This window comes from Benincasa hispida, unplaced genomic scaffold (assembly GCF_009727055.1).
Source record: "Benincasa hispida cultivar B227 unplaced genomic scaffold, ASM972705v1 Contig245, whole genome shotgun sequence".
Taxonomy (NCBI): domain Eukaryota; kingdom Viridiplantae; phylum Streptophyta; class Magnoliopsida; order Cucurbitales; family Cucurbitaceae; genus Benincasa; species Benincasa hispida.
The window spans coordinates 1,035,475-1,107,563 of record NW_024064773.1 but is presented as its reverse complement, the minus strand read 5'-3'; the positions used below and the strand labels follow the sequence as shown (position 1 = coordinate 1,107,563).

General features: G+C 34.3%; 3 protein-coding genes across 9 annotated transcripts; all 3 read right to left on the bottom strand.

Moving 5' to 3' along the window:
* Nucleotides 1-37,990: 37,990 nt before the first annotated feature.
* Nucleotides 37,991-40,352, bottom strand: LOC120069122. Of its 7 annotated transcripts, none has more exons than XR_005479449.1 (4): nt 39,966-40,352; nt 39,612-39,779; nt 39,443-39,524; nt 37,991-39,340 (listed from the first exon to the last, which is right to left on the bottom strand). XR_005479449.1 is itself a non-coding variant. In XM_039020809.1 (4 exons), the coding sequence occupies exons 1-4, from the start codon at nt 39,866-39,868 to the stop codon at nt 38,278-38,280; spliced, it is 450 nt and encodes a 149-aa protein (XP_038876737.1). In that variant the 5' UTR covers nt 39,869-39,883; the 3' UTR covers nt 37,991-38,277. The 7 variants fall into 7 exon arrangements, 1 of the variants encoding a protein (XP_038876737.1); XR_005479452.1 differs by having other exon boundaries at nt 37,991-38,307; XM_039020809.1 differs by lacking the exon at nt 39,966-40,352 and having other exon boundaries at nt 37,991-38,307; nt 39,269-39,340; nt 39,443-39,533; nt 39,612-39,883.
* Nucleotides 40,353-53,704: 13,352 nt separating this feature from the next.
* LOC120069109 (monothiol glutaredoxin-S11-like) lies at nt 53,705-54,564 on the bottom strand. The gene has a single exon (XM_039020790.1). It carries the CDS (start codon nt 54,196-54,198, stop codon nt 53,887-53,889), a length of 312 nt encoding a protein of 103 aa, XP_038876718.1. The 5' UTR covers nt 54,199-54,564; the 3' UTR covers nt 53,705-53,886.
* A 140-nt stretch (nt 54,565-54,704) lies between these two features.
* LOC120069110 (glutaredoxin-C11) lies at nt 54,705-59,658 on the bottom strand. Its single transcript, XM_039020792.1, has 3 exons — nt 59,360-59,658; nt 58,961-59,075; nt 54,705-58,048 (listed from the first exon to the last, which is right to left on the bottom strand). Exon 3 carries the CDS (start codon nt 56,750-56,752, stop codon nt 56,444-56,446), a length of 309 nt encoding a protein of 102 aa, XP_038876720.1. The 5' UTR covers nt 56,753-58,048; nt 58,961-59,075; nt 59,360-59,658; the 3' UTR covers nt 54,705-56,443.
* Between the last annotated feature and the right edge of the window lie 12,431 nt (nt 59,659-72,089).

The following is a 72,089-nucleotide window of genomic DNA, read 5'->3' as shown; positions in this document are numbered from 1 at the left end:
AATACGCTTACCAGACTTGCGGGGAATGAATTTTTCTGTTTTCTTGATGGCTATTCAAGGTACAATCAAATAGCAATTACGCCAAAAGATCAGGATAAGACAACATTCACGTGCCCATTTGGTACGTTTTCATTTCGACGCATGCCATTTAGACTCTGCAATGTGCCAGACACTTTCGAACGATGCCTGATGGCAATATTCTCAGATTACTTGGAGGAGTCAGTCGAGGTATTCATGGATGATTTTTCAGTCTTCGGCAATAATTACGACTCTTGTCTATCTAACCTTGAAAAGGTCTTGAAGAGATGCATGGCAAAAAATCTTGTTTTGAACTGGAAAAAATGCCACTTTATGGTGGAAGAAGGAATAGTTCTGGGTCACAAAATCTCTAAAGCAGGATTGGAAGTTGATTAGGCAAAATTGACGCAATTTCCAAATTACCCCCACCAGTGAACGTGAAAACACTTAGGAGCTTTCTGGGACACGCTGGGTTTTATAGAAGATTTATTCGCAACTCTCCCAGATCGCAAGGCCCCTAAGTGCGCTCCTTGAAGCTGGACGCAACCATTTGCATTGATGTATGACGTGAGCAGATATGTTGTGGGTGCAGTGTTAAGTCAGCGTAAGGATAAAGTATTGCATCCTATTTATTATGCGAGTAAAATGTTGAATGATGCACAGGAGAACTATACAACCACAGAGAAGGAAATGCTCGCAGTGGTATTTGCACTGGAGAATTTCCGACAATACTTAATCGGAACAAACTTTGTGGTGTATATGAATCACTCTACAATCAAGTACTTGATGACAAAAAAGGATGCAAAACCAAGGCTTATATGGTGGGTGTTGCTATTGCAAGAGTTTGATCTAGAGATCAAAGACTGGAAGGGCACCGAGAATCAAGTCGCGGATCATTTGCCAAGACTGGAGAATTGCGAGGTTCAAGGTAATGAAAAAGATATCGAAGAAAGATTCCCTGATGAGCTGCTGATGTCAGTAGGCATTAATGTTCCTTGGTATGTGGACATCGTGAATTTCATTATTTGCGGTCAATTACTAGATGACTATACTTACCAGCAGAAGAATAAGCTAAGACATGATGTCAAATTTTATTTCTGGGATGACCCATTCCTATATCGACTTGGTCCTGATCATATATTACGTCGATGTGTCCCTAAGCACGAAGTCAAGCACATCCTAGAGATTTGTCATGAATCTCCATATGGAGGACACTTTGAGGGGTAGCGGACTACCGCAAAGGTCCTATAGTGTGGCTATTTCTGGCCAACACTATTTAAGGATGCCCAAGCCCATGTTGTGCAATGCGACAGATGTTAGAGAACGGGGAATATGTCAAAGAGAAATGAAATGCCATTGACATCAATCTTAGAAGTGGAATTATTTGATGTTTGGGGAATTGACTTCATGGGCCCGTTTCCACCATCAGAAGGTCATCACTATATTTTGGTTGCGATTGATTACGTATCAAAATGGGTTGAGGCTATCGCATGTGCAAAGAATGATGCGACCACAGTGGTGAAGTTTCTTAAAAATAATATTTTTGTTGGATATGGGATGCCACGGACCTTGATCAGCGATGAAGGCTCTCATTTTATTAACCGCATAATTGCCAACCTGTTGACTAAATTTAACGTCAGCCATTGAGTTGCGACTGCTTATCACCCACAGACTAATGGGCAGGCAGAGATTTCTAACCGAGATATCAAAACTATCCTGGGGAAGGTAGTCAATACTTCCAGGAAGGATTGGTCACCCAAGCTCGATGAAGCACTATGGGCATACAGAACCGCCTATAAAACACCAATTGGCATGTCCCCGTATGCCCTGGTCTTTGGAAAGGCTTTTCATCTGCCACTCGAGTTGGAACATAAGGCGATGTGGGCATGCAAGAAGCTGTAGTTTGATTTAGCAAGTGTGGGGAAAGTCCGGAAGGTACAATTGAATCAGTTGGTCGAATGGCGAAGGGACGCTTATGAAAATGTCAAGATCTATAAGGAGAAAACCAAGAAGTGTCATGATGACTGCATAAATGATCGGGCATTCACCGAAGGTTAACAGGTACTACTATTTAATGCTCGTTTGCAATTGTTCCCAGGAAAATTGAAATCTCGCTGGTCTGGGCCGTTCAAAATCAAGACTATCTTTCCTCATAGAGTAGTGGAACTAACAACTTTAGATGGGAACAACGCGTTTAAAGTCAATGGTCAACGGATTAAGCCGTATTACGGCGACGACTTCGAGTGACACATGGACACCATTGACTTGGGCAAGCAGGATTAAACCGCCTGCGGGGGAAGTGATTGCGGTAATTCTGGGAACTTCTTTCAATCAACATCTCTATCTATGTTTTCTTGCTTTCTTTACAGTTTTCTTTTACTACTTTCTAAATCATGTTATTTACTGTTTTTTTAGAAATAGCATTTGATGTTTTCGATAATTGTCTTCAATTTGATTTTTTCATGTCATGCTTGATTTTTTTAGTTTATACACATTAGTAGCGTTGTTCTTTAATTTTTGTGAATGATTGGATGAAACATTAGACACCGTAAGGTCTTTTCGACTTGCATTTTTTATGACATAAAAGGAAGAGAAATTAGTATGTAATGCGATGATGGGTGCATTGTGAGTTAACAAAAGACACCTTGCGTCCATTACACCCAAATACATTACGTTGAGGGGTGTGTTGCGCGCGTATGTGTCCTTTGCCCATTCTTAGCTAAATGCACTATGTTGAGGTATCCTCCAGAAATGTGTTTAGTTAAGGGGTGTGTTGCGGGGGTGCATGTGTTGTTGCCTGTCCTCAGCAAAAATGTATTTGCATTATTAGAAGAGGGGTGTCAAATTTTAGCATGCACCCATCTGAATAAAATTTAAAAAGTTAACGAAATTCTTTGATTCTTTGTGTAGGAAGAAATTTTTGTATTGCGTTAATTTTTAATTCTTTGTACACTTTGTTAATAGTCAATACAATTGAGTACATATTCACTCATTTCTTCCTGTGCCTTTTTCTTTATCATCCTTTGTCAATATTTGCGATGTTCTGATCTTTTATTGTTGCATTATTCATTGCGTTGCCATGATGTAATATATGTTTATACTTAGAAACATTTCCCATACTTTGTAAAGTCTGACTAACACTTAGTTAATTCTTAGTTTAGCAGTACTTTACCTTTTATCTTTCAAAGTTCTGCTCAAACCTTCTTTTGAACACAATGCAATGAGGACCTTGCTTATCTTTAAATTTGGGGGTGGGGAAGGTCTGAGCAGATAAGTTCAAAAATATGCGATAATTAAGAAAATGTGTTCATTTTTCATTAAAAAAAATTATGCTAAACTCCAATGTCAGCGCAAGGGAAAACCTAAAAAATGTTCCCAACCTGATAAGAGTTTAGTTGTGAAAGGAGTCTGCTCATAGTTGGATGTTCGTATGACACCCGTAAGAGCAAGCCAAAACGAAGGTGGGTTTCCAAGAACAACGCAATAAAAAAAAAAGAGAAAATAAAAGAATGCAAGAGACAACTCCTCTGAATATCATGAGTTAAAGTTGAAATTGGCACACAACCGTAGTTGGACGTTCGCATGACACCCGTGGGAACAAACCAAACTGAAGAGTGTAACCATGACCAACAATCTCTAATAAATAACGCAAAGTTTGACCAATGCATATAGACATATCAAGTTGTTTAGAAAAAGAAAAGATAAACATTCTATTTTCAAAACTAGAAAAGTACTTTGAGCAGAATTTTGTTATATAGAAGAATAAAGTAGAGCTTTGTTCAGAATTAGCAGGGATAGAAGGAAATTGCGTTGATAAGAAATGTGTTTGAGTGTAACATTCGGAGCAGCCAATCGACGTAAAAATATAGGAGAGGAATTTAGCATTATTGTCTTAGTAGAAGATATGCTTGAGGACAAGTATATATTTAAATTTGGAGGCGTGATAACTTGTAGAAATACAAGTTATTTATGTTGCCTTATCTAGATATTGCGGCCAAAAGAGAAGGAATATGCGTTGATTGTATGAAAATTGGCTTAGAAATACAATAATTATGAATTAACGCAATTACACCCACTAACATCGTCAAGATGGTAGAAGAGAATATTTTTACTCTGTTTTGCAGGACACCAAGTCACTGCTTGCGATCAAGGCTCAACAAGAAACTGAATAATGCATCTCTGTTACATTGTGCCCGTTAATCAACAATGAAGAGACGATTAACGCAATGACGGTGTAATGCGACAGTCGATCCAGAGCTGAATTTCAACCGCATGCGGTAATAAAAACAACACCGCATGTGAGCAACCGATCGAAAGATGCAAATGAGCAATGCAAATGCGGAGGATTGCGACACGTGTACAACTAACCGTTGTGTAGATTTGACGATCTGATTGCATAACAGAAGGAATATTTATTCCTCCATCTCCGGAATTTCCATAACAAAAAGTAGGGTCCATAAGCCAAGAGTCAAAGCTTTTCACCTATAAATACCCCCATAGGATTCAGAGAAATATATACTTGATACGGGTATAATTGATACGAGGGCTAATTGCTGCTAAATTACGGAGAGAAAAAGGTTGAGCTGCATACTGAACGGAAGAAATCCGAGAAGAAGAGATACAAGGCCGAGAGGTGAATCTCAATGCTATTCTGCCAGATCCCCGCTGCGAAGCTCTATACTCAGATCCCTGCTATCGGTTGAGAAAGCCTAAGAGGAAAGCTCATCCGTCCGCATGATCCATCCACATTGGCAAGCAAATCTCCATCCAGATCGGCGCTGAGATGTTGGCATTTATTTGTATTTGTTTCTAACTCTATTTATCACTGTATTTCATCTTCTTAATCTCTTCATTCATAAATCATGTATCAGACGCTGAATAGAGATATTGAATGTCTTGATCGATTTCATATCCCCTTCTCTGTCTATTTCTGTTCCTCCATTTATCAGTTTCTTCATAAAGTCTTCTTAATCCCTTGGTAATTAATATGAATTAAACAAGTAACTTACTCTGTGTTAAAGAAATAAGAACGTTTAGCTAAAGCATGCTAGACAGCATCTTCACCTGTGAGAGCAGAAGTGAAGATGCCATTCTGATCTGTCGAGAGAAGGTTAGAAGAATGCGTTAACTAAAGCAAGAAGTACTTCCAGGGATGGAAGCAACCTTGCGTTCATTACGTTTGTCCCTATTTCACCACAGAGATATGGGAATGTGGCTGATCATCGAGAGGTGTATGTCAAGGGAAAAGCAGAACTGTATTTATGCCTTTAACGCAATTAAAGAACTTGCGATGTTTGTACTAATTATCTTTTCTCTTTCTGTTTCACACATAAGACTTGTCACCGCATTACACGATCTTAGCATAATCTTCACAACCAGCCTTGACCTCAGTATCTTGTATGATGAAACCTGTATCTTGTATCATTTTAGCTTAGATTTACTTTAACACAATTTATTTTATTATCGCATCTTTACTGTTTTACTTTACTTTATCGCATGTTTATATTCTTGTACACAACAATTTTTAGTAATTGAAAACCCCTGGTCACATGTATCACAAGCATAACGCAATAACCTCAAATAGTCCCTGTGTTTGACCTCGGATCACACCGAGAAACTTGTGGTGAGATTATACTTGGATTCAACGCAAGGAAACTTGTGACAACGCACAACATACTACAAGAACATTGTTAATTAACGCATATCAAGAAGTAGTATCACATGGATTTGTACCTTGCTTGCATCATATGCATCCATACGTTATGTGACATAAGATCAATTTCTAAGTAACACATGCTTCATGCAATGTCCGGTCATTACTATATAACTTTTATATTACGCGTAATAACCAAGCAAACATGCCATCATTCACCCTCATACTATAACAATTATAATATAAAGATGATGCATATCAATGCTTTTTTGCATGCATAAATATAACTCTTATATTATATGATGCATGAGCATGCTCTTACATAATTAAAATCATACGTCTCTAAATTATAACAATTACAATAAAGAGATGATGCATGATCAATGCATAACCTAAGGTGGGATTTACTATATGTGCATACCATATGACATATAAAACATACATCGCATGTATTAAACAAATAGATTAATGGACCGGGATGAGCCTTTAAACTAAAAAAAGGGAATGAAAAACCCTATGTATTACATTTTTCATCGAGAAAACCGGTTCACAGGCGAACGAGGCCTTGAACCGGCAAGAGGTCTTCATTGTGTAGCAAACTCCAGAAGGTAGATGATCATTCAGTGCGCACTAGACGATGGGAACAATAGCAAACGATCGCATAGATGATGATGAGGCTGTAAAGCCTGATCGTCCATGTGATTGTGTAGCGCGATGACAAGTAAACGATTTACCTTGAGTTACTCTGCGATCGTTTAGTCAGTTACTAAGTGATGAAGCTTGCTGACCTAAACGATCGTCTAGCGCGCTTTAAACATATGCGAGCGTCTAATCATCTAACCGATGCGTGCAACTTGGTAAACGATTTACCTTGCGATGCTAAGCGATCGTTTAGTCAATTACTAAGCGATGAAGCTTGCTGACCTAAACGATCGTCTAGCTCGCGCGCGCATTAAATGATACTCAGCGATCGCGTGCCCGATCGTCAACCCGATACAACCAATTCTTGATCGCATACCTCATCGTTCAACCGCGATTGCATAGTCCTTCATCTTCACGATGCAATGGATAGTGATCGCAAAGAACCTCTTCTGCACGATGTGATCAACCCTAGATCATCTCCTTCCTTGAAGAGTTGCAACCTTTGCCCAAAACTTCAACGAACGACTCAAGACTTAAAAAATTTTGAATACAGACTCGAGTACGATTATTTATGCCAAAAAACGCAGGGGCCTTTACAAACAACCACAATTGTAAAAGGAATTAAACAAACCGAGGCAATTCATCCCGAAAACATCCATTAATCCGGCACATCCACAACAGAATTAACACTAAAAACAGTGTAGAAATGCACCCACCATGAATGTATACGTTATTTCGTTGCAACAAATGAAATCGAAATATCAGAAACCTGGCTCTGATACCAATTGAAGGATCTCATACCGAGATTTCCATAAGCGGATTTAGATCGCTCCGATTTCACAGTGACTGAAACACAAACGATATGTATTCCAAATATATAGTTTTGCATATAAAACTCATTTTCGGCATGCTCAGAATACAATAATTAATAAGGAAAAAGGTTCATACCAAATGAAGACTGTCTTCGTATGTCTGAACCCTCAGCAGCGGAAAACCTCCTACCGATCTACCAGCACCCCGCAAGTATGTCGATTGCAACAGCATGATCCGAACGTACACAACAATGCAGTGGGGACGACACCACCACAAGAGAAACCTGGGTATCCTTGGCATCAAAAACCCAAAGAGTGGGCTCTAGAGAGTTTGGTAGAGGATGGAGGACAAGGCGTTGTGTAGACGATAAGCAAGTGGGAGATGAAACTCTACTATCGTATAGCGAAAATGCTTATCATATAGTAGAGCTACACGATCGTGTAGGAAAAACTGAACGATCGTTTAGGTGTATAAAATTTTATATGACGGATGTCGTTTTAGTAGAGCGTCGTTATGGTTTAAGTACGAGTTATGTTGGTTTTTAGCGACTTTAGTCTACTGTCGTTATTTAGAAGGCTCTCTTCTGTTGATTGTGCTTACTTTTTGCGACTTGTGTGTATGTGCTGTGTGGTCGCGCCGTAATATTCGGAATGATGCTTATGATTTTTTATAGTAGAAGATTATTGAGATATGATCAATGTTTGTTCTCATTGTGTTTTATTCGCCGGTTAACGCAATATAGCCCTTTTTTCGCAGTCCCACTGTCCGCACTTCAAAATCGTGGATTTCAAATGTGATGAATTCATCTAAATAATTAATCAATTATATTTTATTATATGAAATAAATTATATAAGGCATAGTTATATTTATGTATTGCCTATAGTTTTGAATATCATATAATTACTTATAGTATTTTCCTCTTCTATTTGTATATTATAATCCATATTTTATATCTAATTTGTCCTCCAAAAATAATGTATCTCATACATTTTAGACCAATTATACATAGTATTAATAGACCAGGCCTAATTATTTATTCAATATATAATTGATACACTTCCTTCTTGTTCATATTTTGAATCATTTTCAAATTAACCAAACGACTGCGTTCTCGACTTTATCGCAAGCTACCCAGTGTGCTATTATTGGACTGTGGCTCGAAGCTCCAATGGTTTATCGTTTTTTATAGCTGAGCTAACTCTGTATAGCAACAAGATACGAGCGGCATTCGTTAATTGGGCAGGTGATTCCACTAATGATCCTAATAGCTGAATCTGATTCTTTACCGACAGATATATCTTCTGTTTGTCTTCTCATTGGTATTATATTATTATCTCAATCAGTGAATTGATTAACGAATGACCCTTGCACGATGCCTCGTAAGTACATGCTAGGCCAATATTGTTTATCTCGTTTTGCCCCTTGGAGTGTGTATACATTCTCACTCCTTAAGAAGTACACTATTCCTTGCTAAATGCAATAAATACAATATAGTTCACTATGTTGAATCACCGTTCTAGGACCAATGGAGAAGTTGTGTGCGCCACAGTTTGTTTTCAATTGCCTCGTAAATTCAAGTCCCTTAAGGTGAAGCGCATCTTATCTATTACCATAGAGGCCTCTTGTGGAAAGGAGTGGAGATTCCATCTCTAGGTAGTTTGAGTTTATTCAGCCAGGTCCAATCAGCAAATCGTCTAGAAATGGTTTGTTATTGCAACAGCGACTTGGGCTCATGTGCACACCCCATATAAATCAATAGAACTGCCCTTCAATGTGGGCATGAGTTTCGCGCGAATACTGCAAGGATTGAAGGTCATGTTACTTATGGAGTCAAGCACTATATGAGTGAAGTCTCTGTCATGGAAAGCGTTGTGTGTATATTAACGAGATTTGTTTTATAATTTTGTTGTTCACTGTGGTTAGTGGTTGTATTTAATACATCTCTTGTATAGGGAGGCCCCTGCTCGCTATTGTATCGCCACACGTGAGATGATCAGGTAGTCAAAGGACCATTGTTTGGTTAGGTCTTGTTGGCAAGTTAGTTACAACACTTTGTGATCAATGACACAAAGCGGGTCGCGTCCGTAGCATTACCAGGATAAAGTTTCCCTCCTATATCCATATACTACAGACCATTTTGGTTATCACTCAAGCCATGATCCACTTGTATGTCACTACATACATACTTGAGTCACATACAAATAACCAATGATTTTATGTTTATTGGTTTGTGGTAAAGCAAATAAAACAAAGAATCGAGCAAAACAACAAGATGTGAAGTAAATATCATATATTAACAATCACTGGTGTTCATATATACTGTTTACAAACTACAGGACACCAGACTTTAGGGCATCAACCCCAACACAATTAAGATGATATCTTGGTCCTTTTTTTTTTTTCAAATCCTTTCTAGTCCAAATTTCTTGCAATGTCTCCAAAATTCTCCTAGGACTATTTTACCTATAAAATTGACAATTAAAGCAAATGAATATTATAGAATCAATGTGTTAGGGACAAAATCTTAGCTCTTTGTTAGAGTTATCACCATACCTAAAATAATCATCTATGAAAGAGATGAAATATTTAAACCCTCCTCTAGCTTTAACATTTATCGGATCATAAAGGTTTAGATGTATAAGCTCCAGGGTTTCTTTGGCTCTACAACCATTTCCAGTTAAAGGTTTTTTTTGTCATTTTTCCCTCAAGGCATGATTCACATACTGGTAACGTGTCAATTTCTAACTCACTTAGAATTCAACTCTTTACCAATCTCTTGATCCTATTGAGATTAATGTGACCTAAACATAGATGCCAAAAGTAGGTATCATTTTCAGGAGAAAATCTTCGTCTTTTAGTCTTTGAAGTTGTTGTTTTGAACAATTCAATATTCAGAAGTGATTTATATGCTAATGATCTTAGCACATATAAATTACTTTCTAAACTAGCTAAACATATCTCAAATCCATTTCTTGAAATAAATGCTTTATTACCAAGAAATAATACATTGAATGAATGTTCAATCAGGCAAGACACTAAAATAAGATTCCTCTTAATCTTAAGAACCAAATAGATTTTATCCAATAACATAGTAGTTCTTGTTAAAAAATAGCTTCACACTCCCTACTATAATACCTAAGACAACCTCCCCAGTCCCCACTTTCATTGTCATTTATCCAGGCTCTAACTATTTTTAGGAGTCAGATTCCTTAAATGAAGAACAAACATGATTAGTGGCACTTAAATCAAGTATACAGGTAGAATCATTATTCTCCACTAAGCATGTTTTGGAAACAAGTAAATCAGATTTACCTATTTTGGACTTGCTCATTTCAGTCAAGGACTTTTCTGTGACAATTCCATTCATTTAAACAAAATTAATGTCGACCATTATATCAAAAACATATTCTCGAACAGATGTTCCCTCTTCCAATCTTGCATTGTGAAGGAGCTTGAGCACCTCATACAAAGACTCCATCATCTCATGAGCAGTCTGCATAGACTCAAACATCTTAGCTAAGTCATCTAGCATGCTTGCCAAGATGTGGATTCAGGCTTGATGATTAGTCTTTATCCACTTTTCATAAGCCTTACGGACATTTCGTTCGAAATTTGGACCACGGGTTTGAGGACACTCCTCATACAAGATGAATTCTATATCATTTACCATCAACTTTGTATTAATTAAAAATTTTCAAGTTGTATAATGATTAACAGTTAATAATTCGGAAGCTAATAAGGAATCATTGAATTTGACATATTTGCTGAAAGCAAACAAATTCATTTATATTAGAAAAATTGTATAACTCTTAAAACAAATCCAATCATGTTTTAGTGAAACAGTAATGAGCCCTAATAATTTATTTTTCTATGATACTTTAATGATTTAGAATAAAATCCACCGTAGGACAGTCAATTACTCCTTCACTGAATTGAGACACTTTCAACCAAACATTACACCAAAATAACTCTTATTCCTATAATATATAGTTACCATTTATTTGGTTAGAATTTCATTAACCACCTTAGTGAGTTCTTGTAAGTATAACCCATCATTTTGAAAATTATATTATTTGCTCCAACAAATTTGTTGTAGGGAAGAAAAATATTGAATAACAAAAATCATAACCCTATCTTTTTCAAAAGTTAACCCTGATATCGACCCATGCAAACACCATCAGTAGAGAGACACATCAAGGCACTTCGAGGCCAAGCATGAATCTCACGATGTCAACTAATGATGGAGACCACAAGATATATTGACACATGTCCCTCTCCCTCTTACTATAAATACTTTTTGTAGTTCACCTTGATATTGATCCTTGCAAATACCATCTGTAGAGGGACGCATCAAGGCGCCTCAAGGCCAAGCATGAATCACACGATTTGAATTACCCGAGAACATAAAAGAATCATACATATCAAATATATCATCATCTCCCACTAATTATTTTAAACCTAGGGTTTATTACTTAGGTAAATCTAGCTAAACAATTTATCTAAATCCATTGTTAAATTGGCCCAATATAACTCTTATATGAAGGAACTCTAAAATAGAGAACCAGTAAGTGGAAGTGGATTGTTCCAAACTCCATTGAGAAAGAACACATACATTTACAATCTAACAGAAACAATTATGCATAAAGACTAAATTACAGCATGCTACTTCAAAGAACAAACAAAGGATCGATTAAACAATACCTTTGAAGAACCATTTCTTCACGTATCCCTCGATCGTTCAGCAATGCGTCCAACAGCACGAACTGGAAAATCCTCGATCACAATTGAGTGCAACTCAATCCTCGACCCTCGAACAAAACTGAACACCACCACAAGAGTTACCTTGATATTCTCGGTGTGAGAATTCAGGAGTTGTGGGCTCTATATGATTTTGGATAGAGGGAAGGAGGAGGTAAACGATCGAGTAGATGATTGAGTATGCGACAGAGGAAGGAAGTTTATCGTATAGACTTGATACTTGATCGTGTAGTAAGAAGAAGCCTATTGTATAAATTTGCTACTCGATCGTGTAGCAACGAGTAACTATCGTATGGAATACTCGACACTTATCGTTTTACTCTCTTTACAATAATCTAATTACTTGATGCTTGTAACGTATGTTATGACAAAATGAAAACTATTTTCATCTTTATCCAATAGTTAGCCATAAACTATAAATAACCTCCCACTCAAGTCGGTTACTAGAGAAAAAAAATATTAATTATCTCATAATTAATATATTATAAATAAAAACAATAACTAACTTATCATATTATATTTATAACCTATAGTTTTAATATTGCATCATATGCAACATATAAACTATAGTTCTTTTTCTCTTTTATGACATTTAATATAAATCACATTTATATTAATTCCTCCAATCAAATAATGTATCAAATACATCATATCAATTATATCACATATAAATGAATTGATTTAATTATAACATATATAATCAAATTTCCTCTTGTTAACTTCAAACTAACCCAAAATCTGATTTTCAACTTGAGCTCATTGAGCTATCAAGGGGACCTTATGGACCTATAGCTTGAAGCTTCAACGGTACGTGAATAACTAACTAAACTCTTTAATCACGATATCTACCATCCGTTAACTGTCGAGCACTCTACTAAAGATCGACAATTGCACTCATCACATTATAGATATATTTATGTGTCCATATAACCAATCAACAGTGCGATGGCCCTTCACAAATCGCTCGTAAGTACAACTAGGCCAATTTACCGTTTTTCCCCTGTAGTTACATCTAACTCCTTAAGTATCACTGATTCCTCTAATGAACAAGAAGTCATAGTCTCACTATGACTAAGTTCTCTATTCCCAAGAAAGGGTGTGGCCACAATGTTCAAGACCCAGAATCAGCCCTTAAGGGAGCAATTTATCTACTTAGACCTGCTTCGGAGAATGAGTGAATTTCTGACTTGTGTAACTGAGTTCCTAGCTCCTCAATAAGATGGATCCCCAAAATGGTAGGTCTGTTGAGTTGGCAATCTAGCCATTCCCACCCATACAAATCAAAGGACTGCCCTCATAGATAGGAGTTCCTAACTCACTCAGGATTAAGGTCATGTCACCTATGGTCATCCTAATAAAATGTAAGTCTTAATTATCAACGGCGTTATATAAAGAGACTAATCATTTCGTGGTCCACTCTTATACAAACTCTTTGTATAGGAAACTCTCACTCGCATGTCTTCACATGAATGATCAGGATTAGACAATTTGTAGAACTTTACAACACTTGTACATCTACAAAGTGGGTCGTATCTGTAGTGTCACCAGGATAAGGTATCCCTTCTTATCCATCTACTACAAACCATTTAGGTTATTACTTAAGGCACGATCCACTTGTATATATCCACATACATGCTTAAGTTACATAAAATAACTTCGGATCTTAGTTTATTGGATTGATTAAATGCATATAAAATTACACTTTTTTTTATTAATGACAATATGTTCACAAAGTTTACAAACTACAAGACTACCAGGAGATTTAGGATACCATTACCAACATTACATTGGACAGTTTAACAATATATGATTTTGTTCATTAAACACTTTAATAAACTACACCACGTATTGCATAAATACTTATCTAATTCACCTTCTAGGTAGGGGTGTTATGTTTTCGTTAACTTAAATGCCCCAGCCTTAGACAGAACCTTCCTTAGACAAAGGTCTCTTATAGACAATTATTTTATAATTTAATCTTTTATTATTTCCAATTTAATCCTATTAAAAAGAAAATAAAAGATTAACCTATTTCTAATCATATTAGAAATATTTTAACATAGGTCTAGGTGAAATTAATTTTAAACCATTTAAAATTAATTGAAACATATGTTTGCATGCAACTCTTGATTTATAGATTTTAATTCTAATCATCGAACTTATAACACTTATAAATTAATGAAATAATTAAAACCTATAATCATACATCTAATGATATTAATTAAATATAACAATTATATTTACTAAGTAATGTCATGCTCAATGAAAATTCATTTTTATTATATATAATATAATACTTATATTATAAACCAATGAAAATAAAAAACATCCATCATTCACATATAATATAACTTTTATACTATAGTATGATGCATGGACATGTTAATGATTTATGCATTCATATAATATAACATTTATTTCAACATGATACATGGGCATACTTATAATTGAGAGAGTAAAGATGCATTAAATGGAAGCTAACAAAATCATTAAGCACTCTAATTACACTTAATTTGAGTATAAAGTATGCTGAAAAATATATTTTAACAATATGAGGGTTTCATCATGTATACCTTTGACGATTCACTTCAAAACCTTGCAATCTGCACAAATTAGATCTCCAAATATCTAGTAGACAACCAATAGGATCTTCTCTACTATTCTCAGCCTTGGATTGAGTAGTGGAAACTCAAAATTGAGAGAAATTGGAGATGAGATTGGAGAGCTTTTTGGGAAAAACAGTTTTTTCATAAATTTCTCAAATTTCAAATTGCCTCCTCTTCAATCTTAGAAATTGAAGCCTTTATCAAGCTCAAACATGCAAGCACTCCTATGATCAGCCGATTGACACTTCGATTAGCACCAAGAAAGTGTGACAGATGTTAAGGTGTGGATTAATTCACTAAACCCTTTGAAATTTGGGGTAAATCCACTTTCTAATTTAAAAAACATTTTTAATTTCCATAATTTTATTTAATTTTAATTTTTTATTAAAATAAAATTTAAATAAAACTAAATTTCAATTCTGAAATTGAAATTTATAAATTAAAAAATGATTTATTTAAATAATTTGATTAATTAAACATATTTAATTAAATAAATAATAATTTAATATCAAATATTAAATTAATAAAATACCTAATTCACATATGAATCCTTATTCATGTAACCAATATTTAAATCATTATTCAAATATTTTGAACTTTCCAATTACGTTCAATTTTAAACTTTCCAATTACGTTCAATTTTAAACATAATTAAGCATTTAATTATATTAAATATATTTATCTAAACTCTAAATTGAAATTGAACAATTCAAATTCAAACCCTAATTTTGAATTTGAATGCTTCAAATTCATTCAATATTCTAATTCAAGGTTTAATCTTTTACGAGTTAGTAGAGGGACCTTCTAGACCTACAGATCATGAGCTCCAACGATTTGAGATTAATCGGTTAAACTCTATCCGAATTAATCAATATTCGTTAACCACCGAGACACACCACTATAGCTTGACGGGTGCACTCTTCTCACTATAGATATATTTCTGTCCACTTGATTTCCATAATCAGTAAGTCAATCCTTCACAGGTCGTTCGTGTTTACAGCTAGGTCAAAACTACCATTTTACCCTTGTAAATACATCTTGCTCCTTAAACTCTCACTAATCCTCTATTGAACACTTGGTTTGCTCAAGACCGACCAACTAATGAACCATGTCCCTCTCGGCCATAAGAGGGTGGGGCCCCTTTGCTCAAGACCAGGAATCAGTACTTAAGGGAACAACTTATTTGCTAACCCTAAAATTGGTAGGAGTGAATTCCATCTTGCAGGACTATGTTCCCAGCTATCTATCTGGTCTTATCCCCAAAATGTGAGGCTTATTGAGCAGTGTTGTTGAACTACCCTTACCTATGCAGATCAAAGAATAATCCCGAAGAAACAGGAGTTGATAGTTAGCTCAGGATTAAAATTGAGTTACCCTAGGTCATCGAATTGAAATAGTCAGTTTTAATAGTAACGATCGTTATAAAGAAAGTGACTATTTCGTGGTTCGGTCTTATGCAAATGTCTTTTGCATAAGATTCCCCCACTTGCATGTACATGAATGATTTTGTTTGTATCATTATAAAAAGTAGGCCGCATCCATAATGTCCCCAAGATGAGGTACCTAATCTCATCCATATACTTATAGACCTTTTAGGCTATATACTATAACTTGATCCTTTTTTATGTCTTTACATAAAGTTAAAAGTGTTCATACTATAGCCATGGGTTCGTTTATTGGATTTTATAATAGAATGGAATTTCAATAATACTTTTATTGATAAATAGAATATGTTTCTAAAATGACGAACTGCGAGTTTTAGGACATTCCTAACAATCTTCTACTTGGACTAAAACTCCAATGGGTTACAAATAGATACAAATAGACAATGTTGAGAAAAGAGAAAATACAATAAACTAAGGCATCTATATAACCTTGACATTCTCTTACTTGCCCTAGATTTAGGAAGCTCGTAGTCCCAGTCCGACCAGGTGACCCTCGAACACTTTAGCCGTGAGGGCCTTCATAAATGGATCAACAAGATTATCCTCAGAGGCTATTTTCGTGACTATTACGTCTCCTCTGTGTACTAACTCCTTGATGAGATTGTACTTTCGCTCGTTTTTTCGCGTTTGTGGCTCCTAGGTTCCTTTGAATTGGCAACTACTCCACTATTATCACAATACAAGGTGATCGATGGATGCATATTTGGAACCACTTCTAAATCTATCAGGAATTTTTTAAACCGTACAACTTTTTTAGTTGTTTCACATGCAGCTATATATTCAACTTCCATTGTGGAATCAGCAATACAACTTTGTTTGATGTTTCTCATACTATAGCTCCTCCGTTTAGAGTGAATATTGATCCTGCAGTAGATTTCCTAGAATCTACATCAGTCTGAAAATCAGAATCAGTGTATCCCGTAAGGATCAAATCCTTAGGACCATGCACAAGCATATAGTCCTTCGTTCTCTAAAGAACTTGAGGATATTCTTAACAATAGTCCAATGGCTATGTCCAGGGTTGGACTGAAACTTGCTAACGATTCCAACTGCAAAGCATATGTTGGGACGTGGACATAACATAGCGTACATCAAGCTCCGTCTGCTGATGCATAAGGAATTCTTTTCATTTCCTCAACTTCTTAAGGTGTCTTAGGATACTGTTCCTTAAACAAATGTATTCCGTGTCTAAAAGGTAGCATACCCTTTTTGGAATTTTGCATATATATATTGACAACATTTTGTCAATATAAGATGCTTGAGATAGCGCTAGCGTTTTATGTTGGGAATTTCCTAGAACTCGCACTTCATTTTAAACATTCTATTTATCAATAATAATAAATTGTTGATTTTGCATTCTATTATGAAAATCCAATAAACTTATCCATGACTATAGTCTGAATACTGTAACTTTATATAGTGACATAAACAGAATCAAGTTAACAATATATAGCCTAAATGGTCTAATAAGTATATGGATGAAACTCGGTATCTCATCCTGGTAACACTATTGGATGTGGCCTACTTTGTAGTTGTTACAAGAAGTTGTAAAGTGCTACAAACGATGCGATCCACATATCGTTCATGTTGAGACGTGTGAGTGGGGGCATCCTATGCAATGAGTTTGCATATAGACTGGACCACGAAAATAGTCATTTTTCTTTATAACGACTGTTTACTATTAAAATTGGCTATTTCATTTATTAAAATAACATAGGTTAACTCGATCTTAATCCTGAGCTAGCTATGGACTCCTGTTTGTTCGGGATTATCCTTTTATCTGCAAACGGTGAGAGTAATCCAACAGCACTACTCAATAAGCCTCCCATTTTGCGGATAAGATCAGATGAATAGCTGGGGACATAGCCCTGCAAGATGGAATTCACTCCTACCCGATTTAGGGTTAGTAGATAGGTTGTTCTCTTAAGTACTGATTCCAGGTCTTGAACAATCAGAGCCTCACCTTCTCATGATAGAGAAAATACTTGATTCATAGGTGTTATGAATTAGGATTGTTCATTAGAGGGTCAGTGGGAACTTAAGGAACAAAATGTATTCACAGCGGTAAAACGGTTATATTGACCTAACTGTGATTACGAACAACCTGTTAAGGATCGACTTATTGCTTATAGTTATATAAAGTGAACATAATATATCTAAATGATAGTGGAGTGCCCATTAGTTAACGAATGGGGGTTAGATCGGTCTAATGAGTTTAGCCGATTAATCTTGGATCGTTGGAGCCCATGATCTGTAGGTCCGCGAGGTCCCCTTACTAGCTCGTAAATGGATAAACTTTAGATTAGCTTGATAAGTTAATTTGAAACGTTCAAATTAGAATTAAACAAAATAGAAGAATATATATTTAAATATATGAAGATGGATTTGTGCAAAAATTAATTTAATATATTTATATTAAATTAATTTATATTTAAAATTAATATTATCGAAATTGATTTTATAAAATTAAATTTTCAATTTTAAAATAAAAATACCTTTTGAAATCGGTTTTGATTTAAAGAAAAATTGGAAAGTTGAAAACCATGCACAAAATGGAAAATTAAGTTTTTCCATTACCCATCTTCTTCATGCTCACACAAACACCATTACCTTTCTCTTCATTTACTCCAAGCATGAGCTGCAACTCATGCAACATTCTTCTTTGCATGTTCACCTACAATAAATAAAGAAGATTGGAGTGAATTTGAGGCATGCATTCAATAGAAATTTTAGAGAAAATTTCGTGTTGAAGAAGATTTCTTCAAGGAAGCTGGTGCAGTAAGCTTTTCTCTGGTTTTCCATTGCTTCAAACTGTTCTTAAGTCCCACAACTCATTCTAAAGCTCCAAGAGGATAGTGAGGAAGATCTTGAGGTGGTTCATGGTGTTCTTTGGAGAAGATTACTGTTGTTGATCGAGATCTTGAAGAGTTCTACAAAGGTATGATCACAAACCCTCTTATTTTAGATGAGCATGATTTAGTTTCTGCCTGAATTAGTGAATTATAATGCTTATTGATCCTTGTTACTTTCGCTGCATGTTGATACACTCTTACATTTTGTTATTGCGATTTCGAACAATTTGGACTCCAAGAACATATTGGGCACCTCCCAAATCTTTCATTTGAAATTGCGATGCTAGCCATCTCTTTACGTTAGCAAGGAATCCTGTCTCATTCCCAATGAGTAGGATATCATCAACATAAAGGACTAAGAAAGCTACAGTCTTGTTGACTATCTTCTTGTAAACACAAGGTTCGTCAACATTTTGTTCAAAGCCATAAGATTTGATCGCAGTGTCAAACCTTATATTCCAGGATCGAGATGCCTTTTTTAATCCATAAATGGATCTATTAAGCTTGCAAACTCTTTGCTCCTGACCCTATTCAATAAACCCTTTTGGTTGAGACATATAAATACTTTCGTCAGGATGACCATTCAAAAAGGTTGTCTTGACATCCACTTGTCGGATTTCATAATCACAGAAAGCAGCAGGCAATGGATAAAAGTATTCTAATAGATTTAATCATGGCAACAGGAGAGAAGGTTTCTTCATAGTCTACCCCATCTCTTTGGGTAAAACCTTTTGCCACAAGTTTGGCTTTATAGGTTTGCACCTTATCAGTTTGGTCTCATTTTCTTTTGTAGATCTACTTGCAACCAATAGATTTTACCATATCTCATTGATCTATAAGTTCCCATACAGAATTGAAGTACATTGACTCCATTTCTAAGTCTATGGTTTTTATCTATTGATCTTTATCTACATATTTCATTGTCTGTTTAAAGGTCAATGGATCCTCTAAGCCATCATCAGGTATGATGACATGAGTTTCTGTTAAACCCATATAGTAGTCAGGCTGTTGAATAACCCTCCAACTACGTCGAGGCATTCTTTACTCATGAGAAGAATGTGATGGAGTAACAACTCTTGTTGAAGGACCAGCTTGATCAACAACTTCTGTTGATTTATCTGTAGATTCTTTGGACATTTCATCTAATACCAGTTTACTACAAGGTTGATGATTTCTTATGTGATCTTTTTCTAAGAATGTAACATTTTTCGATACAAATACTTTATCTTCTTAAAGATCATAAAATAGACCACCTTTTGTTTCTTTAGGGTATCCTACAAATAGGAATATTTTTTAACGTCGTTCCAACTTTTTAGGGTTTTACACCAACACGTGTGTCGGGCATCCCCAAATTCTGAAGTGACAGTAAACTACCTTTATGTCCTCTCCATAACTCATACGGTGTTTTTGAAACACTTTTTGAGGGAATCATATTCGGTATATGTACATCAACTTGTACTGCATACCCCCAAAAAGACTAAGGTAACTGGGCATAACTCATCACTAAACGAATCATGTCTAACAAGGTTCGATTTCTTCTTTTTGCTACACCATTCTATTGTAATGTACCAGGTACTGTGAGTTGGGATTGGATTCCATGTTCTACTAAATAGTTCTGGAATTGTAAATCCATATACTCATCACCCTGATCTGATAAAAGGGTTTTTATCCTTTTACCTACTAGGTTCTTAACCTCAGTCTTATATTCTTTGAACATTTCAAGATTACAGACTTATGATGCATTAGGTAAACATAGCCATATTTGGAACAATCATCAATAAAACTAACGTAATATTTAGATCTTCCCTGAGCTTTAACATTCATCGGACCACAAAGGTTTGAAAAATATCTTTTAGTCATTTTTCCCTCGAGACATGATTCACATGGAGGTAAAGACTTGTCTTTTAACTGATTCAGATGACCTTTTTTTTACTAATCTTTCAATCCTATTGAGATTTATGTGACCAAGTCTCAAAGATAGGCGTTAGGAGAAATCTTTCTTTTCTTATTTTGAGTTTCTGTTGTTTTAAACATCTCTTATTTAACATGGTTTTTGCCTCATTGGTTTTAACAAATACAAGTTATTTTCAAGTTTAGCTGTACACATTTCAACACCTTTTGAACTAATGAATACTTCATTTACATCAAAAGTGACCTTAAACAAATGTTCCAGCAAACAAGATACAAAGATTAAGTTCTTTTTCATTTTAGGTACATAATATACATTTTCTAGTAAAATGTAGGAATCACCAAAACATAACTTGATGTCTCCCACTGCTTCTGCTGAAATGACTTTCACTTCACCTATTCCCACCTTGAAAGTCATTTCGTTTTCTGATAGCTGCTTCTAGGAACTAGTTTCTTAAAAGAAAGTGCAAATATGATTAGCAGTGCCTGAATCCAATATCCAGGTTAAGTGAGAATTTTCCACTAAACATGTTCTATTATAAGTAAATCAAATTTACCTTGATTTTCCTTCTCCGCCTTCTTCTCCACAAGATACTTAGGACAATTTCGTTTCTAATACATGTCGACGTTACAATGGAAATATTTTTCTTTTGCAACTTTTGTCTTGCTTTTAGTAGCAGGAGTCTGTTTTTTTCCCTTTTCCCTTTTTTTTTCATTTGGATACTCTTATCCTTTGAAGATCCAGACTTCTTTTCAGAGGGTTTTGAACTAGATGAAGCACCCTTCTGAAATTTTCTTTGGAAACAACATTTTCTTCCCTTTCTTTGTTTTTTCATTAAGGACTGATAAGTCTGGAATTCATTCAGGAGAGGTGTCAAGTTGTATGGAATATTTTTCATTACTGCGTTTGTATGGAAGATTAAAAAACTCTTTAGAAGAGATTCCATTATCATACTCACTTGACTCCTCTCGTTTATGATAGCCTCGTTTGCTTCCGTTATATTGTAATGGACCATCATATCCAGGACATGTTATCTAATAAAGGTCCCCTCCTTCATACGCAAATTATAAATGTATTTTATAGCATCATGACATGCTGATGAGAACGGTTGCCCAAACATCCCTTGCAACAACTCTATGATCTTGAAGGGAGACTCGACATGAGGAAATCCTTGAGCGGAAGTGGATCGTCCAAATTTCATTTCGATAAAAACATAAATTTACAGTAAACGCAAATAGATTATGCAAACTAAGCAAATTACAACATGCTTTTCAAATAATATACATAGTTCAAGGGAAATCACCTTTGAAGAACACTTCTTCTCGTATCCCTCGAACGGTCACGAACTCCTCGAACAAATAGAAACAAGATCTAGAAGGCCTTCTTCAAATAAATCACGAACCATGGAAAGAGAACACTACCACTCGGATTCCTTGGTATGCTCGAGGAGAGAACCTAGGAGTGGTGGATTCTGACTATTTTGGTTAAGAGAAATTTGGAGGAGGAAGACGATCGAAGAAGAAGCACTATTGCATAGCAACTACTTCAATCGTTTAGGCTATGGCATAGACAAGTCTTCCTATCGCATAGCCAAAAAAAGAGCCTATCGTCTATGTTTTGTGTTTGTCGTGTAGACTATCACATAGTCTCTCTTTGCGTTCCCGTTGTAATTTAATTTTTCTCTCTCTTGAAAAGAAAAAACAATTTTTTCTTTTATTCCAATTGCCATAAAATTTCCATGACCACCCACTAAGGTAGTTTTTGAGAAAAAAAAAAAAGATTATTATTCAAAATAATAAATAATATAAATAAATATGATAACCAACTTATCATATTATATTTATAACCTATAGTTTTAATATTGCATCACATACAATATAAATTATAGCTATTTTTTTCTATTTTATGACATTTAATATAAATCATATTTATATTAAATTAACGACTATTTGAATCCCATTCAAATATTTATTCCTCCAATTAATTAAATTCCCCCTTATTAATTTGAATAATTCAAATTAACCCAAAAACTGATTTTCAACATAATCCTTTTGAGCTACAAAAGGGACCTTATAGACCTGTAGCTTGAAGCTCCAATGGTACCTGAATAATTAATTAAACTCTTTAATTTCATTATCCACCATTCGCTAACTGTTGGGCACTCCACTAAAGACCAACAGTTGTACTCTTCGCATTACAGATATATTTCTGTGTCCATTGGATATAACCAATCAACAGTGCGATAACCCTTACAAATCGCTCATAAGTACAGTTGGGCCAAATTATCGTTTTGCCCTTATAGTTACATCTACCTTCATGAGCAGGAGTTCACAACTCCCTCAGAATTCAGGTCATGTCACCTATGGTCATCCTAGTGAAATGTAAGTCTCTATTATTAACGATGTTATATAAAAAGACCAATCATTTCGTGGTCCGGTCCTATACAAGCTCTTTGTATAGGATACCCCCACTCGCATGTCTCCACATGAATGATCAGGATCAGATCATTTGTAGCATTTTACAACACTTTAACACCTACAAAGCGGGTCGTATCCGTAGTGTCACCAGGAAAAAGTATCCAACCTTATCCATCTACTACAGACCTTTTAAGTTATCATTTAAACAAGATCCACTTGTATGTCTCTACATACTTGTTTAAATTTATATAAAATAACCTCATATCTTAGTTTATTGGATTGAGTATATGCTTATAAAATAACACTTATTTTATTAACAATATGTTTATACAGAGTTTACAAACTATGAGATTACAAGGATTCCCAACAATCTCCCACTTGTCCGAAAGCTTAGGAAGACTAATGTACAATACAAATAAAGTACAAATTACAATAAACTAGGGCATACACTATACCCTAGTAACATCTTCCACTTGCCCTAGACAATGTGTCGTATATCCCGTAGACCCAGACTTTCTAGATGACCCTCGAACACTTTAGTCGTGAGAGCCTTTGTAAATGGATCAGCAACGTTGTGCTCCAACGCGATCTTCATGACAGTCACATCACCTCGATGCACAATCTCCCAGATCAAATGATATTTCCATTCTATGTGCTTGCTTCTTTGATGACTTCTAGATTCTTTAAAATTTGCCACAGCACCACTGTTATCACAATAAAGTGTGATGGGTAAAGACATATTTGGAACAACTTCCAAATCAGTAAGGAACTTCTTAAGCCAAACAACCTCTTTAGCAACTTCATAAGCAGCTACGTATTCGGCTTCCATAGTGGAGTCTGCGATACCTTCTTGCTTGATGCTCCGCCATACTATACCTCCTCCATTCAGAGTGAACACTGAACCTGGCAGTGGCTTCTTCTCCAATTTTTCCAGCTGAGTTTGCTTGCTTCAATCTTCAATTACAACCTAGTTTCAACTCTATTGATTTTAATAAAATTAAAAACCCTTAATTATACATTAAAGTTTATATATCAAGAGCCAATTATAAATTTAACAACATAATCGAGGAGAAATCTAATGCCAAAGTTGAATTAAAACCATATCAGTCAACCAAACATGCATCTCTTGAATTTCACCCACCAAACTCAAATTAACGATAATAGAGTGCTTAAATCATGCGTTGATCTCAATTGATAGAGTAAATATGCATAAAGCGTAAGCTAACAGAATCATTGAGCACTCTAATTTCACTTAATTTGAGTACAAAACATGCTGAAAAACAAATTTTAACAATAAGTGGGTTTCATCATGTATACCTTTAAAGATTCACTTCAAAATCTTGTAATCTCCATGAATTATATCTCCAAACATTTTCAAGTAAAACCTTGTAACCTTGGATTGAATGGTGAAAACTCAGAACTGAGAGCAATTGAAGATGGGATTGGAGAGCTTTTTAGGAATAACAGTTTTTTAAGAAATTTCTCAAATTTCAGATTGCCTCCTCTTCAATCTAAAAAATTGAAGTTTTTATCAAGCTAAAACATGCAAACACTCCTACGATCACTTGTTTTAATAGTTAAAATAGGTTGTTATCTTATAAAACATGGTTACAAACTCAACCGGGATATAATCCTATCTAAGGCTGGAGGTTTTTAAGTTGACGATTACTGAACACCTCCTACCTAGGAATTATGGCCGAATAATTGGGCATTGTTAACTGGTTTTATAAGCGTGCATGAGCGATGTGAGGTAATAAATGGTTTATCACCTAGACATCGTAGGTTAAATCCATTTATAAGCGTTATACTTGGATAAACCATATAGACTTAAGTTGTCTAATTAGTCGGAATAAACCTAAGTATAAATATACCCAAACAAATAGTAGAACACTTCAGTGGGAGTTTTATAACATATATGATATGTTGTTAGAACACTTCAGTGGGAGAGTAATGACATATACGATATGTTATTTTTAGCTCTCGTGTCCCTAAGAATTCACATCGAGATTCATGCAACGCTTTGTGTCGATTATACCTCGACTGCTCCATTCGGAAAATGTTTGCATGAGTTCAGATCAATGTGAATAGAACAAATTGTTCACAGTAAAATCAAATATACGATATATTAGCTCTTGCATACCTAAAAATTCACACCGTGAGACCGTGCAATGCTTCGTGTCGATTATACCTCCACTGCTCCATTCAGAAAGTCTTTACATAGGTCAAGATCAAGGTGAATAGGGGAAGTTTATAGTAATATCAAAAATATGATATATTGATTTCAACTCTCACGTCCCTTCAAAAGTTCACACCGTGAGACCCGTGCAATGCTTCATGTCGATTATACTTCGACTGCTCCATTCGGAAAGTTTTTACATGAGTCAAGATCAAGGTGATTGGGGGAAGTCGTTCATAGTAAATGGGTGAAGGATATGTGTCAACGTATCCTACAGTCTCTTCCGTTGGTTTGGACCGTGAGTAGGGGCAAGCATGGTAGACCGATAAACTGACATGACCGACCTAAACCGACCGAAATAGGGTCGGTTGGTCGAAAATTCAAGTAAATCGGACGGGGGTCGATTTGGAATCTTCCCGTCGATTTTAGGGTCGGTTGGGCGAGACCTGACCCGACTGACTTTAAAAAAAATAAATTTATTATTTAATTATTAAATATCGCTTAGGGTTTTTCTTTTTCACCCCAGATCGCACTCACTCGTAGTCGCACGCCCACGCCCACGCCACGCTTTGCTCCTTCTTCTGTTCCTCTTCATCCACGACTCCAGACCACAGATCCGAAAGCTTCCACGTCGCAAGCTCCTTCTTCCATTCCTCTTCGTCCACGGCTCATCATTGCTTTGCTCGTCGTCTTCTTCCGACATCCTTTACGGCTTTAGTTCAGTTCTCTTCCTCTTCGGCTTCAATTATATCTCTTCCTTGCTCGTCGTCCTCTTCCGTTCAGTTCAGTACAAGAGTGAAGAGACCTTCGTAGCTGTTTTCGATTTTCAGCCCGAGATCCATTTTCGATTTGCAACTGCAGGTCCATTTTTAATGAACTAAGAATGAGAATTTAGTGGACAAATCATTGAAAAAATCTATGTGAATGAGAATCATCGTTTTAATAAGGATTCTTTTGCAATATATCCTAGTTTTATAGTTTTATGAGGCTGTCCACCGACAAAACCAATCGACCGACCGATCGATCGACCGGTCGTTTTTTAGCCCATTCGTCCGGCGGGACCGATTTGGATATATTCCAAACCGATCCTAGTCGGTTCAGGGTCGGTCTGGTCAGAAAATCGACTCCGACCGGCCGATGATCACCTCTAACTGTGAGATTCTTATGTTGCGCCTACTTGTTGACTTTATGCAACCTTGCTAGTCGTTTAATGACGGCTATCCCCCCAGAGGATTGTAACATAGGATTCGGAATAACTTAAACTCCAGAAATTGATAGGATTTCTTATGTTCATTCCCAATCTTGACTCTCCAATTCGATAGCATCGTTGGAGCCGACTTCTGAAGTCTGAAAATGGAGGGTCACACTTAAAGAATTACTAAGTGTTAGTAATTTCTAAACGAAAATGGTAATTAAATGACTATAGGAATAAGAGTAATTCTAGAGATAGTATTTAGTCAAGAATGTTTTACTTTAGTGAAGAAGTATTTGATTTCCCCTCGGTAGCACTTATTTTGACTCACTATAGTATCGTTGTAAATAAATAATGGTTTTCAGGTACATTATTACTTTTGCTAAAAATTGTATTGATTTTAGTTGCAATTTACTAATACGAATTTGTTTAAAATATCAACACGTCGAATTCTTCGAATTTACTCGCTTCCGCTCTAATTAACGATAATAATAATTCAACATGAAAATCAAAATTACTAGCAAATGATGATTCAAAATTTGTTTCAACAGAGGATTGTCATCTATCTCCCAACTCATCTATAAAAGTTTTGAACATTATAGATAAGAATGCATTAGTAGAATGACAAAGTAAATGTGAACATGCTTAGTGAAAAATGATAAAAAAAAGACCTAGATAATAGATTTAGGTGCCACTAATCATATATGTACTTTCTCTTAGGAAACTAGTTCCTGGAGACAGTTTACAGAAGGAGAAACAACCTTTAAGGTAAGGACCGGGGAGGTTGTTTCAGCTAAAATAGTAGGAGATATGGAGTTATTTATAGAAGATAATACATTTTACCTAAAAATGTTTATTACATTCCTTCTATGAAAAGGAATCTAATATTTGTCTCGTGTTTGCTGGAACAAAATTAAAGTTTCTTTTGAAAATAATGAAGTGTTCATTACTTCAAAAGATATCAAACTTTTTTCTGCAAAATTAGAAAATAACTTGTACATGTTAAAACTGACTGAGGTAAAAGTCGTCTTAAACATAGAGATGTTTAAAACAGTTGAAATTCAAAATAAGAAATAAAAAATTTCTCCAAATGCCTATCTTTGGAATTTGAGACTTGATCACATAAATCTTAACAGGATTGAGAGACTGGTTAAGAACGGTCAATTAAACCAGTTAGAAGACAGTTTATTACGGCCATATGAATCTTGTCTTGAGAGAAAAGTGACTAAAAGATTTTTTTCTGGAAAAGGTCATAGAGCCAAAGAACCCTTGGAGCTGGTACATTCAGACTTTTGTGGTCTGATGAAAGTTGAAGCTAGAGGAAGGTATGAATATTTCATCAGCTTCGTTGATGATTATTCTAGGCATGGCTATATTTACCTAATACATCATAAGTCCAAAACACTTGAAAAGTTCAAGGAATTTAAGATTGAGGTTGAGAACAAATTAGGTAAAAAGCTTAAAACACTTCGATTAAATCGAGATAGTGAGTACATGGACTTAAAATTCCAAGATTATTTTGATAGTACATGGAATTCAGTCGCAACTGACAACACCTGGCATACCTTGACAAAATGGTATTGTAGAAAGGAGAAATAGAACCTTATTAGACATGGTTTGTTCTATGATGAGTTATGCTCAGTTGCCAAGTTCTTTTTGGGGATATGTAGTTTAAACTGCAGTATATATTTTGAACATGGTTCCCTCGAAAAGTGTTTCAGAAACACCTTACGAGCTATGGAGAGGATGTAAAGGTAATTAACATCACTTTAGGATTTGAGGATGCTCAGCACACGTGTTAGTGCAAAATCCTAAGAAACTGGAACGTCATTCAAAAGTATGCCTATTTGTAGGCTATCCTAAAGAGACGAAAGGTGGTTTCTTTTATGATCCTCGGGAGAATAAAGTATTTGTATCGAAAAATGAAACTTCTCTAGAAGAAGATCACATTAAAAATGACCAGAGAAACTACAGATAAATCAACAAGAGTTGTTGATCGAATAGATCCATCAAGAGAGTTGTTGATGAAACTGGTACTTCACATCCTTCTCAAGAGTTGAGAATGCATCGACGTAGTGGGAGGGTTGTGCAACAGCCTGACCAGTACATGGGTTTAACTGAAACTCAAGTCATCATACCAGATGATAGCCTAGGGATCCATTAACTTTTAAACAAGCAATGAAAGATGTGGATAAAGACCAGTGGATTAAAGCCATGGACCTTGAAATGGAGTCAATGTACTTCAATTCAGTCTAGGATCTTGTAGATCAACTAGAAGGGGTAAAACTCATCGGTTGCAAGTGGATCTACAAGAGAAAACGAGACCAAGCTGATAAGATACAGACCTATAAGGCTAGGCTTGGGGCAAAAGGGTTCACCCAAAGAGAGGGGGTAGACGATGAAGAAACCTTCTCTCCAGTTGTCATGATAAAGTCTATTAGGATACTCTTGTCTATAGTTGCCTTTTATGTTTATGAAATCTGGCAAATGGATGTCAAGACAGCCTTTCTAAATGGTTATCTTGAAGAGAGTATCTATATGTCTCAACCATAAGGGTTTATAGAACATGGTCAAGAGCAAAAGGTTTGCAAGCTTAATAGATCCATTTATGGGTTGAAACAAGTGTCTCGATCCTGGAATATGAGATTTGACATCACGATCAAATCTTATGGCTTTGAACATAATGTTGACGACCCTTATGTTTACAAGAAGATTGTCAACAAAACTGTAGCTTTTCTGGTTTTGTACATTGATGATATTCTACTCATAGGAAATGAGGTAGAATTTCTGGCTAATGTCAAAAGATGACTTGCTACACAATTCCAAATGAACGATTTGGGAGAAGTGCAGTATGTTCTTGAGATCCAAATAGTCCGGAACCCCAAGAACAGAATTTTAGCATTATCTTAGACATCTTATATAGACAAGATGTTGTCTAGATATAACATGCGAAATTCCAAGAAAAGTATGTTACCATTCAGACGTGGAATTCATCTATCTAAGGAACAATGTTCTAAGACACCTCAAGAGGTTGAGGTTATGAAACGAATACCATATGCATCAGTAGTGGGGGTTTAATGTATGCCATGTTGTGTACTCGTCTCGATATATGCTATGCAGTTGGAATTGTCAGCAGATATCAGACCAATCCTGGATATGATCATTGGACTATCGTTAAAAACATCCTCAAATATCTTCGGAGAACGAGAGACTACATACTCTTGTATGATGCTAAGGATCTTATCCTTACTGGATACACTGATTCTGACTTCCAGACTAGTGTGGATTCAAGGAAATCAATTTGGAGGTCGATTTTCACTTTGAACGGAGGAGCAATAGTATGAAGGAGTATCAAGCAAAGCTAAATTGTTGACTCCACCATGGAAGCTGAGTATATTGTTGCCTGTGAAGCAGTAAAAGAAGCAGTATGGAAAACACATCGAGCGCAAGTACCATCTCATCAGAAAGATTGTACACAGAGGAGACGTGATCATCACATAAATAGCCTCACAAGACAACTTGGCTGATCCATTTACAAAGGCCCTCCCGGCTAAAATGTTCGAGGGTCACATAGTAGGACTAGGTCTACGAGATATTTAGAACTAGGGCAAGTGGGAGAAATAATGGGTATCTAATGTCCTAGTTTATTGTATTTATTCTCTCATTGAACTCATCATTATATGTATATATATATATATATATATATATATGTATGTATGTATGTATGTATGTATGTATGTATGTATGTATATGTATGTATGTATGTATGTATGTATATGTATGTATGTATGTATGTATGTATATGTATGTATGTATATATATGTATGTATGTATGTATGTATGTATGTATATGTATATATTTATCCACTGGAGTTTTAGTCCAAGTGGGAGTTTGTTGGGTTGTATGTTCTAAAACTCGTAGTTTGTAAAGTTAAATATATTCTATTTTTCAATAAAGATATTATTTGACATTTATTCAATAAAGTTGTTGTTGAATATGTAGATTGTACTTGTAAAGACTAAATCCAATAAACTAAGATCTATGGCTATTATAGGAATACTTTAACTTTATGTAGAGACCTAAAAATGGATCAAGTTCGAGTAAATAACTAAAACGGTCTATAGTATACGAATAAGGTTGGGTGCCTTATCCTGGTAACACTATTGGATTCAACCCACTTTGTAGTTGTTACAATTTATTGTAAGGTGATATAAATGAAGCGATCCTAATTTTTTCATGTACTGATATGAGGAGTGGGGGCATCTTATGCAATGAGTTTACATAAGATCGAACTAAGAAATAAGTCACTCTTACTTTATAACGTTGTTTACTATTTAAGACTGACCATTTCGCATAAATGACCAAGGTAACTCGATCTTAATTCTGAGCTAACTATGAACTTCTGTTTGTTCGGGATTATCCTTAGATTTTCATAGGTAAGGGTTGGCTCAATTGCGTCGGCTCAATAACCCTCCCATTTCAAGGGTAAGACCAGGTAGATAGCTGGAGACATAGGTTTCAAGATGGAATTCATGCCTACCTGATTTAGGAATAGGAAGAATATTGTTCTCTTAAGTGCTGAATCCAGGTCTTGAACAAGAGGCCCCACCCTCTCATTGGCTTGAGAGGGATTTGGTTTAGTGATTGGATCACAAATGAACTGTTCATTAGAGGATCAGTGGTACTTAAAAAGAAAGATGTAATTTCGGGGGTAAAACAACATTTGACCCAACTGTTATTACGAACAACCTGTGAAGGGTCGACTTACTGATTATAGTTAAATCAAGTGGACATAAATATATTTACAGTGAGGAGAGTGCAACTATCAAGCTACAGTGGTGTGATTCAGTAGTTAATGAATATTGATTAATTTGGTCTAAAGAGTAGTTAATTAATCTCAAATCGTTAGAGCTCATGATCTGTAGGTCCATCAGATCCCTCTACTAGCTCGTAAAACATGAACACCTTGGATTAGTAAATTTAGTGAATTTGAAATTATTACAATTTGAAGTGTTCAAATTGAATTTCAATTTGAAATGTTCAAATTGAATTTAGGGTTTTTAATTTAATGTGTTCAAATTGCAATTATGGTTTGAGTAATTATATTTTAATATAACTAAATTTTTTATTTATCAAAGTTAAATGAAATTGGAGAGTTTATAACATTTAAATATTGATTTAAATATTAATTACATGAATAGGATTCATGTTTTAAATTAAGTGTTTGATTAATTTGATATTTGATATTAAATTATTGATTAAATTAATTAAATTTGTTTAATTAATTGAAATAAAATTAATTTTAATTTTAATTTGAATTAGAAATTGAATTTTATATTAGATTAAATTTTGATTTAATCAATGAAATTGGAAATTAAAATAGGAGATAATGGAAACATCCAAGTTTTTGGATGATTTGGTGGATTCATCTCCATCCAAACACCTAGCCCACTACTAAGCACAGAGCTGGCCATGGCTAAAAGCTTCAATTTTTATGAGATGAAGCTGATAGATTTGCTGAATTTTGAGAAAATTCTGCAAATCTCTCTCAAGCTCGCAAACCCTCTTCTATTACCTCACTCAGTTCACTTCAATCTTGAGTTCCACCACTAAAATCCAAGGCTGAGAATAGTAGAGAAGATCTATTGATGGTCTACTACTGATTTGCAGCTCGGAATTTGTGAAGAACAACTTGGATTTAGAGGATTCTTCAAAGGTATATGATTCTTGAAACCCTCTTGTTTGAAAGTCTTTTTTGCATGCTTTTAGAACTAAAATTAAATGTAATTAGGGTGCTTATTGATTATGATTTCTTCCGTTGCATGCTTATTTATCCTATCACAAACTACATTCAATTGTGGCTACATCAACAATAGAAGTAGAATATGTTGCAACTACACAAGCTAGTAAAGAAGCAGTATGGTTAAAAATGCTATTGAATGAGCTCGAGCATGAACATGGGAAATTTCCTATTTTGTAACAGTTAGAGTGCCTCATATCTTTCAAGAAATCCAACTTTTCATGCCAAGTCCAAACATATTCGAGTATAGTTCCATTTTGTTTGTGAGAAAGCAGAGGAAGGAATAGTGGATATGCATAAATTCATACAAAAGAAAACTTAGCAGATTACTTGACAAAGGCACTCAACTCTGACAAGTTCATTTGGTGTTAATCATCGAATGGCCTAGCAGAAACATAAGCAACATGAAGATGGCAAGGTAGAAAGAATGGTGTAGAGATGTGATTGATTATCAATCAAATCTCCAAGTGAGAGATTGTTGGATAATTATAAAAAAAATTTAAGAAACTTATTCATGAAGTTTCTTGGAGACAATTTTTGGTCATTAGATCTTACACTTTAAACAAAATCAATTCATGGTCATTAGATCTTTCATATCTCTCTATGAAAATTGGAGATATTGGATCCTTCACATCTACCATGAACAATTTGGAGCTATTGAATTTTCTTGATGGCCAAGTTTCTTTGGGCTATGAATAGGTGAAGCCCTATGGTTGCCAAACCATGTGAGTAAGATAAAATAGAGAGAGCTTTTTCTTGTAAGAGAGTTTGGTATTCCTTATAAGAAAGAAAGTTTGTAACTTCTATTTTTAAATAGTGAAATTCTTCTATTCTTGCCCGTGATTTTTACCCTAATTTTTTTAAGAGATTTCCACGCAAAACCACTGTGTGTTATTCTCTCCATTCTTCTTCTTCATTATTATTATTCTCAATCTACTTTAGTTGCAAATTTACTCTATTCAATCATATTCCTTTTCTTAACACAACCTACTTGGGTTTTTTTTTTTTTTTTTTATTTGGCTAACCTGCAATGTCTATCTCTACATGGTCCTAAGGGTTGCCTCCTTAGCTTTGATAGATAACCTTATGGGCAGGGCGAATCTATGAAGGGGCTATGGGGCACGTGCCCTCCCCTCCCCCCACATCGTGACGTTTTACTTATATGCATTTTGTTTTTTAATTAAATATAAAATTTGTAGTTATGTTAAGAGTATATGCTATGGCTTGTTCCTAAGAAGGTCCTATGTCATCATTTTGCTTCAGGGTTCGAAACGTTTACTTTTATCCTTTTTTATTGTTTAAAATTTTCAAAATATATTTGTACATTATTTCAATTTCCAACTTTATAACATATTTGCTATCTAATTTTTCAAAATACACATGTATAAAATTTTAAATTTTAATACACTTGTAACCGGTTAAAACTTAATTTCATTTAATTTTTCTTTTAAATATGCAAACATATTTATATACACATATTTTTTAAATTTTTGTAAATTGAAGATTGATGGTAAGAAAAGCTTCGTTTTATTTTTAAATTTAGTGATAAATATAGAGGTTTCATTTTGTGCTTTAAATATTTAGGTGAATGTGTTCACACGAGGTTTCCGGAGAAACGTGTTTCGTGGAGTTGAACTTGAGTTGGTGTTGATGTTGGAGTTGATTTGATGCAATGTGGTTCAATTTCTAATATTTGATCCTCTGATTCTCTCTCAATTGGGTGAATATGATTGACTTGGAGAAGGAACGGACCGAACGTTCTTGAAGTAGAAGTCTTGGAAACTTGGAGTAAAAGTCTTGGAAGAGTATTTGTGTCTTCAAAGGTCTTGGAAGAGTATTTGTGTCTTCAAAAGGTCTTCTGCCTTATAGGAGTAGGAGTCTTGGAAGCTTGAAATAAAAGTCTTGGAAGAGTATTTGTGTCTTCAAAGGTCTTCTGCCTTATAGGAGTGCAGCTTTAGGAGTCTTGGAAACTTGAAGTAGAAGTCTTGGAAGAGTATGTGTATCTTCAAAGGTCTTCTGCCTTATAGGAGTGCAGCTTCAGGAGTCTTGGAAGCTTGAAGTAGAAGTCTTGGAAGAGTATTTATGTTTTCAAAGGTTTTCTGCCTTATAGGAGTACAGCTTCAGGAGTCTTGGAAGCTTCTTATAAGAGTGCAGTTTCAGAGTCTTGGGAGTCCTCTGCTTGTTAGTGGATTCTCTATGGGTCTTCTGAGTGTAGAAAATGTTGCCCCTACACATGAAGAGAACTTCTCTATTTATAGAGTTCTCAGGTGGGCTTCATGGGCTTGGTTGGTCCATAGGTCTGACCCTTAGGCCCAATTAGTTGGTTTTGGGCCTGATCTGAAATTTGGGTCCAATTCAACTTTTTTTTGTAGTTTGGACTTTAAGTCCAAATAGTAATATCAAATTGGACCAATTTAATCTCATCTGATTCATCCGCGTGACGTCATCAAAACTTGTCTTCAATTCAATTCGGGACATGTGTCTACTTCTAATTGGACCCAAAGTCAATGATTTAGAAATTCGTCGTTAATTGCAAACGACGTGGTAACTTGTGATTGGTCCAAAATTTCTCATTCAACTGAATGATTCTATAAAAGTTTATAATAAATTTTCAATTAATATTATTTAATCTAGATATGATATATCAATGTATGTAAGATTACATTCAAGTTAAATTACAAGTATAGTCCTTTGTTTTTAAAATTACGAGTACTAAATCTCTAAACTTTCAAATTTAATGATAATAAATCATTTAAAAATGTCTAATACATATATACACTTTCAATTTTGTATTTAATAAATCTCATAAAATATTAAAAATGTTTAAAAACCAATTGTTTTATTAGATAAAAATATATTTTTTTTTAAATTAAACCTTTGATTTTTAATTTTGTAATCAATAGATACATTTTTAAAAAAAAAAATCAGTATTATGTATTAGACATACAAATCAAGAATTCAGGATCTAATGTTCAAGAATTATATATGTGGGCATAACTTTTAAAATTTGGTTAAAATTTTATCCTTATATATAATTGTGCTTCCCAACCTAGAATTCTGGATCCGCCATTGGTTATGGGTGGCCTAATTTACTATTTAAATTTTACCCATTCACTCTACAGTAAAGGGAGTAAAGGATATTTTGGGTAAAAAGTGAAAATTGTTTAGATTTAAGAGTTATTTAGTCTAAAAAGTTATTTACTATGCCCATGCATTATAGTTGTTTAACATGGAGTTAAGTGTGTGTGTTTTTATGTTAACTGTGATTTTTTTTCTACAATTGTGTTTTAATTATAAAATTTTATATCATATATTTTTTGGCCCATTAACTTTATAAGTTGGTATTAAATAATTCAACTCTACCAACTTTTGAATGTTCACTATTGAAGTTTACACATTTATCGAAAAATATCATATTCCCTTCATGCTCTCGCTTGCATATTATCGAATAACTCCAACTAAACAACTTTATACTCTAAACACAAACTTCTTAGTTCCATTATATTAACTTCATATTTCAAAAATTAAACTCAGCGTTCCAAATACTCCTTAATAGCGATAAATTTAAAAACTTGATGACATGTACATCAAGTGATAGAGAAGTTTTTATAAATTTAAAAAGTTGTTAGGTGCTATACTATTTCCTAACTCCAACTTATTGATTTTAGACTTCATAATCGACTTAGCGTCTTCCAAACAACCCCTAAAATAATTGATTAATTAATTAAAGGAAAAAAAATACCTTTTTGGTCCTTAGGTTTTGGGTGAAATTTTTATTTACTCCATAGGTTTTAAAATGTTACACATTTAGTTTTCAAGTTTTGAGTTTAGTTTCAATTTAGTCCCTAAGTTTCAAAATGCTACAATTTTACCTTTGACATTTGAGTTTTGCTTCAGTTTGGTCCCTATGTTTCAAGATTTACACTGTTAACCTCGATTTTTCATTAAAGATTCACTTTCCGTCTTTAAAGTTATTTTTTATTTATAAATTAAAAATCGCTGAAAGAATTATAATTAGTTAAGTTTCACCATTTTTATCACTTTTAAAATTAAATTTAAAATTTTATTTTATAATTATTTTTAATTAATTAATATAAATTGGCATCAATGATGGAAAGTCAATATTTAATAAAAAAAAATTGAGATTAAAAACGTAAAATCTTGAAATCCAAGGATCAAAGTGATACAAAACTCGAATCTCAGTGGTAAAATTGTAACATTTTGAAATATAAAGACTAAATTGAAACAAAACTCAAAATTAAGGAATTAAATGTGTAGTATTTTAAAATTTATAAACAACTAGAGTCAAAATCTAGGGACAAAAATGTATTATTTCCATTAATTAATTAATTAATTGAAAACGGAAAAGACCGTTTCCTTTTCCCACATCGAATAGCGTGAAAAACCGGAAATATTGATAAAGAATTGCCGGAGTTAGAAAAACCGCCGGGGCTAGTGACGTGGGCCTGTGACCTAAGTGGGGGCATTAAGGATGGCTTAATGAAGGATTTGAAGTTGGGCTTGGGGCCCAATATTATCATTAAAAAGACCAGCCCAGTAAGCTTGAAGTGGATAAGTGTTTGTTGGGCCGACCTACTCCCGATGGGGAGGTGGGGGAGCCCAACAGTATTTGCTGGCTTTACAGAGCAGCAACTCATCTTTCAGATTGCGAGCTTCGCTGGTCGAAATTCTATATAAAAATGGGTTCCCCGACTCCGCCCCTTTAAATCCCAACCACCATCTTTTTCCCCCTCTTTTTTCTAATTATAAATACAAATTTAACATATATTATTCCATATTTAATTCGTCTTATATTTATTTTGTAAACATATACTTTTTCTCTTTTTTTTACATATTTTTTATTTTGATTTAAAATTAGAGTCCTCAAATATGCAAGGATGTATATGACATTTTGGAATATTTTTTATGAAATACTGTGGTCCATCAGGCTATTAATGAAAAAATTGTAACTTCAGACCATTAGTGTAAGGGATAATTATAGATATAGATCCTCTACAAAAGTTATTTTCATAAATATCAACTTTTTTATATTTTTATTTTAAGGATTTAATTGAGGACTAGGACAAAAATGCCCTTTTAATGTTAACTTACACGACATTTTATATTGTTCATTAGACAAAAGTTTTACATATTCCAAGCATACTTAATGATGAGAGAGAAATTGACAATATATATATTAATTAATGTGTTATAAATAAATTATATATTTATTATAAATTAATTAATTAATTGAGATTTTCTTCCAATTTACAATTAATATTATATTTTTTTTTTTTATTTTCACGTCTAAACCATTTTTATTTTCCACCAGAAGCATTGTGTTAAAGTGTTTGAAAATATAATAACCAATATATGAAATATACCAAGATTTGTTAAAACATCGAATTAAAACGTTTGTTTAATTGAATTCCTTTATTAGTTATCCCGCGATATATAAATCAAATATTTAATCTATATTCGACATAAATCACAATATATATCACAAATTTCTTATATCACTATATATATATATATAAATTTTATTTTTATCACAATATATATCACAAATTCTATGCTCATTAAATCAAAATTAAAGTTAATCTCCCAACAATTTCAAATTAATTTTCAAATCTCATCATTTTCAAATGAAAAAAGGTATCTACCACAATATCTAAATCACATAAATATAAGCGTGTATATCATAAAATAGAAAGTCTAAATAATAAAAAAAAAATGTTTTTCACACCCCTTTATATCAAATAAACGAATACATATATCATAGTATATATCAAAACTCCTATATAAACACCAAAAGAAAGAAGTTAATATATCGCAGTATATATAGGGGAAAAAAAAAAAAGTGCTCATTTGAACTTCTCATCTTCATCTCTTCTTCTTTGTTAAGCCCTTGCCATCGACACGCCTTCCGATGCAACCACCTTGCTCGTTGTCATCACCCTACCTATCGTCATCGACAGTCGAGTCCGTGCACTTTCACCCAACAATTTTAACCGAACCATTTTTCTATAATCGTACGTAAATTACATGTTACACAATTTATCCTACCACACAATTAATATTTGTTGTACAATAGTGCATGATTGAGATTTAATTGTTATCATAAAAACTAAAAATATAAATTCATTACACTATAATACATATTAGTTATATCATATTTTACAGAATTTCTCATCCCATCAATGGCTTTCAAAGATTTAATGAATATACGCAATAAACGTAAATATCAAGCATTCTTAAGTACATATGGAAGCTATTCAATTGAAATTATGAAAGTATATATCAGGTATTCCACTGTATATAAATATCATCTTACACAATTCTTTCTCTCACATAATATATTCTAAATTTGAATTGTAAAGAAAATATATTGGAGTATGTTTCATACAACCTCCTTGAGATTTTCAAAGCCTAAATTCAAATGCCTAAATCCCAATAAGAATCTAGAATTTCAAGTAGTTTGAAATCAAATATACTATAGTATACTGCATAAAAACATCCCCTTCTAGTATATATAAAAAAACCGTTATTTACATCAAAGTATATATAATAGTATATGTAACGACCCAAATTTCTAATATGTTTCTAGGACGCGCTACCTTATGCATGCATAGGCTTGACAATACATTTTCTCAAAGAATAATAAAATAAAAAAATAAGAAAAAAAATTATTTAATTTTTAAAAAAATGCTCAAATAAGCAAGGGTGAGAAATCATAACAAAATTTGGGGTACCCCTAACCTGACTTTAAAATGAATAACAATTAAATAATCAATAAATAAAATCAATGAATATTTCAGAAGATTCTAAAACGCCTAACTTCTAAACCAGACTCCAATTATCAACCAAATCCCAGTTTGACTCGAGTCAAATGCTTAAATTGCCCTAGAATAAATCAACTTAATGTTAATCTTTATAAACACAACCTACTCACCCAAAATGCACAAAAAATCTCCAAACCACTCACCCAAAAGAATGCCGATGTAACAAGAACTACACTAAGCTCCAAGGACGGAATCCAAAATAGTCCTAAGCCAAGCTGAAATATTTCAAAAGTAAATTCTAAAATCCAATAAACATCAACATTCACCAAACCAACAGGGAAAACGAAATTTAAATCAGAACAACCAATATAGCTTACCAAAAGGCACCCAAGCGAACTTTGATGCTGCTGAACAGAATTGAAAAATATCTCGAAATCTTGAATTGAGCAACAACACACCCTAAGTAAACTTAAATCAGACCAAAAATCGGTAGCCATTCAAAACCCATTAACTAAAAACGAAAAAAAAAAAAATTTTAAATCTCACCAAAACCAAGTTCTTGCAGAACAGAAGTGGTCGGCAACTGGCGGACGCAAGAACGAAAACGGAAAAATCGAAGAAACTCGGCTGGCGGAGAACGTCGACACGCAATACGGCTGGCGGAGGGCAGTGGTCGAGCGGCACGGCTGGACTTTAGTCCATATTTCATTCAACCTTTGAATAGAAAGGAAAAAAACACCCACCAAAAGTTTTTTAGCGTAATTAAAGCATGCTCTGATACCACATGATGGAACACGAGACATACACAACAGAAAAAAGATCTAATTACACTCTAATTGCTTTTAATTTAAAGGAAAAAAAGCATGCAAATGAAGGGAAAAATAGTAAATTAAAAATTACCTTTGAAGCTCCCGAAAACCACTTTTCCTCGCTGAATCTCGATCCGAATTCTTTCGAGCCACCAGAGTTGACCTACTATCCTCTGGACTCAGAACCGGGTTGTGGGACCCGATGAATGAAGAACCCGAAAGAGAGAAAGAGATGGAAAAAGAAATGAAATTTTGGGTTGGGTTTGGGTTGAAATTTTTTCTCCAAAATTGTGATTTTTCCAACCCAAATTTTTAAAACTAAAATGGGCAAAATGGGCAAAGTTTTTAATCTAAATTCAAAGCCCATATTTATAGAAAAATGTCATGCAAAAATTGCCTGAAATCAATTCATAAAAACCCAACACCTAGAATCCCCTCTCTAGGTGGGCTTAATGTCTCCACTATAAGCTAACACCTAGCCCACTATTTTGTTAGTGGAATTATCCAACAAAAGTCTAGATTTTCCCACTAACTTTAGTCAAAGGGCAAAATAGTCATTTTGTCAAAGTCAAACTTTGACCAAAAAGTCAACATCTTGACTTTTTATTATTTTTTCCGTGTTGACTAATTTTAACCTTCCGAGCATGAATCCGCATTCATTTTCTCAAAATTCAAATCATATTTGAATATAAGGTCGGTCAAAGTTTGACTTTTCAAAATCAAAAGTCAACTCTTGGACTTTTTATATCTTTGACCATTTCCATTATTTTCGAGCTTCCGAATATGAACGTATTCATATTCTTGGTATTTAAATCACATTTAAATATTAAAGTTGTATCTCTAATGTCACACCTCGCCCCTAGACCACCTTCTCAGCCTGGGAGAGGGATGCGACTACAGCAGTTATCAACCCTTGAGCTGACACTTACTGCCTAATGATTCTTGTGGAATAACTCTGATACCATACTATAACTTATACACAGTGGAATGATTAAGTCGAGGAGATAAACTATAACAGATTAAGTAGGCCCATCTTTTATTACGATTGTGATATAACGTTTATACAACTTAAGGATTTAACAACAAAGTTTACAACGACAACCGTAAAAACCCTCCGAAAGTGTAATTGGGGGCACGTGGCAGACCTTGACCTTAGCAACACTCTGGAACTCCTCATCTTGCGCTACCTGGTGGGGGATTAAGAAAACATTTTGAAGAGTGTGAGCTACTAAGCCTAGTGAGTGGTTCTTTTAAGACAGAAATTCACTTTGAAAATCATCATTTTTGGGAAATCAATCACATAATAATAATCACAGTGTACCCATGCATGATCATGGATTTATTCATGCAATGATTAACCTTTATTCCAAAATGCTATACGTTGCATGCATATCATATCATCAATCAATGCAATCACCTATGGAAACCTTCCTATGACCCCAATTCCCGCCAATGTGCATATCGACCATTTTATTTATCCCTCTAGTCATGTTTAGGTACTTGACCATATTTCCCATCGGTCGTCACCGACTATTATTTCCTGCCGACCGAAGCCGACCATAATTTTCCGCCGACTGAAGCCGACCATATTTTTCCCGCCAAGCACTTTTTGTTAAGCATGCTAACTATATCCTGGACATAATCTCAGTTTCCACAGTCACACACAAACAATATCATGGCAATCATCCTATCACCAAAAGCATGTATTTTGTAACTACAGATGCACATATTCCAGTATCAGAGTATAAAGCTAAGCGAATACTCATAATATGCATTTACTATCAAAGCAACCTAACACTCACGATATATCGAAACTATAACGCTATAACACTCACACTATGTGTTAATTATCAAAGCTATAACACTCACCTTAATTGCTTAGGAGCCTTTCTAATAGTTCCCTTTTCTACCTCGAGCTCCTTTTTTATCCCTAGAATCCAGATCTAACTTACAGCTTAGATTACTCATAGTTCTAAACTTATTTTGAGATACTTCCTTCTACAAAACTATTCTAAAATTTCTCTTTATGACCATATTTCCTGCCGGTTGTCACCGACTATTATTTCCCGCCGATCGAAGCCGACCATATTTTCCCGTCGACCGAAGCCGACCATATTTTTTCCGCCAAACACCTTTTGTTAAGCATGCTAACTATATCCCGCGCATAATCTGCTGGAGCATTAGTCAGACCAAAAGGTATCACAATGAACTCATAATGCCCGTATCTGGATCGGAACGCAGTCTTCGGGATATCACTGTCCCTGATCCTTAGCTGATGGTAACCTGATCATAGGTTAATCTTGGAAAATATAGTAGCACCCTGTAGCTGGTCAAACAGGTCATCGATCCTAGGAAGCGGGTACTTATTCTTAATGGTCACCTTATTCAACTTCCGATAGTCTTTGCATAAATGTAACGATCCATCCTTTTTCTTCACAAACAATATTGGTGTACCCCACGGAGAAACACTGGGTCATATGAACCTTTTATCAAGCAATTCCTGCAATTGGACCTTCAGTTCTTTCAATTCTGCCAGAGTCATTCTGTATGTAGCTTTGGATATGAGAATAGTGCTCGACTCTAGTTCAATTGCAAAATCAATCTCCCTTGGTGTAGGCAATCCTGGATGTTCTTCCGGAAACACATCGGGATAATCTCTTGCAACTGGCTCAGAGGTTAGTGCAATCTCAATTTCTCTTGTGTCAACTACGCTAGCTAAGACACTCCAGACACCTTGGTTAATCAACCTCTTGGCCTTTATTGCTGAAATCACCTTAGGCAAAACTACCGTCCCAACCCCCTTGAACATAAAACTAGCTTCCCAAGGGGGGTTAAAAATCACCTCCTTACGATAACAGTCTATGCTAGCATGGTTGGCAGCCAACCAATCCATGCCCAAAATTACATCGAAGTCATGCATGTCTAACACTATTAGAGTCACATCAAAGGTGCGATTAACTATTTCTAACTAGCACGCTTTTATCTTTTCACTTGCTATCATAATTTTTCCTGACAGTGTAGATACTGATAAAACATAACCCAAGGGTTCTAAAACTAACATAGCATGTTTTACGAACAACGATGAAATGAAAGAGTGAGACAAGCCAGAGTCAAACAATGTCAAGGCATAATACCCCAAGATTGGGAGCGTACTTGTCACCACTATTCCCGAGTGCTCAGCTTCCCGACGACTGGTGACATAGACCCAACCCTGCTGCTGTTGTCGATTTGAATTACCCTGATACGAACTTGGGGGTTGACCCCTTGCACTTCCGGAACCACTATTAGAGTATTGGTCCGCCGTATGCCCTATCTGCTTACATCTGAAACAAGTCTCTATGCCAATCAGACAACGTCCCCAATGACGCTTCTTACATGACTTGCACACCGGTCTTTCCCTCTAAACTTCTCCTGAAGTAGTAGCCTGCCGTTGGGCGTGCCCTACCGACCTATTTATACTCTGAACCTTCTGTGGAGGTCCCAGAGCTTTCTGCTCAGCTTTCCTCTTCTAACCGGAGGTCGATTCCTCTATCAAGGACTTTAGGAACTCTATCTCTGAAGGACAGCCCACTCGTGCTACCGCTCGGAAAGTTACGGCATAGGTGGGAGGTTCCAGAGCTTGCACAATACCTCGCACCCCATCCCAGAGTCCTTGCACAAACTATTCAGCCCTCTTTGCTTCAATAGACATCAGATCAAGAGCAAAGCAAGACAACTTATCAAACTCCTCCTCATTCTCCTTTACTGTCATAGTCCCCTACTTCAGATTCATGAACTCAGCCTGCTTGTTGTACCTCACGTGGGTAGAGAAGTACTTCTCGTAAAACCGCTCCTTGAATTGATCACATGTGGCTTGGCCTCCATTGGTTTCTATCATTCTCTCAGCTGAGTACCACCAACGCTTGGCATTATCGATGAGAACGAAGGTAGCACACTACAGCTTCTGCTCCTCTAGACACCTCATGTACTGAAAAATCCCCTCCATGGTGGACAACCACAATTCTGCTTTTGTGGGGTCTTTCAAGAACTCGTTAAACATCAAGAGATCATACTTATTGAAGTCCCGTAGGTATCCGACTTCCAAATAAGGGCCTGCCACGATCTGATTCGTGGCTCTATCTTGATTCTAAACTGGGACTGACGAGGATGGCGCCTGCTGTGACTGTGCGTGTTGAGCTATCTGCTCGGCCATCATACCCTTGCTACCACGATCTGTGTGACGACGTTCTCAATAGTTGCAACCATAGCCGTATATTCTACTGGAATTTCTGAGGATGACAATCCTGGCGAGGCACAGTCGAAGCTCGAGGCCCGCTTCTTGGTCTAACCTTCTGCCAAGTTGACCCAGAAGGGTCACGAGGTGGCGGGTCCCGTATCTCTTGGCTCTGCACCTCGGGTTCTTGCAGGCCAAGGTCCCGCTCCCCAACTACTTTTTTACCTCGATTGCCCCTTCCTCTAGTTCGTGGTGCCACACCTGATGACCACACACAACGCTTTAATAAACACTAGCAGGGTAAACCATCAAACGACTGCACAATAGGTAAGATTTCATATATATTTCCCTAAAGGACTTTAAACAACATACCTGACGATGACAAAAGATCCATTTGTGGCCATAAGGAACAGGTTGGCCTCACGATGTAAGACACTCTACATAACCTAAAACTTAGCATACATAGGCTTGACAATACATTTTCTCAAAGAATAAGAAAAAAAAATTATTTAATTTTTTTAAAAAAATACTCAAATAAGCAAGGGTGAGAAATCATAACAAAATTTACCATTTGGGGTACTCTTAACCTAACTTTAAAATGAATAACAATAAAATAATCAATAAATAAAATCAATGAATATTTCAGAAGATTCTAAAACGCCTAACTCTAAACCAGACTCCAATTATCAACCAAAATCCCTGTTTGACTCGAGTCAAATGCTCGATTGCCCTAGAATAAACCAATTTAATGTTAATCTTTATAAACACAACCTACTCACCCAAAATGCACCAAAAATCTCCAAATCACTCACCCAAAAGAATGTCGACGTAACCAGAACTACACTGAGCTCCAAGGACGGAATCCAAAGCAGTCCTAAGCCAAGCTCAAATGTTTCAAAACTAAATTCTAAAATTCAATAAATACTCGAGCGAACTTTGATGCTGAGTACCGAAAAATATTTTGAAATCTTGAATTGAGCAACAACACACCCGGATTAAATTTAAATCAGACCAAAAATCGGTAGCCATCCAAACCCATTAACTAAAAACAAAGAAAAAAACCTTAAATCTCACTAAAACCAAGTTCTTGGCAGCACAGAAGCGATCGACGACGAGTGGACGCAAGAACGAAAACGGAAAAATCGAAGAAACTCGGCTAGCAGAGAGCGTCGACACGCGACGCAACTAGCGGAAGCAGCAGTCGCACGGCGCGGTTGGCGAAGGGCAGTGGTTGAGCGGCGCGGCTGGACTTGCTACTGAAACCTCGCACGGCTAGAAGCACGAGAACCACGGTCAAGCGGCAGACGACGAACGTAGACGAAACGCCGCTGGGCTGAGGTGTGAGGAGGCGGCGGCGACTTGTCGAACCTCAAGCGGCTGGCGGAAAGAGTTGGGGAAGAACGGCTCGTGAGGGCTTCAGGAGGAAGAATGAGAGGAAAAAAAAAAGAATTTTATCTTCTTCTTTTCTCTACACGCAAACCGAGGCTCATTAACTCCTCACTTATAACCATTTGCCCCACTAAACCCTAATTCCCCATCTCTTTTCCTTAATTAATTATTATCTCTCTCTTTATATTTTTATATATATATATATATATCCCCTGATCATTTACCATGCAATTTCAAACCAAAAAATAAAAGCAAACAAGACGGATTTTACCTTACGATCTTTGGGGTGTCAAGCAACCATATTGATAGTAGAAAGTAATCCCTAAACTTCAAACCTTAAATTGAATGCCATAGTCCCAACAAGAATTCAAGATTATAAGTAGTGTTTGACATCGAATAATGCCTACAATATATATCACAAAACAGAACGAAAAGATGAAAGTGGATTGAAACGCGAGCATAATAATAAAATATCAATTATGAAAATAAACCCTTCATATATATCAACAAATCCAACCAGAATCAAGATTTATTATACAATTTCTCCTATCACATAATTCAAATGATATAATCTAAATTTGAATCATAGAGAAAATATATTAGAGTATATCATAAAACTATCTAGAAAATATGCTAGAGTATCCATCCGGTGTAAATCACATATGTTCCCATAATTTATTATAGTAAACCAGTATATATAAAAACCATAATTTATATATGAAAGCAAACTTATTGCCTAAATCTTAACAACAATTCAATATTCAATTTACTGAGAAATCCAAAAGTCCTGATAGTACATTTAATTGGTGATATGTTCCAAATAATGACACATAAAATATGTCAAAATTGCTAGGAAAATTAAAAACATACTGGAAGTCATTGTCGGAATTGCTAAGGATGGTCACCATCAGGATAGATTTCAATGTCGTAATCGAAGGGAACACCATTAGAATCAAAAGGAAATTGTCTGAATCGTCCATGCTTGGTCTTCTTGTCGTCGGAATCGAAAGGTTACCGAAATCGAAAGGCTTCGTTTTCTTATTGCTGTAGCTTCATTTTCTTCCGGCCAAATTCAGGACCAAGAGGGGTGCGTTCTTTCTCCCATACGATTTCTTCTGAGGGTTAGAGTAGATTTTGTTTGAAAATCTTTTTCATTAATTGAGAATGACCCTTGAAATTTCCTTTAAAATCTTTTTGAAAATTTGTAAATAATTAAATTTTCTTCTAAAAAAACGTGTGTGATCGTTCAGTTTCCAATTTTTAAAAATTTTATTATTAATTGTTGATTGTGGTTTAAATAGTTATTCTGTCCTAATATTTTTGTAATTTCTAAGGAAAGTTAGACATTCTTATAAATAAGGAAAAACTTAAACTTTAATGAAATATAGGTCCATTATTAGATTTCATGAAAGCTCAATAATCAAACATAAGCGATTGACGTAGATATCTAAAAAAAAATGGAGGAAAGGCATGAAACTGTAAAAAGAAGAAAGAAAATTTGTAGCCAAATAGAAAAAGAAAGAAAGAGAGATACCTTTGAAAATTGAAAGTGTAGTTTAGTCAAAATTTAGATTCAAACTTTAATTCGATTTGATCTCAAATCAAATCTCGAAATAAAAAATCAAGATTAAAATTAATTTTTTTTAACATGATAAAGCTATTTTTTTTACGCTATAAAGTTATTATTTAAAAAAAAGTATATATATGAAGAAAAATGAAGATTTTTATGTGATAATGTCTTAAAATGAAGTAGAGGAAATTTATTTTCAAATTTTAATTCAATTTTTTCATAAATCAAACGTTGGAAAAAAAAAATAAAGACTAAAACCATTTTTTTTTCTTTTAATGCAATAAGGCTTTTCTTTATATTTATGTATTCAATCATTTAACGGGAAGGGAAGGGTATGTTTTTAGATAACATAAATTTTTAAAATTTTCTTAATGTGAATTATAATATAAAATATATATATTTTAATTTTTTTTTCTTTTAACACGAATTAGAGATAAAATGTGAACTTTTTAATTTTTTAAAACTTTTTGTAATTTTTTCCTTTTAACATGAATTAGAAATAAAATGTAAATTTTTTTAAGTGTGAATGCCAATAATAGGGGGAAATGTGATTTTTTTTTTCTTTTACGTGTGAATAAACGAAAAAATAAAATTCCTTTTATTATTTTTTCTTTTACTTGTGATACTAAAAATAGGAATAAAATGTGATTTTTTTTTATTTTTTTATTTTTAATGTGAATTAGAGATAATATGTGATAAAATATGATTTTTTTTTTAAAAAAAAATATTTTTCTTTTAATTTGAATTAGAGATAAATTTCGATTTTTTTTATTTTATTTTAAAGTGTGAATACCAAAAGTATGGGGAGAAATGTGATTTTTGTACGTGTGATACTAAAAATAGGGATAAAATGTGATCTCTTTTTAAATTTATTTTTTATTCTTTTTCCCTTTTTGAATGTGTGAGTGCTGAAAATGTGATTTTTTTTTTCCTTTTACTTGTGACGGTAAATGTGAGTTTTTCTTTTATGTGTGACCTAAAGATAGGTTGATTATTTATTTATTTATTTTAACGTTTGAATGCCAAAAAAAGGGGGCAAATGTGATCTTTTTTTTATTTTCTTTTACATATGATGTTAAAATTATGGATAAAATATAATCTCATTTTTAAGTTTGATTTTTTTATTCTTTATTTAACCGTGTGAATGCAATGTACACAAAAGTGATTTTAAAAAGTGTACACAAAATTTGAAAGAAAAAACAATATTTTTTTTTTTTTTTTTAGTTTTCAAAAGTAGAAACCAAGTATTTTCTCTCTCCCTCTCTCTCTCCCTTTCCTTTTCAAGGTTATGCACGATTCAATTAGTTTGTGGCACATTATGTAAATCACAAGGTTTCAAATATTCATTCCTACACATCGTTGACCACAATAAAAGTGGGGAAAAAACACCTCTCAATTATTTATTCATTTATTTATTTTAGTACAATACATGTAGAAGATTTGAACCACAAATCCCTTATTTTAGTACAATACATCTATGGAGTGTTTGGCTCACCAACATGAATTGAGTTGAGTTGGAAAATATACCAACTCAATGTTTGGTCCACTAACTTTAAATGTTGGTGAAGTTGAATTGGTACACTTTACCAACTCACCTCAACTCTCTATTCTTCCAATGTTTTCAATGGTTTCATCCATCGGCCACTGTCACATTTTGGGAACTAACTCCAGACTCTGGTAACCACCTCTGATCAAGACTCAAGTACTAACTTCAGACTCCGACAACCAATTCTAACGACGAAATTCGGACTATGACAACCACTTTCAATGATAATTCCGACGACCAACTCTACCAACTTCGGACTCCGACAACCAATTCTAACGACGAAATTCAGACTATGACAACCACCTTCGATGACTATTTCGACGACCAACTCTGGGTTTTGACAACCTTTGCATGACCAACTCTGACAACCAATCCCGAGCTCCAGCAACCACCTCTGTTGACTCAACTCTAACGACCACATTCGCGCTACCAACTCCGATGATCAATTTCAATCTCCGACAACCACCTTCAACTACAAACTCCAATGAAAACACCTTCAATGATTACCTTTGAACGAGCAACTTTTTTAAAGTGTGGGGTGGGGGAATCGAACCTCAAACCTTGAGTTCGATAGACTATGCCAGTTGAGCTATGTTTTTGTTGGCAAAACGAGCAACTTCAACGACCCACTCGAGGCTTCGACAACCACCTCCGACAACCAACTCTAATACCACCTTCATGCGATTAACATTCAGGCTCTGACAACCACCTTCAACTACAATCTCCAGCAAAATTCATCTTTGATGATCAAATTCGTCGACCACCTTCACCCAACCAACACAAGGATTTCAAAACCACCTTCGATGACGAACTTTGACGACCAACTCTAATATCACATTCATGCGATCAACTTCATGCTCCGATAACTACCTTCGACTACAAACTTCAGTGAAAACATTTTCGATAATCAACTTTGACAACCATCTCCGACTATTATAAGACTAATGGACTGTTAAAGTATGTTGTGGGGTTGTTGATTATATAAAAAAGAATATTATTTTGTCTATATTAAGTGTAATATTTATACGTAAAAAAATATTTTTATTTAATTGAATGCATATATCAAATGAGTGTTAAGAATATTTAGACGAAAAGTAAGTATGTAGTTGAAAAGTATGTAACATATAAAAAAAAAATAAAATGAAAAAAAAATTCCTGAAATATTTTCTAGCAAGAATTAATGAAAAATAGAAATTTGTTCTCTGATGATCACATTTCATTGGTTGCTAAGATGATGAGAGAGAATTAATTAAAAAAATTCATTACATAGTAAAAATATAGAGCAACAATAGAAAGAAAAAGAAAAAGAATGAGATGATAATGAAATTCATGGAGAAAAATTAGGAATCAAAAGTTTTGATTTTTCTTTGATTTTTCATTTCATTTAACCATATTTCTACAAGAAATGTAATGGCTTAATTGTTTTCATTGCCCAAGAAAGGAAAAAAGAAAGAAAGAAAGAAAGAAAAGTTTTAACAATTAAAAGAAAAAAATTGCAATATATATTTTATTCAAACACAAAGGGGTAAAATTACTGAATAAAAAAGTTACAAAACAAAAATAGTAAAAAAAACATATTATTTAGAGCAAAAAACTGCACTAGATATCCTAAACATATGAACTCAACTCCGCACTCCAAACTGTGACATATGAACTCAAGCCAAATACCCTACACCACATATGAACTTCACATATATATGGACTCCACCGCCATATAAACTCCATACATCCTATCTCAACTCATGTTTGGTCCTTATATATCAATTGAACTATGCTCGTTTTGGCTCCTCTAATTAATTATAAATCAATATATCACACTTTTGTTACACTTGAGATTGTTAATAGAATTTTTTCTTTGCTGGGAACTTTTTTTTTCCTGAATACAACAATTGGAGATATACATTATATGTTAGTTAAACTATGCTCGTTTTGACTTTTCTCTAATTAGTTAAAAATCAATACATTACACTTTTGTTACACTTGAGATTGTTTTAAGAACTTCTCCGTTGCTCTGAACCTTTTTTCCGGAGTACAACAATTAGAGGTATGATAATTTAAAAGGTAATTGTTTACAACACTTTTAAATAATTATAAATATAGCAAAACCTATCAGTGATAGACTATATCGTTAATAGACTCCTATTGGTTAGTCTATCACTAACAAACTCGGAGAGCTTAGTCTAAATTTTACTGCATCTGCAATTTTTTTTACATTGTACTATTACTAATACTTTAAGTCTAATTACTATATATCCAATCTCTAATTTAAACCCCCAACCTCCAATATAGGCCTCCATATGTTAATAACCACGGAAAGTTATATGTAACCCAATTATTCTCTAAAATACTTTAAACGACAATTGGAATTGAGAGAGATGGACGGGTAAACATTTAAGGTTCTTATGCCCATTGGAAATTCAAATTGATATTAAAAAAACATGTGATTTTGAAAGAAAGAATAACTTTATATGTAAAAGGAAACAAACCATCCACTCTAGAATATTGTAGAGAGAGGGCCAATATCACAATTATTTTTTTAAAAGAAATAATAATAAATTAGCTTAATGTCAATTTAGTATCTTTAATTTTAAAAACTCACTTTAACCCTATACTTATAATTATGAAAGTTTCAATTTAATACTTATGATTTGGCCACAAATTATCTTTAAACTGAAGCATTTAAAATCATGAAAACCTAGAGACTAAATTGAATTCAAATTTGTCATTCAACCCAAACAAAGCATCAACATCATGAATAAAAAATGATTTTTACTATGAACATGCAAAGTGTATCAAATCTTTACTCAATTTTCAACTTCATCAAATTGAAGCTTAGACAAATTTTACAATCTATATCTTAAACTTGAAAAGTTGCAAACATTACCTTTTAATTGAAGAACCTTTAATAAAAATCTTATCATATGCAATCAATGCTAAAGTAATTAAAATATGTGGAATTTTATGAGTTTTAATGAAGTTGCTCATGTATTAATCAAACTTAATTTTGTGTAAAGTTTTCTTGTGAAATTAGTGAGTTCTTAGAAATTTAAGTTGCTATTTATCAAAATTATTGTGAGCATTAAAAAGATAATTAAAAAAAAAAAACATAATACAAAAGTCATAACACGTAGAGGGACTATTTTGGAGACCATAATGAAATAAACTTAGATTGTAATGTAATCCAAAACTCATGTTTGGATTGAGCATTTTGGACTCGATTTGTAATATTTAACTCATTACGTACCGACAGTTTTTAACCCAACCATCTTTCTCACTGTTTTCATGTTTCACGATCTCATTTTTGTTTCGTCTTTAATTCTTCCTGCATTCCAACACTCCTCTGATTCCTAGTAATTCTGATTAAATTCCAATCTTCCAAACAGTTCATATGTTTAATGGGATGATATTGAAAATTATGAGTGAAAATTGACACCTTGATAGGGCAAAGATGAATCCCCCATCCCCCATATAGATATTTATATATACACACAACTAAAAAGAAGAATGCATACTTTCTAAAATTAGTTATCAAAATATGTTTGGTCTAAAGTTTAGGGGGGTAAAACTAAGCTGACATTTGTCTCTTCTTTCTTTTTTTTTTTTTCCAATTTATTTTATTCTTCAAACAATATCCTACTTCACCTTTAAACGGTTATATTTATTTATGTCAAAATGAGGCTAGCTCAATGGTACACGAATCCTATTGTACTAAAAAAAAGGAACATATTTATAAATCATCTCTCTCAGTAACGAAATCATTTGACATATTTCTTCCTTATCTTATGCAATTCATTAGATCAATTAATGATTTAATTTTTTCTTAATAGTCTACAACTCCACTGCATTCATGGGTACAATCCATGGTACCTAGAATTTAATATCCTACAGGTTTTCTTGATACCCAAATATTATAGGATGAGACAGGTTGTCCCGTAAAATTAGTCGAAACACGCGTGAGCTGGCTCAGACATTCATGGATATCAAAATAATAATAATAATAACTCCACTGTGCATGTTCTCAGGTTTGATTTTGTCCAAAGTTCCTAGCCACGCCACCATTTTAGTTTTTCCTCTACTAATTAATTGAACAAATATTTCTCTTCTCAGAAAAAGTAATGCAAACTATCAAAAAGCCGTTCAACAACATTTTGTAGTACTTAATCCTCAGAGATAGTAAATAGTAAAGGGAAAAAACACAACAAAACCAGATCCGTCTGATCAATAAACCCACATTTTACTACTAAAAAAACCTTCAAGAACTGATTTCAGCAATATTCTTTGCAATTTAAAAAGAGAAATACCTGTATAAGGGTGTCGTGGAGATGCTCAATCGATCATCATGAACTATTTACGGTATTAGCATCAAAATGTTGAAGCCTTCCTTTAGCTGAGTGAGCCTGCACAAAATCTATGCAAATGATACCGACTGCTGAAGGGAGGACTATCACAGACATAATAAGAAGGGAAATCAAAAGGGAATAAATATCATGGAATTTGATGCCTATCTTCATATGAAAAAAGTTAAAAGAATCTGCAGCCCCACATGCCGGAAAAGTTGAGCATTTTTTCCCTTCAACTTTTGAAATAGCATGGGGAGGATTGCTATGGGAAATTATCTCAGAATGACATTTCTTTGATGTGAAAGTTGGTTATACTGATCATTATGTTTCACATTAATTTGTTCCTAATCGATATTCTTAAAAGAATACCAAGACCCAACAAGTAGTCCAACTGGCTCTGTGACCAGAATATGTATCTGATTAATGGAGCATACTAATTTAACGAATACGATCAATGCATGTAGAGTTGTTAGGTACTTGCACACTCGGACTGAGTCAAAATGTCTAAAAGTATGGAAAGTATAGTGACGAGTATGTCGTACCTGGTGTCGACTATGCTTCAATACTTGTAGACAGACTTTCCAGCTACTTTAGTTCTCAAAGAGTCTGATAAGGATTAGTCACAAAAAAAACAAGGGGCTATCCCTTTGCATGATATAACAAATTTAGAAACAAAAGTTAAGTTGAGTTCTGGTTTCTTATTAAGGAAAGGAGGAAAGGCAAAGAGATTGAGTGACTTTTTTGAATGCTCGGAGACCAAGAGAGAAAAATATAAACACAATAAAATAGGAGCCAACTTCATTATCAATAACAAACGTATTACATACTACACAGCTAAACAATTGCTACATAATTCTTGAGACATAAGACATAACATAACTATTCATTAATAAACTTGAGCCATCTTATTATTGTTTTCCTTCTCCAACAGAATAGTGAATAATTTTATTAGATTTAGTATTTATTCAAAGCATGGCTTTGCACCAGCATTTTGGTCAGATCACCGCTAAGGTGGTGCGACATGATTTCATTCGTGGATCCGACCAGCTTTCCGCCGATGAATACGGCCGGTACTGGTGCATTGCATCCCAGCCTCATGAGAGCTTTCTCTATTTCCCTGTAATCAGGGTCTTGGTCAATCTCATACACGAAAGGATTGACTCCGAGTTCCCCAAATAGAATGTTAACTGCATATGATAGGCAGCATGAGCTCTTGCTGAATATGACCACACTCCTCTCTGCAACCAACCTTTTAACCTTATCCATGCCTTCTTAATATGATAGAGTTTTCCTTGCAGATGAAATGAAGCCAAGCAACAAAAGTACACTTGATATCTAAGGTTTCTTTCAAGTTTGTTTAAAACCTTATAACCTTTTTGAACCAAATTTATCCAAATTTGGTCCAAATTCGGTTATAAAGGCTTTAAATATTAAGAAGAAAAAGTGTGCAAGAGAAAACTAATATCGAAGCTAGTTGTATTATGAGTATGAGCTCGCATGCAAGACTATTTATAGAGACAACATAAGGAAGATTGATTTCTTTATAGAAAAAGAACGTTCAAAAGAGTTTGTGCTTTCCTTAGATGCTCAAACTAATAAAAGCAACTTTTTTAATATTACTGTTTCCACCAGGCTGGACAAGTTGAAAGGTCTTTTAATTCAGTGGGCATGACTATTTTATGATGCTGATATACGAATAATTAACCATTTGATATATGTAAATTATAATTTAATCGCACTTGTATTAGTAATGTAATCAAGTGGTGATATTGATCCTATCAATCTTTGTCTGACGTGTAAAAACAATGACCGTGTCTTCTACTTTGCAAAGTTTGTGGAAATGAGAATATGGCTATCAATTATAACAAAAGAAAAAAAAAATTATGCAATGTCAGTCAATAAATACCAGATTCTTCCAATCACCTTCTTTGAATCCTTACGCAGAAAGGCTCCAGTGGCTGTAGTTCTCTGTATTCTGTCCACCAACTTGTACGATTCCTTCTTGCATGTGGAGCTTGCAAAGCTTCATCAATCTAACAGAGTTGTGTTTCACAGCCTGGTGAGCACACAAATATATAAATTGAAATGGTTGAACTATCCCCCTTCGGAAACTTATAGTTTCATAATGCCTTCTCCAATGTACTATCTAGTTTATATGACAAATCCCATGACTGTTAACAGGGTAAATCCTGTCCTTGGGTGCATGTATAGAGACGCTCTGTTTACACTCCAGATGGGGGTGTGTGTGTGTATATAGCATTGAACAATAAAGCATAACATTTTTTTCTGAGTTGAACAACACAAAGGGAGGTTGGGAGTCGAATCTCTAACTTTTCGGTCAAAGACGTATGCCTTAATCAATTGAGCTATAATCAGATCGGCTAAACAATAAAGCATAATTCATTATTGAATTTTTGGCTCCAAAATTGGTATTGGCTCAAGCCTCAAAATATATATGAGGTTCATGGCAGGCCAAAAGGTTACAGCATCACCAGGTTGGCCTTGCATTACTAAAGGACCCAAGTAAAGTAACTAAATCCAAAATGTTATGCAGTGATTGAGGAAATTAACCCTAATAGTTTAACCAGCAAAAGATGCTTAAACTAGATGATAAGGGATCAGAGGCTCAATTTGTACAACCTAAGAGGGTATTTGGCTCATTGACTTCATAAGTGAGTGTTAAATAGCTCAACTCCACTATGCACATTTATCGAAAAACTTTATCTTTCCCTCTTTTTCTCTTTTGCACATTTATCGAGAAACTCTATCCACACAACTTTGTACTCCAAACACACATAGACTTCCTAATTCCAACATATACTACATAACTCAACTCAGCACCCCAAATGCCCCTAAATGTGCATGTCTTTATCAACAAGCCTTGCCTCAAAGTTAAGAAACATGATGTGTAAGAGCAGCTTATCAGTCTGGCAGCAGCATGAAAACCTAATGAAAAGCACAACAGTCAACAAGTACATATTGTTGCCAACGACAATTCCAAACAGAAGAAATTCAGTTTGCAAGAAGAGATTTGAGTGCATATTCCTCAGTGGTGCATCCTCCTATTTTAATCAATGGTAGACTTGCAAAAAAGAACTACCAGTTTTGTGCACAAAAACCTTTCATGCTGCTGTCCTATCTTATTATTCACTTTTTAGAACAAAATTAGTCAATGTTTTATTCTACTTCAGCAGACAAAGACTAATCCTACGTAGACAATATAGTAGGCATGTTGGAGTCAACATTTAATGTTTATTTGTTTTTCTTCCTTCATAATGCATGAAGATGGAATTAATATTGAACTCTAGGTAAAGTTATCCTAGTATTTAGATATCTCAGGGTAAGTATGGCTTCATTTTATACAGTTCAGTAAGTAAACTCGAGAACTATCAGAGCCTTCTTACAACATTTTGTACGAGCCTTTTTGACATAATAAAGGCAGGTGGGTAAGAAAAGAAAAAAAGACAAAACGAAACAAAGAAAAAACCATCCAGTTCTGCTTTTTGTAGCATTACAACCAGATGGCCTTCGCATCTATCAGCATTTGTTTCAGATCCCCATTAACATGGAGAGAAATAACATCTTTTGCTGAGCCTATAAACTTTCCTCCTATGAACACAGCTGGAACAGAGGGGTTGCACCCTAGACCTCTAAGAGCCCAGTCAATTTCTCGCCCATTTGCATCATGGTCAAGCTCGTGAATTGCAGGGCTTGCACCAAGCTCATAAAAGAGTGTCTGGATGCTATGGCATATGTAGCATGAGCTCTTGGAAAAAATTACTACTGCTTTCTGAGATGCCAAATTTCTCAATCTATCCATTATAATCCAATCTTTCTTCTTCCTTCCAAAAGATTTTTATAATCAAATATCCAAAGATACGTGAAATGGCTTCAATTACACTAACAAAAGCCGGAGAAAAAGAAAAAAGGAAAAGGCTTGTAGAGGAGCAATGAACAAGAAGTTGAAAGAATGAGAGAAAGGTTGTATGTTTGCTTAGGCTTTGACATGATGACTTTGCATAAACGAATGTATTTATAAAGGCTACTGAAGTGGTGGTGGATTGAATTGTTTAATCTAAACAATTTGGAAGACATAAATAAAGGGATAGAAAAGTGCAAGTTCCTTCAGATAGTTGTTTGGATAAGGGAAATGGTCCTTATCGATGATTTGCTTGATAGTGACCCACTTTTCACAAAGTAAGTTGCATAGGGCATCACTTAATGTGTAATGGTAAATCTAAAGACGTGTCCTTCAATCTATGTAAAACCACATTATAGTTGGAATAAATAAGATACATCACACAAAAACATTACCCGAAAGCACTTTTATTTGGCCAACTGGGGTGATAGCATCAGCTGTCAAGAATATCAATAATTTCATAACTAGCAGTATGAAATCTTGAGCACAAGATATAGAAACAGAATTCCATTTATTATAAGCTAAGTGAAAGAATAAATAAAATTTTCGTACAATCATAATTGATGGAAAGTCTCACCCTTTGAAAGAAGGGTTAGATTTTGGTCTCTTAATTTCAGAACAATGTCAACCCCAATTCAATTCATACTTGAAATTTGTAGAAAAGGAATAAATCTACAAGGACGTGACATTAATTTATATGGGGCATGGCTGCAACTTGAACAATACCGAGAATTCTACGTCTGCAGCTCATGTGGAGATTAATAAGAGTTTAGCCTCTTCATTTCCATCACAGTGTTCATTGGTCCCGTAAACATGTGGATCAGAACACCTTAGTAGGACATCAACTATCTCCACCCCTTCCAGGAAGGAAAGGAAAATGAGAAAATATAAAACTGAAATGAAGAAACTCGGATAGATTCTTACATATCTCCATCAAACTAACTTTAGAGGCATTAAGATGTTTATTTCTAGTAAAATATGAAGATAAAATGCATGATGCTCACTGGTATATTAAAAGCAAGGGTCACCATTTCCATTGATTCTCCCTCATTAAGATTCTGCTGCAACCTTTTTCTTGTCATGAGTTGAGGATAAGGCCAGTATTTCAATTAACCCCTACACCCACCTCTTAGACCCTCTTGATATCACCTATAGAATCTAAGATATCAATGCAACTTCATCTTTGTTCTACATGATCTGAAATGCACGAAAATTTCAAGATGAGAATATTCTACTTGTTGCTGCTATCATTTACAATAGGGAATTCATAGATGTCACCGTGCTCAAAGCTCATTAGTTAAGTAATAAACAAGATGATCTTCAGACCTCTCACTTAGTGGACTCAATTTTTACAGTTAGCATTCAAACAAATCGTCAACATATATTCTAAATAAGTGTAGCATGTTTATAAATAATAATAATAATACCAAAAAAAGAAGAGTATATTAAGTATCTCAGTATCTCTACATAAAGGATGGACTTTCAATTTTACAAACATCAATTCAGAGAGAAAGACTAGCCATAAGAATAGAATAGCCTTCCGGATGACGTGATGTCCAAATTATTGAGAGAGACCTTGAAAGCAAATTCAAGGTGTGTTTGGCTCAAAGAGTTTAGAAGTAGGAGTTCCGAATTCCACTCCTTGTTTAGCCCAATGAGTTTAGGAGTCCTACTATTTAGAACTCAAGGACACAGTTGTACAACCTATAGAGAAGATCTTGTTCGAGTAAGGTCGTAGTTTGTAGGTCCTACTACTAAAAAACATCATTTTATACCATATCAACTTCTTATATTGTGGGCCCCAGGAGTTCACAACTACCTAGACATCATAACTCCTTAAGTCCTTGTAACTCACTATTCCATTTCTTACCCCAAACACCCTCTATGTTTTGATAATCATTACTATATCATCGCTATATCTAAAAGCTTGAAAAAAAAAAAAAAAAAAAGCTAAGGCAAACTTAACCATTTATATATTCTCAAGCACTACTAACTTCTAAGGTATATTTAATTTACTACATGTTCAACACTGCACCATTCCAACCTATCATAAATTTAATCATTTCATATATTCTCATAAAAAATCTTCTAAGTCGGTGAATAACATACATTGCTTGCAGTTCATTGTGTTGAATCCAATCATCACGATACAAAAAATCCATCATAAAACCTATCTCACATAAAAATCTGGATGCGTCGCGCACAGGCTGCGCATATCCTCATCCTGATACAAGGAATAATGTAAAGATAGATAAGTCAGCTTCCAACTGTTACATAAATGGTGGGGGAAGGAATGTCAACGAATGAAGGAAATGGATAGAGATGCAAAACGTGAATCTCAAGATTAACGAGCTGTGTCTAAGAAGCCGCCGTAAAAATCAACAAATCCTCCTTTGAAATAATTGAAAACTTCAGCTGTTAAGTTTCTTGAATCCGTCAATAAAACGAAGAAAATTCATCAAAACAGAACAGAATTAAAGGGTAATTGCTTAAGGAGATTTCACTTACGGATTGATACGAAGCGGAACCTTCTTCATACTGGATCATGATATCACTCGTTGTGTTGAGAGATTCCATTTGAATTATTGCAACAGTATCATTGAGTGATCAAGATTCGAGAGAGGGAATGAAACGAATAGTTTCCAATAACAAAGATGCGGCGATGTCTTTTCATGCTCCAAAATTTTCAATCTCTTCCACCGCCTTGTTCTTTGTGTTCAGGAAAATTCGAGTCTGATGACAAAAAAACGAGAGAAACTTCAACTCTTTATCAAATTATGATGCAAGCCGGAAAAAAAAAAAAGTTGAAAACAAATACTGATCAATATGAACTTCAACTTTTGATGAAATTATGATGCAATCCAAAAAAAAAAAAAATGTTGATCGTACTATTGAAATTGATTTGATGGACGTGAAATATATTTGTCGGGCCGGTATCAAATTCTTCGTTTAATAATAATACATAAAAAGAAATTAAAAAAAAAAGAAAAAAAAAAAAAGAAAACAACAACAACAACAAACAGACAAAACAAATAAATAAAAATGGTCAAAATGATCCTAACATAGCTGTTCCATAAGACACTGATTATTAGCATTTAAAAAAATTATTTGTATCAATTATATTATGAATATTATAATTATAAATAGATTTCCCAAAATCAAATGTCACTTTTATGTTATCTTGTAATTATTTATATTTGTGTCCATGTAAGTTCATATCTAATTTGCTACTTTGCCTATAAATAGTAGCATTTGATGGATCTTAAAATCACATATATTGATGAGAATTCCACATCAAAATTTCACTTATTTTCATATTATCCAATTTTATAATTTTAGTTATTTTATGTTTTTAGTTATTTTATTTTATATTATATTTTATATATTTAATATTATTATATAAATATATTATTATATTATATTTTCTCTATATCCNTTATATTATATTTTATATATTTAATATTATTATATAAATATATTATTATATTATATTTTCTCTATATCCGTATTCCCGTTGTGCTCCTCAACTTCACAACACGTTATCAGCGTGAGCTCCTATCGTTTTTTCCGTTAAAGGTAGGTCCTAAAGGTATGTTGATTTTTCCCTCTTCGTTATAATTAATAAAATTTAATGTTATTTTGCATATTCAATATCTATTAAAATTCTAACATAAGTACAATATTTTATGATAGTGTTGTCATGACAAATCTCACAAAATGAGAATGTTTCGCCCTTGATATTAATAACAATAATTATTTGTCATGGGTACTTGATGCCGAAATCCACCTGAATGCTATGAATCTTAAGAGACTATTAAAGAAGGAAATACGACATCCAGTTAGGACAAAGCAAAAGCTATGATTTTCCTTCGTCATCATCTCCACGAGGGATTGAAAATGAAGTATTTTATAATAAAAGATCTCCTTATTTTGTGGAAAAATTTGAAAGATAATTTTGATCATAAAAAAATAGTTATTCTTCCTAAAGCTCGTTATGAGTGGATGCACTTGAGGCTACAAGATTTCAAATCAATAACTGGTTACAACTTCGTATTATTTGAAATCAGTTTGAAATTGTTATTACGCGGAGAGAAAATTACTAATGTCGATATGTTAGAGAAGACATTTTCTACATTTCATGTCTCAAATATGCTCATGCAGCAGCAATATCGAGATAAAGATTTTAAACAGTATTCTGAATTAATTTGATGTCTTCTTGTGGCCGAACAAAATAATGAGTTATTGATGAAAAATCAAGAATCTTGACCAGAAGTAAATGATGTGAATTTTAATAATAATTGTGGTCGCGGTCGAGGTCGTGATTGTGGCAGATGAAGAAATAATAATTATTTTTCGTGGTGGTCGTTTTAATCATTCAAATTTCAAAAGAACCATACAAAATGATGATCACAAAGGAAAAGCTCCACAAGATAAGAGTACAAAAAATGTTGAAAATAAATGCTTCCTATGCGGGATGGCTGGGTATTGGTCACATACCTGTCATATGTCAAAACACTTAGTTGATCTCTATCAAGCCTCCCTGAAGGAAAAAGAGAAAAATGTAGAAGCAAATTTTGCATACCAGAATAATGACATATTTGAATGTGGCGGACTTTTTTGAATCTTCTAAAGAGAAGCGTGGTGTAGTTGATGGAATATCAAGTGTTTCTTTTGATTTTGAGAATATCTAAACTTAATGTTATTGTTTTTTCTATATCTATCTTCATGTTTTTTAATAACTTTTGTATATTTTAAGTGTTGTTTTTCTTATTATAATTATTTTCTTTTAATGAAGAAACATAGATCATTTTCATATGTTGGGTGTTTAAAAAATGAGCAAAGAAAATCTATGTCTGGTAGACAGTACAACTACACACACAATACTTACAAATAAAAAATACTTTTCCAAATTGACAAAGCTGACAGCAAAAGTAAATATAATATCAGGTTCTGCAAACTTGATCGAAAGTTTTGGAAAAGCAAATATTATTTTGCCTAGAGGAACAAAATTTACAATTGACAATACATTTTTCTCTAATCAATCAAAGAGAAATCTTTTAAGTTTTAAAGATATATATTGCAATGGTTATCATATTGAGACTGATTGTAAGAATAATGTGGAATATCTATATATCATATCCACTATCTCAAATGAAAAACGTATATTGGAAGAGTTGTCTGTTTATCTTATGGATTGTATTATACCCATATATGAGTAATTGAAACATATGCAACAATGAACTTGAAGTTCATTGATCTAGATATATTTACAATTTGGCATGACCGATTGGGTCATCCAGGATCGATCTATAATGAAGATGAGAATTATTGAGAATTCAAATGGACATCCATTGAAGAACCAGAAGATTCTTCAATCTAATGAATTATCATGTGATGCTTGCTCTGAAGGAAAATTGATAATTAGATCATCACCAGCTAAAGTGGGGACTTAATCACTTACATTTTTAGAACGAATTCATGGTGATATATGTGAACTCATTAACCCACCAAGTGGACCATTTAGATATTTTATGGTATTAATAGATGCATCCAGCAGATGGTCACACATGTATTTATTTTCAAGTCGAAATCTTGCATTTGCAAGATTACTTGCTCAAATAATTAAGTTAAGAGCACAATTTCCTGCTTATACAATTAAGACCACTCGTATTGATAATGCTGGTGAATTTACATCCCAAGCTTTTATTAATTATTGTATGTCAATTGGGATAAGTGTTGAACATCTTGTAGCTCATATTTGAAGGAACTTGTATGAGGAGAACCTTGAGCGGAAGCGAATCGACCAAATTTCACTAATTATTGAATACACAGTTTATAGTAAACATACAAATAGACATGCATTTGAATTAAATTATAGCATGCTATTCAAGAAAAAGGGTTTCAAGAATTTCACCTTTGAAGACCTTTTTCTTCACGAATTTCACTCGAACAGTCACGAACAACTTGAAGACCTTCTTCAAGATAGATCTCGAATAAAACCCGGACACAACCACAATGGAAACCATGGTATTCTCAGGGTGAGAACCTAGAAGTGGAGGGCTCTGACTATTTTGGTTAAAAGGGAAAGGTTTAATGTGGAGGAGGAAGAAGATTGAGAACTCTTACAAGAACACAAAAAAACACAGAACACTTATGTCATTTTTCTCTCAAAACTTCTAACGTTTCAAATCGTAGAAGAAGAAGAAAAAATGGGGAAGGGAGTTGTAACTCTTTTCCTTATTATCAAAATAATAATATAAATATGATAACTAACTTATCATATTACTAATATATATATATATATATATATATATATAGTATATAATATATATATATATATATATATATATATATATATATATATATATATATATAATTAAACTATAGTTTCTTTCCTCTATTATATGGCATTTAATAAAAATAATTTATATTAAATTTAACAACTATGAATCTAATTCATAAAAAAATATATTTGAATCTCATTCAAATATTTATTTCCTCCCATTAAGCTACAATGCATCAAATACATTTTGACAATTATATCACATATTAATTGAACAACTAAATTATATCATATATAATTAAATCTCTCTATTAATTTGATTAATTCAAATTAATCCAAAAACTGATTCTCAACTAAATCCTATTGATCTACCAAGGACCTCATGGACCTATAGTTTTGAAGCTCCAACGGTATATGAATAATTAATTACTTTAATTACTTATTCGTATCCATTAAACTGTCGGATACTCCACTAAAGACCGACAGCTGCACTCTTCGTACTACAAATATATTTATTGGTCCATTGGAATATAACCAATCAATAGTACGATGAATTTTCACAAATTGTTCGTAATTATAGCTTACGCCAAATTACCATTTTGCCCCTCTAGCTATATCCAACTTCTTAAGTACTCTAATCCTCTAATGAACAATAGATCATAGTCCAACTATGACTAAATCTCTCTCGAGCCTGATGGAACACGACATACGCAGTGGAATGGGACCTAATTACACTCCAATTGCTTCTAAATTAAAGGAAAACAGCATGCAATTGAAGGAAAAAAAAACAGTGAATTAAAAGTGTAGAGATGCTACCTTTTGAAGCTCCCGAAAGCCGCTTCTCCTTGTTGAATCTGAACCAAACTCTTTTGGATCACCACTTAGAGTTGACCTACTATCCTCTGGACTCAAAACGAGGTTGTGGGACCGGTGGATGAAGAGAACCGAGAGAGAGAAAATAGATGGAAAATAAGATGGAATTTGGGTAGGTTTGGGTATTTCTTTTTTTTAAAGTTGTGATTTTTCCAGCCCAAATATGAAAACCAATTTCCAAAATTGCAAAAACTCTTTTAATTCAAAATGAAAGCCCAATTTATAGAAAAATCCATGCAACAATTGCATGAACTAAATGCATAAAAAACCAACACCTATATTCCACTATCTTAGTGGGCTTAATGTCTCCACTATAAGCCAACACCTAGCCCACTATTTTGTTAGTGAAATTATCCAAAAAAAAATTTGAATTTTCCCACTAACTATAGTCAAAGGGCAAAATAGTCATTTGGTAAAAGTCAAACTTTGACCAAAAAGTCAACATTCTGACTTTTTATGATTTTTTCCGTGTTGACTAATTTTGACTCCCGAGCATGAATCCGCATTCATTTTCTCGAAATTCAAATCAAATTTGAATATAAGGTCGATCAAAGTTTGATTTTTTAAGTCAAAAGTCTAACTTTTGACTTTTTACATCTTTGATCATTTCCATCATTTCTGAGCTTCCGAATATGAACATTTTCATATGCTTGATATTTAAATCACATTTAAATATTAAAGTTGTATCTCTAAGCTGAAAAACCTAACCACTATATCATATATACTTGTCGGTTTCTCTCTCTCTACATAATTTGAACAATTCGAATTATTCTATCATACTGTTCTAAGTTTATTCCATATGAGCTAGTAGGGGAACCTAATGGACCTATAGATCATGGGCTCCAACGATCCGAGATTAGTTAGCTAAACTCTTTAGACGAAACTAATCAACATTCGTTAACTAACGGGTCATTCCACTAAAGTCCCGTAGTTGCACTCCCCTGACTATAGATATATTTGTGTCCATTTTATATAACCATGATTAGTAAGTTAATCATTCACAGGTTGTTCGTAATCTTGGCTGGGTCATAAAAATCGTTTTATCCCCAAGACTACATCTTGTTCCTTAAGTTCTACTGATCCTCTAATGAACAATTGGTTTAAGGTCCAACCTATAAACCGAATCCCTCTCGGGCCAAGGAAAGGGTGGGGCCCCTTGTTCAAGACCTGGATTCAGTACTAAAGGGAACAACCTATCTACTATCCCTATAACGGGTAAGAGTGAATTTCGTCTTGCGCCCTATGTTCCCAACTATCCACCCGATCTTACCCCTGAAATGGGAGACTTATTGGGCCAGCGATATTGAGCTGCCTTCACCTATGCAGATCTAAGAATAATTTCAAGTGAACAAGAGTTCATAGTTAGCTCAGGATTAAGATTAAGTTACCTAGGTCATCAATTAACGAAATAGTCAGTTTTATACATAAAACAACATTTAGAACGTAAAAAGTGACTATTTCATGGTTCAGTCTTTATATAAACTCTTTACATAGGATACCCCCACTCACATATCTCTATACGAACGATTCAGGATCACATCGTTTGTACTATTTACAAAGTGGGCCACATCCATAGTGTCCCCAGAATAAGGTGCCCAACCTTATTCATATACTATAGATCATTTTGGCTATATATTTGAACTTGATCCACATTTATGTCACTACATAAAGTTCAAATTACATTAAATATCCTCGGAACCTTAGTTTATTGGATTCAAGATTACAATTTCAATAACAACTTTATCGAAAACAAAACAGAATATATTTATTAATTTAAAAACTACGAGTTTTAGGACATAAAATCCAACAGGGCCAGGAGAGGGTGTGACACCACATTGTTCAAAACTCGGAATCATCCCTTAAGGGAGCAATTTATCTACTTACCTCTGTCTCAGGGAAGGAGTGAATTCCATCTTATGTAGTTGTGTTCCCAGCTCCTCAGTCAAACGAATCCCCAAAATGGTGGGCTTGTTGAGTCGGCGATCTGGCCACTCTCACCCATACAAATCAAATGATCGTCCTCATAGGCAAAAGTTCACAATTCACTCAGAATTCAGATCATGTTACCTATGGTTATCCTAGTGAAATGTAAGTCTCTATTATGAACGGTGTTATATAATGAGACTAAACATTTCGTGGTTCGATCTTATACAAACTCCTTAGTATAGAATATCCTCGCTCGCATGTCTAATACATGAATGATCAGGATCAGATCATTTGTAGTACTTTACAACAATTATAACACCTACAAAGCGGGTCATACTCGTAGTGTCATTAGGATAAGGTACCCAATCTTATCCATCTACTACATACCTCGTAACACCTACAAAGCGGGTCATACTCGTAGTGTCACTAAGATAAAGTACCCAACCTTATCTATCTACTACAAACCATTTAGGTTATCACTTAAACATGATCCACCCGTATGTCACCACATACATGTTTAAGTTACAAAGATAACCTTGGATTTTAGTTTATTGGTTTATGGTTAATGCAACTAAAATATCATATATTTTATAGACAATGAATAAAATATCATACATTTTATTAAATACATAGAGTTTGTCAACAATGTTTACAAACTATAGGATCCTACGAGATTTAAGGCATCAACCCCAACAGTTCATACACAAAATGATTTAGCAAAATCATTTATAAAACATTTGCAATTAATTGCAAGAACTTTAACTTAGGAGAGCTAAGCTTCCTTCATCTGTATGAGGACATGCTATTTTGCATGCAATGTCACTTGTACGCATTAGGCCAGTAGTTTAACATAAGTACTCGCCATTACAATTAGCTTATGGTCATGAGCCAAATATTTCCCATCTAAGAATTTTTGGATGTGCAGTATATGTTCCAATTGCTCCACCACAATGCACTTAGATGGGTCCTCAAAAGAAGTTGGGAATATATGTTGGATATGATTCCCCATCAATTATTAAATATCTTGAGCCCCTGGCGGGTAATGTATTTACTGCACGATTTGTGGATTGTCATTTTAATGAGACAAATTTTCTAACATTAGAGGGTGGAATTAAAAAGTTGGAAAAAGAAATTACATGAAATGCATCGTTATTGTCTCATTTAGATCCTTATATAGATTAATGTGAACTTGAAGTTCAGAAAATAATTCATTTGCAAAATAAGCAAATCAATTACCATATGCATTTATAAATGCAAAAAAAGTAACTAAGTCACATATATCAATTGCAAATGTTCCATCAAAAATTGATATTCCAATACAACAAGTTGTCACTAATGAGCCCAGAACACACCAGAAGCGTGGTAAACCAGTGGGTTCCAAAGATGAAAATCCTCAAAAATAAAAAATATTTAATAGTGAAAAAGAATTAGTTGAGGATGTAAATACACATAAAAAAATATTCGACATGACTAATGAGGAAGGTGAAATACCTAAAGATAATAATGAGATTTCAATAAACTATGTCATGATAAGAAAAAGATGGAATCGAACTAATATAATTATTGACAACATTTTTGCGTATAATGCTGCTCTTGATATTATATCTGCAAATGAGGATCCTTAACCAAAATATGTTGAGGAATGTCGATATAGAAAAAATTGACTTTAGTGGAAAGAAACAATCGAGGCAGAATTAAACTCATTTTCAAAATGTCAAGTTTTTTTTATCAATAGTTCGAACACCAGAAGGTGTTAAACCTATGGGATACAAATGGGTATTTGTGAGGAAAAAAAAATGAAAATAATGAGGTCACAAAATATAAAGCAAGACTAGTTGTAAAAGGTTTTCACAAAGTCCTGGTATTGATTTTGATGAGATGTATTGATTTTGGGAATAATTACGTGACCTGGAAATCAAATTTGAACACAATACCTATCATAGACGATTTGCGGTTTGTCTTAATAGAGGATTGTCCTCCCATTCCTAGCTCTAACACAAACCGAAATGTTTGGGATGTATATGACAGATGGATCAGGGCAAATGATAAAACCCGTGCTTATATCTTCGCCAGCTTATCTGATGTCTTGGCGAAGGAGCATGAGGATATGAGTACTACCAAAGAGATTATGAAATCTCTACGAGGGATGTTTGGACAACCGTCCTTCACCCTGAGGCATGATGCCATCAAGTACGTTTACAACAACCGCATGAGAAAAGGGACCAATGTTCACGAACATGTCCTGGACATGATGGTCCACTTTAATATGGTAGAAGTAAACGATGTTGTCATGGACGAGAAGTTAAGTTGGTTTTATTCTAGAATCTCTTCCGAAGAATTTTCTACAATTCTGTACGAATGCATTGATGAATAAAATTGAATACAACTTGACTACTCTGTTGAATGAGCTACAGGCTTACCAGATAGTGTTGAGAACAAAGGGTCTGGAGTCAGAAGTAAATGTTACTACTGCCGAGAATAGAGGAACGTCCTCCAAGCCTGATGTTGCCTCCTCTTCAAAGAATAAGAGTATTCCTGTGAAGAAGGGCAAAGGGAAAGGGTAGAAGAAGCCTATTGGAAAGAAAAGCAAGGATAACGCTGCAGAGAAAGGAAAATGTTTCCACTGCAACGAAGAAGGGCACTGAAGGAGAAACTGCCCTCAGTATCTTTCCGAGAAGAGAGAAAATAAAGGTAATCAGGCTAACTAGTCCTTGGGACCATTTTCTCAGCTCATCCAATGGGAGAAGTTGCTGCTTAATTTTACTGTTTTTTTTGTAAATTTTGTAAAGAAAAAATTGTATATTTTTGTGATAAATGAAATGTTCACTTTCAGAAATTATGTTTGTTCTAGCAACTTCATTAAGAATCAAATTGTTAAAAGCCATTTGTAAATAATCAGATATTTAAATGGCTAGATCAAAGCATAGAAAGTTTAAAGATTTCTAGATCTGTCTGTTAACAAATAGTTGTTAAACATAGGTTAGACACGTCTCAATCAAAGAGTTGAGAGTACCTCAATGTAATGGGAGGAAAGTATGCTTCCTGACCATTATTGGGAATAAGATGCAATCCCCATATAGTTTTATCAAAAGCCTATTGTATACTAATATGTTTACAATGATTCTCTCGGCTAAAGTGTTTGAGAATCACCTAGTAGGACTAGGAATACCAGATAATCTAGGGCAAGTGGGAGAAATATCGGGTATGGGATACTGAATGGTAAAAGATGGGTATGGGATGCCCTAGTTCATTATATTTCTCGATAAAACTCAGAAGCTCGATTTTATATATCAGATGTATAAGTTACCACTGGAGTTTTAGTCCAAGTGGGAGTTTATTGGGTTTTATGTCCTAAAATTTGTGGTTTGTAAACAATTGAACTTATTCTGAAAATTCAATAAGGTGTTATTGAATAGATGTATTGCTTATTAGAAATCCAATAAACCTAAAAGTCCCTTAACTATTGGAAGAGTACTTGAACTTTATATGGAGACATAAAGGTGAATCAGGTTCAAGTAAATAGTCAAAATGATCTATAATATATGAATAAGGTTGGGTACCTTATTCTGGTAACACTATTGGATACGTCCTGCTCTGTAGTTGTTACAAAGAGTTATAAAGTGCTACAAACGAAGTGATCCTAATTCGTTCATATTTGGACATGAGAAGTGGGAGTGTCCTTGTGCAAAAGGGTTTGTACAAGATCAGACCATGAAATTAGTCACTCTTACTTTATAACGTTGTTTACTGTTTAAGACTGACTATTTCAAAGCGATGACCTAGGTAACTTGAACTTAATCCTGAGCTAACTATGAACTCCTGTTTATTTGGAATTATCCTTAGATTTACATAGGTGAGGGTTGGCTCAACAGTATCGGCTCAATAAACCTCCCATTTCAGGGNATTTACATAGGTGAGGGTTGGCTCAACAGTATCGGCTCAATAAACCTCCCATTTCAGGGGTAAGACTGGATAGATAGCTGGGGACATAGGGTGCAAGATGGAATTCACTCCTACCCGCTTTAGGGATAGTAGAGAGGTTGTTCCCTTAAGTACTGATTCTGGATCTTGGACAAAAGGCTCTACCCTCTCATTGGCCCAAGAGGGACTCGATTTTGTTGATTGGATCACAAAACAATTATTCATTAGGGGATCAGTGGGGACTTAAGGAACAAGAGGTAATTTCAAGGGTAAAACAGAGATTCGACCTAGCCATTATTACGAACAACTTGTGAAGGGTTGACTTATTAATCATGGTGATATAGAGTGGACATAATATATCGACAATGAGGGGAGTTCAACTATGAGCTTTAGTGGAGTGACCCATTAATTAACGAATGAGGGTTAGATCAGTCTAATGAGTTTAACTGATTAATCTCGGATCGTTGGGAGCCCATGATCTGTAGGTCCACATGCCCTTTACTAGCTCGGAAATGGATTAGCTCTAGAGTAACGTGATAAGTGTTGGGTTTTATGTCCTAAAACTCGTGGTTTGTAAACAATAGAACTTATTTTGAGAATTCAATAAAGTTATTATTGAATATATTGTTTTTTAGAAATCTAATAAACCTAGGTCCCTTAACTATTAAATGAGTACTTGAACTTTATGTGGAGACATACAAGTGGATCAGGTTCATGTAAATAGTCAAAATAATCTATAGTATATGAATAAGGTTGAGTACCTTATTCTAGTAATACTATTGGATGTGGCCTACTCTGTAGTTGTTACAGAGAGTTGTAAAGTGATACAAACGAAGTGATTCTAATTCGTTCATGTTGGGACATGAGGAGTAGGGGTGTCCTTGTGCAAAAGGATTTGTACAAGATCAGACCACGAAATTAGTTACTCTTACTTTATAATGTCTTTTACTGTTTAAGACTGACTATTTCAAAGCGATGATCTAGGTAACTTAACCTTAATCCTGAGCTAAATATGAACTCCTGTTTGTTCGGGATTATCCTTTGATTTGCAAATGGTGAGAGTAGACCAACTACCTCTACTCAATAAGCTTACCATTTTGGGGATAAGACCGGATGAATAGCTAGGAACATAGGGTGCAAGAGGAAATTCACTCCTACTCGATTAGGGTTAGTAGAGAGGTTGTTCCCTTCAAGTTCTGATTTTGGGTCTTGAACAAGAGGCCTCACCCTATCATTGGCCCCAGAGAGATTCGATTTGTTGATTGGATTACAGATCAATTGTTCATTAGGGGATCTGTGGGACTTAAGGAATAAGAGGTAATTTCGGGGGTAAAACAGAGATTCGACCCAGCTGTTATTACGAGCAACCTATGAAGGGTTAACTTACTAATCATGGTTATATCGAGTGGACATAATATATCTACAATGAGGGGAGTTCAACTATGGGCTTTAGTGGAATCACCCATTAGTTAACGAATGAGGCTTAGATCGGTCTAATAACTTTAGCCGATTAATCTCGGATCATTGGAGCCCATGATTTGTAGGTCCGCGAGGTCTCCTTACTAACTCATAAATGGATTAGCTCTAGAATAGCGTGATAAGTTAATTTGAAGTGTTCAAATTAGAATTAAATGAATTTGGAAAAATAATATTGAAATATGATTTAGACATTTGAAGATGGAATTGTATAAAAATTAATTTAATATTTGATATTAAATTAATTAGAATTATTTAAATTGATTAAATAATAATTTATTAATTTTATTAAGAAAATTAATTTTGTAAAATTAATAATATTTTCAGTTTTATTAAATAAAATTGATTTAGAAATCAATTTTAATAAAAGTGAAAAAGAAAAGAAAAACACAAAGTTGGAAAATTAATTTTCCATTATCTTCTTCCTACTAGCTCACAAACAACCCACCTTAAACTCTTCATTAACTCCAAACATGAGCTGCATCTCATGCAGTAAATCTCTTTGCATGAATGTCTGCAATATATTGAAGAAATTGGAGTGTTTTGAAGGTAATGCAGCCGAACAATTTTTCTGAAAAATTCATGAGAGAAGAAGGTTATTCTTCTGTTGGGTTGCTGCTGTGAGCTTCTTCAAATTCCCTTAATTCTAGCTTATTTTAAGTCCCACTACTCAATCTTGAGCACCAAGAAGATAGTAGGGAAGATCTTGGAGTGGTCTACTACAAGATTCAGTGGAGATTTGCAAGTGGTTCAAAGCTT

Excerpts from the sequence above, each read along its gene's own strand:
- LOC120069122 (XM_039020809.1), bottom strand. The coding sequence starts at position 39,868 with ATGTCTCGTGTTCCATCATGTGGTATCAGAGCATGCTTTAATTACGCT. Across the intron at positions 39,534-39,611 it reads TCTGCAAGAACTTGGTTTTG|TTTACTTAGGGTGTGTTGTT; the intron begins GTGAGATTTAAA and ends GTCTGATTTAAG. Across the intron at positions 39,341-39,442 it reads GTTCGCTTGGGTGCCTTTTG|CTTGGCTTAGGACTATTTTG; the intron begins GTAAGCTATATT and ends GAAATATTTCAG.
- LOC120069109 (XM_039020790.1), bottom strand. The coding sequence starts at position 54,198 with ATGGATAAGGTTAAAAGGTTGGTTGCAGAGAGGAGTGTGGTCATATTC.
- LOC120069110 (XM_039020792.1), bottom strand. The coding sequence starts at position 56,752 with ATGGATAGATTGAGAAATTTGGCATCTCAGAAAGCAGTAGTAATTTTT.